The sequence below is a fragment of the Ochotona princeps genome, chromosome 8 (assembly GCF_030435755.1).
Source record: "Ochotona princeps isolate mOchPri1 chromosome 8, mOchPri1.hap1, whole genome shotgun sequence".
Lineage (NCBI taxonomy): Eukaryota > Metazoa > Chordata > Mammalia > Lagomorpha > Ochotonidae > Ochotona > Ochotona princeps.
The window spans coordinates 4,328,698-4,400,786 of NC_080839.1; the positions used below are offsets into that span (position 1 = coordinate 4,328,698).

General features: G+C 44.5%; 1 protein-coding gene across 1 annotated transcript; it reads right to left on the minus strand.

The window, feature by feature from the left end:
- Window positions 1-262: 262 nt before the first annotated feature.
- On the minus strand, window positions 263-13,447 carry ECRG4 (ECRG4 augurin precursor). The gene is made up of 4 exons (XM_004594201.3): window positions 13,355-13,447; window positions 6,366-6,413; window positions 4,321-4,478; window positions 263-421 (listed from the first exon to the last, which is right to left on the minus strand). The coding sequence occupies exons 1-4, from the start codon at window positions 13,431-13,433 to the stop codon at window positions 263-265; spliced, it is 444 nt and encodes a 147-aa protein (XP_004594258.2). The 5' UTR covers window positions 13,434-13,447.
- Window positions 13,448-72,089: the final 58,642 nt, after the last annotated feature.

The following is a 72,089-nucleotide window of genomic DNA, read 5'->3' on the forward strand; positions in this document are numbered from 1 at the left end:
AAATGAATTCTGAGATTTTTTTTCTTTTTGGAAATGCTTTTATTTCTGTTTTTTTTTTTTTTTCAACGAGGTGCATTGTGTTAGGGACATATATGAACGATCAAAAGGCACTTAGATTCTTTGATTTGACTCTTTTGTTATGGTCAAAGTAGGTGGAAAAGATCTGTTGAGATCAAGCCCAACAGGAGTCCAATGGGACAAGGCATAGGGAGAGCTGTGAAGACAAGAACTGTTGCTTCTAGGCCACTGGTCGTGAAGGAGGCTAGTAGTCATCGTAGTTGACGCTGGCACCGTGCCTGAAGCTGTGGGGGCTCCTGGGGCCGATGGCCGAGTCTTCATCATAGTGCCCTTGGTAGTAATCGTAGTAGTCGTGTCCGTTCCGATCACGGTTTAGCCAGTAGGTGATGTCATCTTCAAATTTCTGAAGAAGGGAATGGCGCAAAACACATTGAACAACGCACCCTGCCCCCAAGCACACCTTACCTGTGGCTTTTAAGGAGCTCCTCATTCGGTGCCTAACAGCTCTTGCTAGGAATGACTCAGAAGTCGACACAGTCACTCAGCCAGCGAACACTGATCACAACTCTTGCCCTCCAAGGGAGTTCAAGGCCATGCCTTAGGCCACTTCTGCCACACTGATTCCAAGTATGTCCAGACTAAGCACTCTTCTCTCTTTTGCTAAATAGAGCGGGCATCTGCAGGTACAGGTTGGCTAGATCCTCAGGGACAGCTCTCCTCTTGGCAGACACTGGCTCCGCTTCCCATCCTGCTGCTGGGCTTAACCCATTGTGTTTACAGCAGATTTAAATCAAATGCAGCCCTGGTGTCACATGGCTCTGGGAGAGGGCATTGTAGATGTGTCTGATGGCAACTCTCATGCCCAGGTTGTTGGTAGTGTGCATCGCACTGACACTCTGAAAGGGGCTCTGAGTGTCAGAACTTGTACTAAGCCCTGGTGGGCTACTCAGAATGAATCAAGGTGCCTGCCTTCAAGAAGCCTGTGATGTATGTGGGAGGCAGATACAGAAAGGGCAGCTGCCACCCCTAATGTTCAAAGAAATGGGGAAAGACAGAAAATGAATCAGAGGGGGCAAAACGATGCTCAGGTTCTTGGTGGGGGCAAATGGCCTGTGCCAGTAATCTGTTCTTTAAAGGGGAGACTAACCATTCTGGGGTGGTGAAAGTACAAGATGAACTCAGCTTGGCACTCACACATGTCCATGCTTGGGGACCAGTGAGAGTCTAAGTGAGAAAGAGCCAACCAGGACTAAGACGTTGGAGTAGGCCAAGGAGTTTGGGCTAGAGCGTCAGTTTGTCTCAACATGTATCTAAATCGCTGTGACTGGGGAGAAATGCAGAATCCCAGGCACCATTCCAGGCCTCCTGCACGTACTCACCTAGGGTCTGGGGCTTTAGGAACCTAAGCTTATTTTAAAGGTTGTCACTGAATATGCATGAATGCAGTCCTTGGCTTTCAGTGCTTCAGCATTGTGGTGCCCCCACATTTTCAGCAACAAGGGTACTTGGCATGTTCAGAGTGGGTCTTGCCTAGGCTAGTGCTGTGTGGTCCAGTCATCTGTGGTGTGCTCACCTGGCGGTGGCTGGGCAGCAGTAGTCAGAGCTTTGGGTCAACCCCATGGGGTGAAGGAAACCACCCACACTCCCCAGTATGCTATGCAGCTCAGCCACTAACTGTGTTTTCTACTGATGAGATCTCCAACTTCAAATGAGTTTACAGAGCTATAGCTCCATGATAAGTCCAGGAACATCTGAGCTGAGAATTCCAGGGCAGGACACCCCAGCTTGCCCATTATCAATGTCATTGTGGCCGACAGTCACCCCTTTCTGGGTGAGCAGAGGGCTCATACCGTGAGGAGAGAGCGATTCGTGCTTCTCACATTCGCTTACCATTTTGCTTCGTGTATTTTTCATTTCCTGAGATGCAGCTTGCTTGAGATTTTGGCTTAAAACATGTATTTTCAATAAACTCATTTCTGTGTAGATACAGAAATGATACAGACTTACATGTTTTAAAGTCTGTGTATGAAAGCAGGTCAAAGAAAAAGAGGATCGCATGATTCCTTTTGTCCAACACCACACGTAGTCACATTGGGGTCTGTTTCTTTCTTTGTGTTCATACTTAATCTTATATGAGGCTTTATCATGGATATTATTTCAGCCATTTCCCCACATTAAACTCTTAATTACCTATTTTGCTGATGGTCACCAAAGAGATGCAAATTACTAAAAGATGATGTAGCATACTTGTCTGGTGTATAACTAAACAAGTGAGGGTACTTCTGAAAACTCCTAGAAGAGCGGCCGTTCAGCCTGATGGTGAAGTGTCTGCCTCCCGTGTCAGGGCATCTGCATGCAACATTGGCTCTCGCTCCTGGTTCTAGCTTCACATAGCACAAACTCTGAGTGGCGGCAAAGATGGCTCAAGTATTTGCATTCTTGCCACAGGTGGGAGGCCTGAATCTCATTCCTGGCTCCTACCTTCAGTCCCTGTTGATGTGTGGTTGGACATTTGGGAAACAAACCAGTAGATGGGATTCCCCCTGCCTCCCTTTCTATGTTTGTTTGTTTCTCAACTTTAAACATCAAACAAATACACTCATGGAAAACTTGCATGCTTTTTAATTCTGTTTTCCATGAACTTTTGGAGATTCTTCTCCCACAGATTTTTATTCTTAATTCACAACACCAGATGCTGCCGAAAATTCTTGAAACTTGGTGCTGTTGCATGAGATTCCTTGAGGACCATGCACTTACAGTCCTTAAGGACTCTCAGGCGTGATTGTGTCTTTACCACAGAAATCCCACTGGGCCACTATAGACTTAAGTGAGAAACAAGCCAAGGAATGAGACGCAAAGCCTGCCGTTTGTTTTGTTACTGATGGCAAGTAAGTTCATTCACAGAAGTACTTATACTCATGCCTGACCCAGACTTTGGTCACAACTGTTTAGCTATTTGCACAGCAGATAATCATAACGGACCAGAAAAACTTCATGGAAAACTTGATCAAAAATTAAACTTTGTTTTGATGATTTCATTTTATGCAGCCAATAAAAATGTGTTGAAAGAGTTTCACTGTTTTTTGTTTTTGTTTTTGTTTTTTACTCATCACAGTGCTTTATATATACCTTCTATGTGAATCATGTGTCTGGCTGGAAAAATGCTTCCAGGTGCCCACTGGGAGATACTGTGCATGAAAGCCCACCTGCTGCCTGCTGCCTACCTGGGGTGAGCTGACCAAGTATTCTTCCCCTCGCTCTCCCGTATCGACTGTGCACTTCAGGGTTGCTACTGTCTCGCTGCACCTGTATCCCAGTTGGGAACTTATGAGTATAAAACAGGCTCATCAGATATGCCTTTCCCTTAATTTGCTTCCTTTGTCTATTATTGTTGCCTAGGGAATGAACCGTAAGCCAGTTTTCCCCATATATGCACTGACAAACTTCCTAAAACGCGTGCAAAGTGGGCCAGCACTGTGGTGTATCAGGTTAGCCACTGCCTGCAATGCCAGTATTCCATGTGGACACTGGTTTGAGTCCTGGCCACTCCTCTTCAGTTCCCTTCTCATACACCTGGGGAAGAAGAAGCAGAGGATGACCCAACCGTGTGAGTCCCTGGAAGAAGCTCCCGGCTCCCAGCTTCGGCCTGCCCAGGCCGTTGTGGGCAATTGAGGAGTAATCAGCACACACCTCCCAACAATCTTCACTCTGCTTTTCAAATACATTTTTTGAAACATGCGCAATGACCAGTTTTCTTGAGAAAACACTTTGCATCTCTTTCCAGTCCCTTCAAAGATCGTTGTAGCAGGCTTATTGCTTCTGACATTTGAGTTATATTAAGAATGCCTAGAAAAGTTATAAAGATTCCTAGGGGCCAGCTTTGGGGTGTACAGTGAGTTAATCCAACCCTGTCATGCAGGCATCCCATATGAGTGCTGGTTCAAGACCCGACTGTTCCATTTCTAACCCAGCTCCCTGCTGATGCACCTGCTGATGAAACAGTGTAAGATGGCCAAGTGCTCAAGCCGCTGCTGCCCATGCGAGCATCTGGGATGGAGTTCTGGGTTCCTGTATTCTTACAGGCCCCAGATGCAGCCAATGAGGCTGTTTGAGAAGCGATCCAATGGTTGGAAGATTCCTTCTCTCTCCCTAATTCTGCCTTATAACTGGTCATGGAATCCAGCTCTGGGGAGCACTGGCATGTAGTAAGTGAACTGCAAAGCCCCGCTTCCTGGTCCTTACACGCCCAAGCCAGGCATCTGTGCCTACCAGCCTGCGGGGTGGGCAGCCAAGCATACGCACCGCTTCATCGTAGCCCATGTAGAGGAACTGCTGGTACCACTGCTGCACGTCCGGCCGGGTCCGGTCCCAGAGCTGCCGCTTCTGGCGCTTTAGGTTGCTGAGAAATTCGTTGGCCTTGTTCTCATCAACAGCCACTTCAGTCTTTGCTGGAGCAAGTGCTGAAATGTACAAAGCATGATTTCCAGGCAGGTTAAAGGGGGTCACTATTAGACTCCTGTACCACACCCTTGCCTGCCACACGCACGTTGCTTCCAGCTCTCTACGTGGCCTATGACAAGCTTGTGATCAACACAACTGCAGGTCATTTTCAGGCCTCCTCCTTAGCTGCAGGCATATAGAGGGACACAGGCTAGGTTCAAGTTCAATGTCTAGTTTCCTCAGGGTAGAGAGGAGATACAGATCATCCGCTGTGATGCACTCACCAAAAGCTGGTGGCCTACCCCCAGGCTCTGCAGTCAGGACCAGAACCGAGTGCCTAGTGTCACACACAGAAGTCTGTCGCACCCAGTGAGGGTCATGCTTGCTTAGGAAGGTGTGTGAGAGTGAAGAACTGGGCACCAACGTAGCCTGGTTCTCACACCAGGCTGGGGGGACACTCAGCACGCCTCTGGACTGTGTCTCCATCACTGACTGCTGGATTGAGTCTTGAATCAGGGACATTGACCCTTGTGGTAACCCTGTTGCTCTAACCCCTTCTCCACCACAGCCCGATTGTTGAGACCAAGTGCTTCAGAGAGGCAGCCATGCCCTTGGACTTTGCCCAGCTGCAGTTTTGAACCTCTGTCACTTCATCTACTAAACCAGACCAACAGTCCCTACTTTAGTGTTGTTGCAAGGAATGCAAGGGCTGCAGGAGGCGAAGTGCCCAATGCATTCCTGCTTGTACAGGTAAACAGCAGCATGGCTGTTGGCAGTGTTATTTTCAACAAACCCTTGGGGGATCTGTGGCATTGTATTTTTGCAGTAGGTATTCAATGTATGTTTCTTGAATTAAACTGAGTTAAAGGCAATGGCATGCATGCCTAACCATAATAGTTTGCTCACCCAAGACAAGATGGCCCTGTGGGAGTTACTCAACCCTAGGCTTCCATAAGGTGATGTTTCATAGCCACCTGTCACATAGAGGGGAACACTCAGAGCAACCACCGAGGTGGAGGAGGATCCAGGGCCCCAGGGAAGTGCTGGAAAGGATGCTTGGTGTCCCCTAGGGGGCTCCCAGAACTTAAAAAGGACTGCCCTTGCTTGGGCATTCCTGAAGGGCATAAATATGGGAACAAGCACTCAGGTGCCCCACTTCAGAGTGCAAAGGTTAAATCTCCCATAAACTAAGAGAGGGGGAAAGTAAATGATTAAATGGCCACATCGGAAACACAGCCACACTTCACTTTCTAAGGAATGTCACGGGTGAAGATGCGTGTTGGGCAGGAGAGACCACATTCACCAGCCCACACCATGGGACTAACCGATCTAACCAGTGACCCCAAATTCGGAGACTTCCAGACTCTTCTACATGAATGATACCTCACTGTTGCCTACCACAATTATCATAGGAGCATTTTCCACAACAGAGGGATTCCCTGCATAAACACCCTTCTCCCCAACAGCTGACGGGGTCATATAGCACTACCCACAGCCAGACCAGGTTCATGCCCTTCTGTTGGGGTCTGTTGTGCACAGGAAGATATGCCCTAAATGTATGGCCGATCTCTTAAATGCTTCATGGTTCTAAAATAAACAGTGTTCAATTAAAATTAACAGTGTTCATCATTGTGCTGTTTCATTTTTAAGTCTGCCTCGACAGTTTTCAGAGAAACCCTTTCAAGTGGTTGCCGCCCTAATATTTGTCTAATAAAATTCCACATCACAATCCCACAGAACAGGCCCTTCAGATCTGCTAACCTGGGAGAGTGAACATGGTTGGTGTTTTCAAATCTAAGGTACTGCCCTCCCTTATCCACCCAGGTAAGGATGCATCCCTTATCCATTTGGGGTGAGTTCTCCCAGGTAAGAATGCATCCTTTATGTGTTTGGGGTGAGGAGTTTACCTTCTCGTTTTTGAAGCATCAACTTGAGCTTATTTCCTCTTATGCCACCTAAAGGAATGAAAATAGAAATCAGGTTCAAATTTGCATGCTATTCTTCAATTTATTAGATGCCAAAATTAGAGTTAGAAAAAAAAAAAAAAGAACTGTTTGCCCCTACTTTTCTTTGGTATGGTTACCTGCCGGAGTCCAGCTCCAGCCGAGAGTTCGGAGCTCGGGAAGGGTGTGTGGAGTCGGCGATAAAGAAAGACACAGACACTGACACTTGGTACATTCTTGCATGTTCTCACCTGGTCTTACCCGTTCTCACACGTTCTTACATGGTCTCACCCGTTCTTACATGATCTTACACGATCCTGCGCGATCCTGCACACAGCCCAAGAAAAGGCTGTCCTTTTTATTTACTCAGACACCTCACAAGCCTCTGCACAAGTAACTAATTATTTTGTTTTTTCTTCATGACTCAGGGGGCATGTACAGTCATTTGGTCACTCCGTCTGCACTTCAAGGCTAAGCAGGCGTCTCAAAAGATAATTCTGAGTAAGCCATTATTCACTCTTTAACAGTAGTTATGGAGCAACAGCCAGGACTCCAAGGTCAAGGCACATGCGATCATCTGCCAACTAGTAGCACATTCTCATCACATTTTTCACTTATACAAACCACCCATCATCTAACAGGAAAACAGGCCACGGGGGAAAAATCCTCCAAAACAGAAATCCCAAATACAGAATCCCCCCACAACTACAGACTCCACAATTCCATAAACAATGAGACAACAATCGAAAGCATCCTTCTCTAATGAAAGCATTCCCAATTCCTTCAGTCAAAAATCACAGAAGCAGCTAAAACAGTTATACTCTCCATGCTCCAAAAAATTGCAAAGACAGGCTAGCCTTAGAGATGATAACAGCCACATTCATTGCCATGGCAGCCTCAGCTCTCACTCCCATCACTTCCATTCCTGTAGGTCCACTGGGTGCTACCTGACTGGCCAGGCCCTGGAAAGGAGGCAGATCTGCCTCACCTGTGACCTCCTGTCTTCCTCTTGCCTCCTGACCTTGAGCCAGCCACCGTCTTAGGGCAGGGCATTCGTGCAGTGCTCCCAACAGTTACCATATGTAATGTTGATTGCATTCGTCAGCCTACAGGAAAGACATTTCAGGTTGCCACTTATTGACAATGGCGTGGCGGACCAAGGGGACATTGTTCCTTCAGCCCTTGAATCTCACCATGAGGGTTAACCGTCTGCTAAGTGTGCCCCCTTAAGATTCTCACTTCCTAGGTGCCATTGGTTGAATGTCCCTTAAATCCTCATCTACCCAGAACCTCCAAATGTGAGTTTTATTTGCAGTCTTTGAGGATAAACTCTGTTAAGGTTCTGAGGATGATAACATGCTGGGTTGGGCGTGGGCCCCACATGCAGTGGCTAATGTTCTTATAAGAAGAAAACATAACTCAGACAGAGCATCCCTGTGAAGCAGAGGCAGGCAGAAATGAGTCAAGGAAACACCACTCTTAAAAACATAACCAAGTTTTACAGTTACCCTCATCCTACAAACTAAGTGTTATTCACATCCTTTGCTGTTCTTTTTAGTCAGTTTTCAAATTTTATTGTTATCATTTTCCATGATAGTGCTTTGTAGGTATAGGGGTTCCCCCTCTCATTCCTTTACCTCTCCCCCACCCCTCCCAGCCAATCATCTTCACAGAAAGGACATATCTGGTATGGAAGAACACCACCCCACATCATGGGTAAGCTGATTTGAGGAATTATTGAGGACTCTGATCCTTAATAATCGCACGCAGAAATGAGGCTGTCTCAGGACAGGTGAGCCCAAAGCTCCTGGGAAAACACTGTTGGCATTCCCAGCCAAGAGCACCTGCGGGAGTAAGGAACTCAGAAGCACTAAGATGGCGGTGTTCTCCTTCTTGCCGGAGATGTCAGCCTCTTGGCCCATAGCTGGGCTGCAGTGAGGGTGGGAAGGTAATGAACGCTGCATTTGTATCTACAATGGTGCAATATCCTGGGTATAAAATCAGAGCTTTTGCCATGCTCTTGAAAGTGTTCTGACCCAGGAAAGATGAGAGTTGACAACCTTGGAAATTTCCTCCACCCCTCCCCAAATCAACCCCTACTGAAAGAGCTGACAATGTAGCTGGGTAAGTGGGTATGGTTGGATGCTGAGTCACAAACTGGCTGCCCATAGCCGCACTACACCTGCAGGTGAGCTTTGCTGTGCTTACACAACCTGAGTTTGAATGTCTCTGAGCCCAAGTCACCCACTCAGGCCCTGGTCATCTACTTACTGCCTGCCAGGCACATGATTGCCAGTTCTGCCCAAGCACCGTTAGAGGGACTGTGCCATCCAAAGAGCTTGCTCATTCTAGCACCAGGCTGTAATATAAAGCCTTCTAGAACCCACCATGCCCATTTTCCACTCAGAGGCCTGCCTCATGATTCATGGGGACTGTAGCCACCCTTCTGGCTCCCCAAGGATTGCCCTATATTATACCCATACTGCTTATCCTTCAAGGATAATGCCTCATTTTTCTCTCAGAAGCGTTCTAACTTGCAAGATAAATTACGTGGTCACCCTACTTTTAAAAGTTTAATGGCATGGAAATGACTTGGGCAGACTCTCTAGGGACCACGCTGAGGGTCAGGCGCAGAGGTAGTTGTTCACTTTTTGGCCTCTGCTGGATGGCAGGCAGAGATATTACGGCAGTGTGCAGCAGCCTGTGGCAGAGATGTAGTGGCTTTCATTATCTGTGCTCAGATCGGTCCACCGTGACGTGGCTGTTCAAAAAGCACCTGCGGTCTCTGGCTGCATGATTCACTGCCTGCCTCCTTCATGTACCATGCAGTTAGGGCTACCATGACTGCACCTGCATTGAACAAGCACAGAATTCCTTAGTTCACACAGTTGTAACCATGATTTCACATTTACATTGTATAAGGAGTTATAAGTAATCTAAAGCTTATTTGATGCATGGATAGTATTAGGATTGCATAGATAGAAGCAAATGCTACCACATTTTGTGGAAGGGACTTGAGCACTTGCAGACCCCATGGGGTTCCTGGCACCAAAACCCTATGGGTACCAAGGAAAGACTAACTGACAAGTCAGCTCCATTGCTGCTCTGATCAGACCACCACACCACTGTTTGGTTCAGTTTCATCCAACTTGAAGGTGATACAAGCAAAAACAAAAACAAATAAATGGAAGAGAGTAGTGCTCAGAAGAGTGTGTCCAGGGCACTGGTATTAGTATTCATCATTATGGTAACATTCGTTACTTTCCAATAACTCACAGGGAGACATATACAGAATGAAGTATTGCCTCCCCATCTATTTGCCTTCTGTAAAAGTGCTTGACTATTTTTTTTGCTAGGTCACATGGTGAATTTATTTTTATTCTTAAAGAAATTGGCAAGCTATTTTCCAAAGTTCTACATTTCAAAACTTCCTAGAGTTCAGTTTTACACTTTTATGACCAATAAATAAGGGCTTCCATGTTTGCAGTGTCCTTGGCAACACTCACTATTCTCTGTAATTCTTACAGTTTAATAAGTGTGCATACTCTGGGACCACTGTGTGACATTTCTGTATATATATGCAATACATACAACAGCATTTGCCCTTGTTTAACAGTACCTTATGATTGGAGGCTTTCTTCTGTTTGTTTGTATGATACACATGAGGATATTGGAGCTCTAGAGCTCTACCATATTATATAACTCCCTCTTTGCTCCCTGCCCAACACACATGTCTATGCCTGTAAGAATCACCATTCTGTGTTCAGATTGATCATTTTCTTTAGCTTTCACTTATGAAGAACATGTAGAAGTTGTCTTTCTCTGTCTGGCTTTTTTCACTAAGTGTGATATCCTCCAGTTCTGTCCATTTTGTTGCAAACGATAGAACTTCATTCTTTTTAATGCTGAATAATATAGTCCTGTATGTACAACATACTTTATTTGTTGTTCACCTGATGCTGGTGTACATACTTTGGTTGATTCCATAGTTTGGCCATTGAGAGCAGTGCTACAGGAAGTTTGGTGAATCAGATATATTTTTGATCAATTTTCATGTCTTTGAGATGTATATATACACACACAGTAATGGGATTGCTGAATCACATGCAAATTCTTTTTTGCAAAAAGTGCTTGACTATTAACAAAGGAGGCAATCTGATGTGGAAATAGACATGGGATTTAGGCATTTACAAAGAAGCCCCAAATATTCTAGAGATGAGAGGCCCACCAATTCTTAGCTCTGGAACCAGAGAGTATAGATAAGCCTCAAGTCGTGAATTATGAATGCTGTTACTGCTAGACCATGATAATAAGCACTCCTGAATTGACCCCATCCTTTTGCTTGGCAAGTTCAAAATTGAAAGAGGCCCTCTTTGAAAGAAGCTAAATATGGATAAACGAATCAAGTCAGGATAATCATCTTCTCCCTATTTCTGGGTGTCCAGATGGAGTTGCTGGTTCCCAGTTTCAACCTGGCCCAGATCTAGCTGTTGTGGCTACTTAGGAAGTGAAACAATGGATGGAAGATCTCTCTTTCTCTCTCCCTCTCTCTCTCTCTTTGTGTAACTATCTCTCTCAAATGAATAAATATTTTTTAAAATGTTTCTGATATCACAAAGAAGCACACTTGGGATTCTACAGTCACATCAGTGATGATAACATTTTAATTGGCTCTTGTTATAAACTAAATTAAAGAATGTGCCTTGGAAGTGCTCACTCAACTCACTCGGTGTGCTGCTTGGAGCAGAAGGATCAGGAGCAGGTTTTTAGAGCAGCACTTAATGACACTGCTAGGGATCCCACATTGCATATCCAGGTTTGAGTCCAGCTGAGCTCTGGAGTCAAGCTTCCTGCTCATGCATGCTCTGCAAGTCAACAGTGCTGGCTGGGGTGGGTGGGCCCCTTCTGCCAACACGGAGTTCCAGGCTCCTGGCTTCTGCCTGGTCCATTCCTAAATGTTAGAAGCATGTGAGGGGAATGAACTGGAAGACAGGAGGTCTCTCTTTACCAATCACTCTGTCTGCCTTTCAAATAAATATTTTTAAGAAGGATCAAAAGTGGGTGGGTAGATAGGTAATGGATACCATGTAAATTACTGAGTTGCTTCACTGTGGTTGATCTTAAACAGAAACCCTCCTCCCCTGAACAATCCCCCTGGGCTCCCGCTACATGCTCTCCCCCACTCAACCTACAGTTTGGTTTCCATACTTGTTTTGAATAAGCAAAGTGCAGAAGCCAGGTCACCATACATGTCTTCTACTTCTGTTTAAGTGCCCATCTCTGGGAATATGAGATGGGACTGGGGATAGAACCAACCTTGCAACTGCAAGACAACTGTATGAGTGTAGGCTGAAGCAGGTGACTGCCTAAGCCAGACCACACAATGGCTGGCACACACCTGAATCAGAACTGGGGTCACCTCTGATGAGGTTTCTTTGCCCCACCTCCCACCAACTGGACTGCTGGTCTCAAAACTCCAACCACAGGGAAAATCATAGGATCTGTGGTCTGACAATGAAGTGCATGTATCAGAACTGGGCCTGAAGTATAGAACTGAAGTACAGTGGACGGCCTGCCCAGATACACATGGGGACATGACAAGTCATTAGGGCCTATAGAAAACATCTAGTACCATGGGTGGTGGAACAAATTGGACAGCCAAGCTTTGGCAGCCAGTGTCTGGGCAAGTGGAAATTCTAAGGTGGACTATGTCAGTCAATGGACTTTGGGAGGATTTCTTCATCCTTGGAACAATGAAATTAACAATACTTCAGAACTGTGGAAGCTACTTGGGCACTGCCTCAGGCAATGTAGCCTCAGCCATGTTACAGTGGGGACCCTAGAATGACACTGAGTGGCTGTCCCCATCCCCCAGTGCTGATGTGGTGGTTGGGCTGCTGGGAGCAGCCCTCTCCCCTTCTCTCCCTCCTTCCTCTAGATACAGGAAGAGAAAAAAAAAATTGGAAACAGTTGTCTCATCCACTTGCCATTCCTGGACCCTTCCCACCCTAATCAGTGGTCCACATGGGTGTCCCTCCTCAACTATGTAAACATCATAAAACATAAACCCTGAAAATAAAAGTGCCCAGCTATATGGCATGGCACAAACATCACTCCAGGATCTTGGGCCAAGCACTGCCAACCTTCCAACTCCAGTTTCCTTGGCAGTTAATGTGGGAGGATGGGGGAGGCTCACAGTCCCTGCCTTCGGAAGTATGCCTACATCCCCCTCTTGGACCAGGAACAACTCTCGGCCTGGTATTGCCCCACACAAGTCCAAGGTGGCACCAGAACAAAACATAAGTTTTCAAACTGTGTTTTTGAGGTAAGGTCTGTGGACCCCGGGTTCTGCTGTCTGCACACTCACCCACTTTCTTCATTGCAGGCATGCCTCTGGGTGTACTTCTCGGAGAGAATAGCGAATGTCTGCACGTCCAGCCAACTTCACTGAGCGCTCCAGGAAGGAGCATTGCTCCTTTAAAAGCCACCCCCAGGATCGTGCCCAGGTTTGCAGACCGGAGCCGGATCTGGCAGAGAAGTTGGCAAAAAGGGAAACCCCAACTCCGTCGCTTGTGGGGGCTATTTGCCTCCCTGGGTCTGGAGGGCGCCTCCTGCCTAAATAGCTGGCAGTCCCTTTGCCTTGAATTAACCCCAGAAACATTCGGCTCGCACCCTTCAGACCTTCCCCGCCCCCAAGGGTTAACTTGCAGATCCGAGAACCTGGTGCTCTCTCAGCCCATCCTAGGGCACCATTTTAACACCCCTCAAATGCAAACCCCTGAATCTGGTGTTCCAGCATCCCACTGACCCTGTCAAGGATAAGGGTGGGTCCCCTAAACCTCCATCCCCATCACCCATCTCCCTCCCTGGACAGGCGGCATCGCCAGCCCAGGCCACCATAACCTCAGGTCAGGCGATGCTCTCCGTTGGGCAAGTCCTCCCCCCTCACTCACCTGGTCCCACGCACAGCAGCAGGATCAGCGCCAGCCCGGTGAGGGCCAAGACGGCAGGCCGGGAAGAGGAGGCTGCCATGGCGGCGACAATGTTAGGGCAAAGGGCTTAGCACCACACGCAGAGCCTCAAAGCGAGCTGGCTGGAAGCTGGGCACAGGAGCTGCTGCGGGCTCTCTCTGCGTTCCTGCAGGGCGGGGCCTCAGGCGGGCGGGAGGGCGTGATGCCAACAGGCCTAGGGCCAAGGGACTGTGCCACATGCCCAGTCAGCGCCCTTGAGGCCGGCTGCTCTTCTGCGCCGCAGCCCTGTGCTCCAAAGCCAAGGATGTTCCCTACAATGAGCTCCAGGAGCTCCTGGGACTTGTAGCTGTGAGCACAGCTGGGGTGCAGGGACCCAGAAAATGCTAAAGGCATCCTGGAAGCAGCAAAGGGCCCAGGCTCCATCCCTGGTCCCCATGTTTCCCTGCCCGCCCCAGCGCGCTGACTGCTCTGCCGGTCTTCCTGGCACCAACACAAGACCTTCCCCATCTTGCTCCCTCCTGGCCAGCCTTGGCTCATAAAGCAGTCTTTGGAATTTCCTTGATTCCTGAGCTGCTCTTGAAGATGCCTTTGGCAGAACAGCGTTGTGTGAGCCTTTGGAAGGCTCCACAGTCTGGGCAAAGAGTCAGGAAAAATAGCTTTTCAGAACCCCCGAAGTGGACTGCCCCACTGCCATCAGCAAAATCGCTGACTCCTGCCGCCCCCTCCGCAGTCCTGGACTCTGAAGGCGGGCACAAGAAACTGCTCTCCCCGTGTCAAGTCTGCTGAACAGCAGACGCAGTGAGCCAAAGCTAGGGCTCCCACCCACTGAGATCTGCACACTGCCTCTTAACTTCATCTTGTGTCTCCCTGTCCGCACCTTCGGATGCTCAGTGCTACCTCCCTACCATGTCAACAGTCTTCAGAAAATACAAGAAAGGCAGTTGGAGAAGCAGACAGAAACAGTGCCTTGTTATTGCAGAACAGCTCTCAACTTCCAAAAATTTGTGTGCTACAAAGAGTACTCCAAATTCGGCTCCCCTTATTAACTCGTGTGCCACATTTGTGAACCATACCCACCCTCCCTTTTGATGTCACTGAATCAGACGTTTGTCACAATGGGTGAGCTACATGCAGCTTCCCCTAATTTTTTGATTCCAAACTTCCCAATTCCTCCCACTCCACCTTCCTTCCAGAGATCAACACTTTGCATTCAGACTGGGACTTTTTAAAGCTCCCACTCATGAGGAACAACATATGGAATTAAGTTTCCTGTATCTGATTTGCTTCATCCAAGATGATGTCGTACGGTTCCATGCATTTCATAGCACATGGCAGGATTCTGTCCCTTTTTATGGCTGCAGAGTATTCCAATGTGTGTATATGCCACATTTGCTTTTTCATTCACCTAATGATGGACACAGTGGTGTATTCCTTATCCTGGCTGTTACGAACAGCAGAAAAGCAAGCACAGTGGTATCTCTTTGACACCATGATTTTGTGTCTTTTGGGTAAACACCATATAATGGAGTTACTGGATTAAATGACAGGTTTTTTAAAGATTTATTTTATTTTTATTGGAAAATCACATATATATACAGAGAGAGGAGACACAGAGAGGAAGATCTTCTGTCCACTGATTCACTCCCCAAGTGACTGCAACAGCCAGAGCTGTGCCGATCCAAAGCCAGAAGCCTCCCTGGCTGGGCCTCCTTCGCGGGTGCAGGGTCCCTAGGCATTGGGCCGTCCTCGACTGCTTTCCCAGGTCACAAGCAGGGAGCTGGTTGGAAGTGGAGCTGCCAGGATTAGAACCGGCGCCCATATGGGATCCCAGTGTATGCAAGGCAAGGACTTTGGCCACTATGTGGCCAAAAGTGGCCATAGTGGCTGCACTGACTCACATTTCCACCAAAAGTGTGTAAGAGCCCCCCCTTTGGAAGAAGGCATAGCACATTGTCCTGTAAACAGGTGATGGCAACTAAAGAAAACATGTTTAAGTGAGCCTGAGTGTTGAATAACAACCTCTTGGGCTGCCCAGGGTGCAATCAAAGAGATCAAAGTGTGTGTGCATTAGCTTACAGTAGGAAATCGCACAGGAGCTCCTGAGGAGCCGGAGGAGAGGGGTGGAGGCAGGTGACATTAAAGGTGTGTATTGCCTTTTGCCCAAGGACAACACATGTGTGAGGGAGAAACCCAAAGCAAACGAAGCCAACCTCCTATTTAGACTGGCATAGCACGTGGCTTAAGCATACTAACTTTGCTCTCCTGCTTGTGGGGATCCTCCTGCTCACCCCAACCTCTGCTAGTATTCACTTCTGAGGAAATGCTTACTTGTCCCCCTCTCAACCCAGGCTCTGATCACAGCTGAGTTCCCCGGCAAGCCAGAAAAGGAGCTACCCGCAGTTCTGTCTTTTGGCAGCCCGTTCACATTTTACACCCTTTCACAGCGTTATTCTCATTTACAGCTGAAAATGCAAGCTGGAGATTTTATTTTTACTGATTCAGAGATTTTGCAAGGAGGAAAGCCTTCCAAATATCAAATTATGGTTTTTCTTTCTGGGCCTTTATTGAAAAAATAACATGGTGATTATTTCACGTATCGTATTGATAGGACAAATCAAGGCTCTTACAGAAGTTGATTTTTAAACTGATGATCAGCCAAGCAATGAGAAGAACATTTCCTGAGAATAAGGACCCGTTTCTCTCCCTGAGGAGGGGACAGAAGCTCATTTACCTGTCGCCATTCCTGCCTACTCAAGCCCGTGTCGCGGGTGGCGGTGGAGGAAATGATGCGAAGACATTGCCAGAAGATCATTAGGAGCAAGTGTTCTTTCTGAAGCTGTTTACCCTCTCTAATCAAGAAGAGGCGCGTCACTAGCATCTGGTGTCAAGGAGCCACTCAGCAACCATGGGAAACTTGAATGTCTAGTGGTAAAACAAGAATGGTTTCTGGGAGACTTCACAGTTCTTGCATCAGTGGAACATTACATATCCTGGGTAATTCCTGAGATCTCTATTGATGCTAATGATCGCGATACCCTCCGAACACAAAATTTTGATTGGAATATAATACAGAAAAACAAAGAAATCAAACAACCGAAAAACAACAGCATCAGCCCTGAGAGTCCCTGGCTTTTGATGCAGTGTCATAGTTTAGTGTGAGGCCTTCCACTTTTCCAAATATCCTCTGGGTAATTCATTTTATTTTCCTTCAGTAGAAGTGTTCAAAGGACAAGATCTAGGCCTGGGTGAGTGTCGTCCAGTCTGATCCGATTCACTTTGGAGTCGGTGTCCGGATGGTCAGGTGTCTCCGGATGTTCTCTGGACTTCCTTGCCTGGGCAGCACTCTAAAATATCATAAACTGGGCACCTTGCAAACTCTGGGAAATCCATTCCCACAGTTCCGGAGGCTGGGAAGTCCAAGACAAAGGCACCAACAGGTTTGGTATCTTGCGAGAGACCACTTCCTGATTCTTAGATGGTGCACACCTTCCATATCCTCTCGGAGTGTAAGTGTTCTCCTCTGCGATCCATTTTACAAATGCAATAATCCCATTAGTGCTCCACGCTTATTACATCATCATCTGCAAAGACTTCACCTCCTAACACCATCACTATCAAGATTTAATATGAATCTGGAAGTCACAAGCATTGAGCCTATAGCACTTACACAATGTTAACTACACATGAAGATGGCGTAAAGTCTGTCTCTTCACAGTCCCTTAAATTTATCTCTCTCTTTCTCTCCTACAGCTACTTTGACTCTTCATTCCAGCGATTCCCAAACTTAGTCACCAAATTCTAAGGTACAGGCAGGCTTATGGGTATAGCTTCCCAGGTTACAGCCCAACAATTCGGATCTCATTGGTTTTGGGTGTTGCCCAGGAATCTGCATTTCTCAATGGCAGATATTGATAGCTGTTTGGCCAGGAAAGCAGCTATAGTATCCTAGACCCCACATATAATATGTACAGATGCTGTAATTTGAATATTTGCGTCCCCTAAAAATTCCCATGTTGGCATCTACTCACAAAGTGATGATATTGGAGTGAGGGCTCTTGGGATCAGACCTTCATGAATGGGCTTAGTTCCCCTATAAAAGAGACCCTACAATCTCCTCAGCCCCTTTCACCATGTGGGACACAGCCAGAAGAGCAAAGAAGCAGGCTCTGACTAGATTGTGAATCTACTGGTATCTTGAACTTGGACACTGGCTCCAGACTGTGAGAAACCAACTTCTGTTGTTTATAAGGCACCCAATTTATAACACTTGTTATAGCAAAGAGGTCAGGACAACAGGGCATCATTATACCATTCTCTTTGTATGTACTTTACATTCCATAGTAAGTTAAAATATACGCTCTTTAGTGTCACTCCATTAACCCTGGGATATGTAACATTCACATGAACTTCTGACTGTCTGTTTGACCTTTAAAATGCACACCAGTAATTTTTCCTTTTATTCCCTATATTTTTCCCAATTTACCCCAAAACTGAGTATTTGAGAGACTCTTTTTCATGGCTTTGCCAGCAGCAAGCATTTCCACTCTCTCCCAAGCCTTTAAGCCTTTATCCCTGTGAATCAAATCCTACAGCTTCATTTACCTGTCACGGCTCTTACCTGTCACCTAGACTCCATGGTATAATAAAACCACCACTATTGTATCATGGCTCACAATTCCATGGATCAGAATTCTAGGGCCTGGCGGCATGGCCTAGCAGCTAAAGTCCTCGCCTTGAACGCGCCCCGGAATCCCATATGGTCGCCGGTTCTAATCCCGGCAGCTCCACTTCCCATCTAGCTCCCTGCTTGTGGCCTGGGAAAGCAGTCAAGGACGGCCCAAAGCTTTGGGACCCTGCACCCACGTGGGAGACCTGGATCGGAGCTCACTGGCCCGTTGCAGCTCACTTGGGGAGTGAAACATCGGATGGAAGATCTTCCTCTCTGTCTCTCCTTCTCTCTGTATATCCAGCTTTCCAATAATAATAAGTCTTTTTTTTTTTTTTAAGAAAAAAAAAAAGGAATTCTGAGCAGGGTTCAGCTGGGCTGCTCTCTGGTTTCCTATGATGTTGATGTGCTCAGCTGGCAAATGGGTTGGGCAGGAATCCCAGACAGCTCAGCTCATCTGCTTGCCTTGTTGCTCTTAGGTTGAAAGTGTCAACCAAAGGGCCTCTCCAGCACCGTAGCTCAAGCACCCAGGGAGTGGGCTCCAAGATCAGGGATTCTGAAAGCAAGCAAAAGATCTGCCAACATAGTAAAGTCTTGGTCTAGAAACTGACATGAATCAATCCTTTTTGTTTCATTGAACAAAGCACTCACAAAACCTACAGGCATGGAGAATGGAGATGAACCCTTCTTCTCAACAGAGGATGTCAAACAATCTGAGATCTTCTTTTAAAAATATATATATTTATTTTTATTGGAAAGGCAAATTTTTACAAAGAGGATAGAGAGTTCTTCCATCTGCTGGTTCGTTCCCCCAGTAGTCGCAATGGCTGAAGCTGAGTCAATCTGAAGCTGGGATCCAGCAACCTCTTCTGGGTTTGCCATGGGGGTGCAGAATCTGAAGCTCCTGGACCATCCTCCACTGCTTTCCCAGGCCACAAACAGGGGGTCGGATGGGAAATGGAGCAGCCAGGACAGGAATCAGTGCTCATGTAGGATGCTGGCACTTGCAAGGAGGCGATTAGCCAATTAGCCATCATGCTGGGCCTCTCTGTGAGCTTCTTTTCCTGCCACACACATACTCCAGGCTGTGACCGGCCTGCTCCTCTTTCTCTCTTTGGGCCAGGAACGTATTTCATTTGGAACTCCTGCACTGCTTCGGATCCCCCTGATTGTTTCCCCGTCTGTCTTATTTTATTTATATGCCTTGATTCGCAATCCTCTCTTTTCATTTAGGACATTGAAATGTTTGATTCATTCTCTCTTTCTATTACCTGATATAATCAATATGGAGAGGCCATAGGTATGAATGAATAACTATTACCATATTAAAGGAAATATGTGATTGCACAAAATAATATCATTTTGAATGACCCGATATTTTTAAATTTGATGTTAAATCATTAGAAAAATATGTGGTGAAGGTAACAACGGCTCATGACAGTGGTCAAGAACAGCAGCCAGGAAAAACCTTTGCAGAGAGAGGCCTGCAGGCCAACCTCAGAAGCAGCCTCAAGAAACGAACCAGCCAGCACAGAGTTAATTTTCGTGCTCAGTGGTGGGTTCTCAAAACTCCTTTCCTGTTTATCAAGCCAGTTTCCATATTGGAATTTTAATAACTTTTGCCATTTCAAATAACCAACTGGAGCCAAAGGCAGAGGGGAAAAGTTTCCTTTCAGCCTGTAAAACTTGGAGAAGCACAGAGTCTTTATTGTGCATGGCTCTGGCTTACAGAACGGATCTGTGAGAAAGGCGCTAAAAGTGCTCAGGACACCAAGGGAAGGTGTGGCCCTTGGTGTGTGTGAGCAGGTCCCACAGACAGGGCCCCCTAGTGAATGAAACCAGCACCTTGTAGGCACATGTGGCCCCCTGGTGACTGTCCAGCACCCCAAGAGTTGTGCCTAGGGCCCCTTGGTTAGACATGGCCTCTCGTGACTACACCAGAACCCCAAAGGCGATATGGCCATTGGTTCTGGGCCCAAGATCCCATGGCCAAATGCAACCTCTACTATCTGTCCAAGACCCCACAGGTAGATGCGGCTTCTTGGGGTCTGTGCTCAGGATCCTGTGGATGGGAGTATAAATCCCCAGCCACAGGGGCAGCCACAGATACTGCAAGGAGAAAGGACCTCCTTATCCTTCAGGGACCTCTGGGGGTGTGAGGGAGCTACCAACAAACACATTGAATGAGGCTGCTTTCAAGTCTCTTCCAAGCCTTCCTTCTCAGGATTTTAGCCAAAAAGCTGGGAAGGCTGTGAAAATGCAAGCCAAGCTACCCCCACTGGAGAGTAATTGACCCAGCTGCCCAGACCGGAAAGCAGCCTGTGCACACACCTCAGAATTCCTTTGCCTTATGAGTAAAGACCTAGAGTCGACTCTTTCTGTGTGTGGTGGTGGGGGGGGGGAGGCGTCCCTCTGTGTGTAGGGGGTATCTATGCGTGTTTCATATTTATTTACTTGATTTGAAAGTCAGAATCACAGAGAGAGAGAGAGAGAGAGAGAGAGAGAGAGGCAGAAAGACACACAGAGAAATATTTTTTGTTTCCTAGTTCACTCCCCAAATAGCCAAAGTGACCAGGGCTTCCCAAGCTGAAACCGGATGCCATGAACTTCATCTGGGTCTCCCATAAGTGGCAGCAGTCCATCCATTTGGACTGTTCTCTGCCACTTTTCCTCAAGTGTGCTAGCAGGGAGCTGGATCAGAAGCCGAGCAGCCCAACATGAACCAGCACCCACATGGGATGCCAGTGTCTCAGGCAGTTGGCTTTATTCACTAATCCACCATGCCACCAATATGCTTCTTAAGATTTGCTCATTGATTTATTTGAAAGGAAGCGTTAAAGAGAGACAGAGGAGAAAGAAAGAGAGAGAGAGTCCTTGCATGTCTTGGTTTATTCCCAAGTACCTGCGACTATCAGACTGGAACCAAGAGCCTGGAATGCCATCTTGATCCCCCGCGTGGGTAACAGGAGCCCATGCCCCTGGAGCATCTTCCTCTACCTTCCTAAGTAATTGGAAGATAGCTGGATCAGAAGTGGAGCAGAAGGGACTCAAATTAGTGCTCTAATATTACATGTTGGCATTGTAAACAGCAGTTTAGCTCTCTGTACCACAAGGACCACCTCAAAGCATACTTCTTAGTATAAAATCCGAAACAATGGCTCAACCAGCTGCATGCTAATTAAAGGTTTGCAACACCAGCTTATGTATCCATGGGTGATGGATTCCAGCCTCAGGTGGCCCAGAACGAAGCCAGCAGTCTGGCTTAGAACTGGGCCTGCCACATACTGAAGTGCACTCTGTTTAGCTAGGGATCTGGGTAGGCTAACGGCAGTGGCCCACAGACAGGGTAGAGAACAAAAGATCTTGCAGATTTCACAGCTCCTATGCAATGTCCTGCCTTAGGAATGATCCAAGAGTCCCTCCCAGTTTTGACTAACATCATGAACCCAGATTGGTGGGAAAGTTGTCGCAGGGACTCCATTCTCACCAGTCCTGGGGCATCATCGTTAATTGAGCCATCACACTCAGGGCCAAGCTGTCAGAGCCAGGTCTGCAGCTAAGTGCTAAAAGCTCCACAGTGTACCCCAGAAACTGTTTGGTTTTCAGTATTTTAATTGCGCATTGTTGGTGATTCTTTCAGTTGTTGAACACAAGGAGACTTCATAACATTCATGGAAGAAACAAACCAAAAATGTAAATTTACCTTTAAAATTTTAAAAATATTTGTTTATTTGAAAGGCAGGGTTACCAAGAAAGAAGGAGAGACAGAGGGATTGTCCATCTACTGGTTCACTCTCCAGATGGCCACAGCAGCTGATTCTGTGCCATGCCAAAACCAGGAGTCGGGAGCCTCATCCAGATCTCCCATATGGGTACAGGGAACTGAGTACCAGAACCATGTTCTGCTGCTGTCCCAGGTGCATCCGGAAGAAAGCTGGATCAGAAGTGATGCAGCCAGGGCACAAACCAGCACCCGTACAAGATGCCAGTATCTCAGGTAGTAGCTTAATGGACAAGGCCACAGTGCCAACCCCCGGGGAGAGAACGATCTTCCGTTTACTGGCTCACTCTTTGTTTCTAACAGTTGGGGCTGGACCAGGCTGATGTCACAAGTCTGGAACATTCTGAATCTCCCACATGAGGCCCAAGTACTTGAGCTATGATTTATATCTCTCAGAGTATGTGTTAACATGGAGCTGGCCGGAAAACAGAGGCAGAAGTTGAACCCAGACATTCCAATGTCAGAAAGTGGAGATTTCACACAAGGTCTTAACTGCTATACCAAATACCTACTACAGTTTATTCTCGTGCATAAAAAATGAAATTCTTGCAGTTATTTCATAATATGGCAATTTATATGTACTTTTTGAATACCAGATATATAGATAGATACACATATAGGTGCAGGTTTGAGTCCTGGCTGCTCCACTTCTGATCCAGTTCCCTGGTTATGGCTTGGAAAAGCGATCGAACGGGCCCAAGTGTTTGGGCCCCAGCACACACATGACAAACCTGGAAGAAGTTTCTAGCTCCTGGCTTCAGGTCAGCTCAGTTCCAGCCGTTGCAGCCATCTGGGAAGTGAACCAGTGGATGGAAGATATTCTCTCTCTCTTTTCTCTGTAAATCTGCCTTTCAAATAAAAATAAAATAAATCTTTAAAAAATAATCTTTTAATTCCATTTTGTACAGACTTCATGAATTACCTTCATATTTATGTAGTTTATCATACACAAATTTTTCAGGTTGCCATGGAACTGCAGGCTTAACATGCTTAAAGTGAAATTTTAACTCCCAGTGAGCTCCTTCCAAGCCCCCTCTCAACATCAGAGATCATTCATTCCTTCTGTGAAGGCACTGTATGTTCTAGGTGCTTTGTTGAAATGCAAGTTACAAGGTAGTGACAATAAAATTGTCACCATTTTCAGTGGTGAAAAAGTGATAATGGTGACATTACCACGCTGAGTGTTTTTGAGATCCATTGTCCAGACACCTGTGAGGTATAGCTACCATCCCCAGTAATTTGCAGCCTGCAGTTTAAGCATTGCTTTATGATTCACAACTTGACTTTCGGTGAGTCCTGTAGAGTGGCCAGGACTTCATTTCATGGAGGAAAATGAAGGCCAGAGGCTGTGAATGCCAACCAACCATTCCCACCAGGGCCTGAATTTTCTAGCTTTCCATCTTTGCTCCTACCCTCCACTTGAGCTGTCCTCTCTGTACCAGACCCAGTGCTGGAGCCTGTGCCAGGTATGCCAGGATGTGTGGCCCCTCCTGCCCTCAGCGGGCTGTCTATCTAGCTGGGAGGCAACAGACTACAATTAGATTTTGCAAGTTGCCTTAAAACTAACATTTTTAAGGACTGAAAATATGCAACCCTAGCATTATTTGAAACAATGATAAATGTTTGCAAATAGGAGAGGGAATTTGTAAATTACTCTGTATAGAATCTAAAACTTGAAACTAGTGGTTCCAGGGGGAGATCGGAACATGTCTGCCATCTTCAGATTCTGCTCAAAAATCTTGCCTCTTTGGGAATATTTGTGTAAGAATCTCTTTGCGCTTCTTGATACTTTTTTAGTCCTGGTTCTGTGTCTTCCCCCGTGTATGTGTTACAAGGAGATCTTTCAAGTCATTTTTCATACTTGTTTTCTGGAGTCTCTAGTCTGTGGACATGAACTTTTGAGTCATTGTTTGCTACCTAACTGGTGCTCCTTGTCCTTGGAGTGTTGTCTGGTGGTGCAGGAAAGGGTGGAGTAGCTTGGTAGCTGAACAGAGTGTGGGTCCAGGATTTGACCAATATGTCACAAAATTGACTCTCAAAGGTCCTTTATGTTAGCTTGACCTCTGCTTTGTCCAAGGAACAACAAGAAGAAACCAGGGGAGATCTTCTACTCCAAGCGAGAACTCGAGGTGCCACAGGACATAACCTGTGAGGGGAGCACTGTATTCTCCCTTCCTGCTTTGGGCCAGTTCTGTGCAACAGCCACTGAAACCAATCTTGGCAACACGAGCCGTGGAAAGAGAGGTTATTAGAGCCTTACTCCCATCATGCAACCTGCTGAGCTACTTACACATAACCTTCTCCAACTTTCCCCAACTGTTCCAAGATGGAAAAGCCAAGTCTCTTCATATTATTTTCTAATAGCCTTATGGAGGTATAATTGAAATACAATCAACTCCACATTCTTAATTTGTGTCAGTCATTCAGTGTTTAATAAATGTCGGTAGGCATAACTACCTGCATAGCCATGGCACAAAGCATTTCCATTAACCTTCACAAATTCCATTTGCCCTTCACAAGTTTTTCCCACTCCCTACCATCTGGCCTCTGGCATTGCCGATCTGATTCGTACAACTACTCTTTTGATTTTTATGCAATTTCTGTACGTGTGTGTGTGTATAATCAATATTATGGACTTTTCTGAGCCTGGCTTCATTTATTTAGCTTCCTCCTCATTGACTGTAGACATTATCAGTGTTTCCATTTTAGTGATTGTTTTAGTAGCGAGTCCACTGCATGGCTATACTGCACTGTTCAGTCATTCATTCACCCTTGACATGCATTTGTGTTGTTGCCATTTTTCCCAACTATTACAACTGAATCTATTATGAATATTTGCATCCACATCTTCATGTGGATATGTTTTGTGTCTCTTTAATAAATCTCTGGGGGGATGGTTACTAAGTCAAATGGTAGCATGCATTCATCCATGTTTTTTTTTAACATTCATAATCATTATGATGATGTGTGAAGCTATTTGTTCATTTACCAAATCTCCACTCCCCAAGTACCATGCAGAATATACAAAGTTAGTAATTCCCTGCCTGCCTTCTAAAAGCTAATTTTTTAAAAAAGCTCACACGGTGGCTCAGTTAGCTAATCCTCTCCCTGCAAGCACCGGCATCCTATATGGTTGCCGGTTTGTGTCTCGGCTGCTCCACTTCCCATCCAGCTCCCTGGTTATGGCTTAGGAAAGCAACATAGCATGACCCAGATCCTTGGGACCCTGCATCCATGTAGGAAACCCTGAAGAACTCCTGGCTTCTGGCTTTAGATCTAGTGAGTTCTGGTTGTTGTGAGCATTGGACAGAAGATCTTTCTCTCTGTCTTTCCTTCTCTCTGCAAATATACCTTTCTGATAAGAATAAATGAATCTTTTTTATATAAAAGAACAAATTCAGTGAGACCATGGCACAGAAGAGATCCCACTCCTGCAACATAGCAGGAACTCAATGAGCTTGTGAAATGAATGACTTTAAAACTGCTCCTAACAGGAACCCATTCGTACCACCACAGATAAGCTCCTGATAGCAGGACCTCTCCACTCCTTGGAGGAACCATTCCCATTTTAGTCATTCTGATAGTAAGAAAGTTCTTTCCCAGAGCAGACTGATGCCTCTTCTTCCTGGACTAGTAGTGTTTTCCAGAGCAAGCCTGACCACCTAATCCTAACCCACCCATAAACATCTTCTTAGTTCTAATACCTGCAGAATCCAGAATCTTCCTCTGTTTTGCTCTAGTTATGTTAGAAACAGTGAGACCTGATTTATGTTATCACTCTGAGATGAATCCTTTCGCCCTCATTCTCTGTCATATTCTCATCCACTTCCTGCTGTTTTCCTCTGAGAGTTAGTGGACGTGTCTTCCAGTACGGTGCTAATATGTACTCCAGGAGTGTTGTCAGACTGACTCCAAATACAGGTTCACAGAGTCCCCATCCCCTGCTCATAAGCACCTGCTACTCACGGCATGGTCATCGCCAATCGCCAGTCCTCATCCTTGAGTTGTTGACTGAAGTATGTAAAATCAAGCCTTGAGGCGCACACTGCAGTGTTTTATGTAAAGTCACCACCTGTAAGTCTGACTTCCAATGTGGGTGCTGATTCAGGAACCAGGGGCTCCACCTCTATTCCAGCTCCCTGCTTATGTGCCTGAGAAAGCAATGGAAGGTGGTCCAAGTACTTGAGACCCTGATAACCATATGGTGGACCCAGATTAAACTCCCACCTCCTGATTCCAGCCTGGCCCAGCACTGGCTGTTGTGGACATTTTGGGAACAATCTCTCTCATAGACGCAATCTCTCTCTCTCTCTCTCTCTCTCTCTCTCTCTCTTTGTCAAAAATAGATAAACCTGTGGGATGAAATCCTTCCACATACCTAACATCTTGTTTCTTCATTCTGTCTACTTAACTACTCATCTGGGGCAGAAAGAAAGACATTATCCACTCCGTGTTTCAGGAACCTGTGACATCCCATGACTTTCCCTAAATCTTGGCAACCCCCTGCCAGCTCCTGCCTCATTGATTACAGCAGTGTTGCTTCTCTGTTTCCTTTCCTTCATCTTCTCCTGTGATATGAGTCCTAATACTGTTACTAACACTGATGCACATTCATTAACGGAATAGATAAGAAGAAACACCTTTTCCAGTCTGCCTGAGTTTTACTGCTTTAAGGAACGCTCACCCCAGCACCACATTGTGGACAAGCTCAGGTTGCAGTGCAGGAGAGTTCAGAGTGCGATAAACTGAGGAAGACGACAGACCTGACTCGCTGACTGATGATGCCCCTGCCCATGGCAGCTTGGTGCCTTTTCCTTTATCCTGAATAGAGCCTAAGCTTCGAGGATGCCAGGAAGCTGGTCCTTCCTGCTACCTTCAACCCTCCTTCTCAGCCCTAGTCCTGTAAGCACAGCGAGCTCATCAGTGTTACCTACTGTATCCGCTAGACTCTCTGCCCCTCACCAACAGGCCTGTGATCCCTGCGCCTGGTACTGTGCCTTCCGCACTCCGTTAGGCCCATCCCATGATCCTTCCTCCATTCATGCATGTGCCATTACTCCACTCAAGTCTTCTGGAACTATTTTGACCAATATCAAGGTCACTAAACTATGGCTTACAGTTAAATTTAGCCAACTGATTGCTTCTATAAATACAGTCTTGTTGGAACATAGCCAGCTTCCTGCATTTACGTATTGTCATGGATAGCTGCATTTGCATCACAACAAAAGGAGTTTAGTAATTGTGACAGGCACCGTATGGATCTCAAAGCCGAAATATTTACTAGCTGGCCAACCACAGAAAATGTTTACCAGCCCAGCCAATGAGGTGACATTCGGGGACCTCCCAGAGCAGGTCTTCATGGAACCAGCAGACCCCAAGTTGTCTGTCTATAGAGAAATGGATCTCACTGGGTTTTTCTGCTCCAACCAAGCTTCCAGCAATAGAATTATCCAGGATGCTGCCAAACTCATGGAAATTTTGAAAACCAATAAGTTGTCATTGTTTACCAGATTGAGTGATTTGTCATGCAGCATCCTCAGGTAGCCCAGGAGCACATTTTTCCAATCTGAGCACCACCCAGGGCTCGGCAGAGTCCTGGGCTCAGGATCCTGTGAGTCAAGAGTCATGAGTCACAGGAACACAGAGGGGAACAGGTGGAAGTGGCAGGGACAGGAAGGACTGCAAAGACTCTTGGAGAGAAAAACAGGCTGCCAATCCCACAAGAGGAAAACAACAGGCAGGAGAGGGGCTGGTGGACTGAATAAAGGTTCTGACACTGGATTCTGGGGAAGGAAACCAGCCAAGAGTGGAAGTAAACACATCAGCAAAAGGCCTCATTGTAACCAGGAGCCAAGTGCAGAAGTCCACACGCAGGTACTGAAGGAGGCACGTCCTTCAGTGTACAACACAGCACAACTCACATGGAGTGTTCTTTGACTCAGAATTTGATAAATTTTGACATACAGATAGCGTCTTACTTTTGTTGTAATCTGGTGTGTTTTAAATCTTTTAAATTTTTGTTATTTGAAAGGCAGGATTATAGAGAAAAGCTGCGACAGGATCCTCCATCTACTAGTTCATTCCCCAATTGGCAACAACAGCCAGAGCCTGAGCTGATCTGAGACCAGAAGCCACGAACCTCTCCTTGGTCTCCCATGTGGGTGAGGGGGCTAAGGCTTTGGGCTATCCTCCTCTGTTCTCCCAGGTCATCAACAGGGAGCTGTGTCCGAAGCCAAGCAGCTAGGACGAAACTGGAGCCCAACTGGGATGCCAGGAGAATTAGCCAGGTGAGCCACCATGCTGGCTTGTAAAAACTATTTCTTGTGATGATGCCTAGTTTAATGTAATGCCATGAAAACTTGAAACCAAAGGAACAAACTGACATTTTAAGTCTCACTTAATAAGTCAAACCCTAAACAACATTTTGGCCTGCCAGACGCCTAATCTACAGGCTTGTCCAAAAATCTTACTGGGATTAGCTCCCAAAGAGCCACTCTCAGGCTCCCACCTCTCTGAGACACTCTGGGCCCTAAACATGGTAAGCTCTACACCATCATTTTACTGTAGCACTTGGTGAAGTCCTTGCTGCTTGCTCCAATACCCTGCTTTCAAAAAGAGAGCAGAAATTTAAAGAGGTAAGCATCTATAGAGCACCTGAATGTACAAGACACTGGTAAAGAATCCAAATGAAGAGGAGCTGTTCCCTGCCCTCTGACTTGCTACATCTCTGCCTTGGCGGATGGTGGAAAACCACACAGCTAAGACTGCAAAATTCTGTTTCCCAAAAAAGTGTAGGTGGATTAGAACATGGCTTGCTGCTTTCTAGATTTAAGACACTACACGGTTTGCATCTCAGAATTACCTTGGATAAAAGACCAAGGCAGGGCAGGCATTTGCCCTAGCATTTAAGACTGGTTAAAACGTCTCTGTCCCGTGTTAGAGTTCCCGAGTTTGATATGCGGATCCAGCTTCTGATTCCAGCTTCCTGCGAATGTGTTTTTTGAAGATTTACTTATTTATTTGAAAGACAGTTACACAGGGAGAAAAAAAAAACAGAGGGCAGGCTCTGCCATCTTCTAGCTTAGTTCCCACTTGGCCATCATGGCCGGGGCTGCTCCAGGCTGACACTTGGGTCCCGGAGTTTTGTCGAGGTCTCCCCACAGGTGCAGGCGCCAGATCATGTGGGCCACCTTTTCTGTTAAGATTTATTTTTGATGATGTTTACATAGTCGAGAAGGATGCATGCTCCTGTGGACCACTGATTAGAGATGAGAATTAGGAGGAAATGGATGAGATCACTGTTTCCAATCTTCATTTTCTTCCTTTACCCGGGGGAAGGGGAAGGGTAGGGGAAAAGCTGCACCTAGCCTCCCAACTGTTTCATTGCCAGGGTATGGGGAACTCTGGAATAACTCTATTTTATTCCAGGGACCCCGACATAAAGCATGCTCCAAAGGCCCCGCTCAAGTGGTTACAATAGTTCTGAAATACTATTGACCTAGCTGCTCCATGGATGAGGAACTCCCTGCCAGTTCCACTGGATAACACAGTCTGCTTCAGAGTCTCCACTCACCCAGAAACTTGCCGTCAATGCTTGGTTGGAAGAATTGCCCAATTTGTTCTGCCCTCCACCCTCTGCTGTGGTACTAGATGTCCTCTGTAGGCCCAGTGGACTATCATATCCTCCATGTGCATCTGGGTATACCATCTACTACCTTGACTAAGCAACTGAGGAGACCCAGTTTTGACACATGCATTCCACCGTCAGATCGTATATCCTGCAATTCTCCCCATGGTTGGAGTTCTGAGTCCAACGGTCCAGTTGAGGGGGATGCCCGTAGAAACCTCATCTGAAGTGACCTCAGATCCAATCCTTGTGTGTACTAGCTGGTATGGGGTCCAGCCTGACTTGGCCCACCTCCTATCCTGGGAAGAACAATGGCCTTACCAGACTGGCCCACTGCCAAACCCAGCTCTCACTTGGTTCGGTGGATTCTGAGATCTAGTCCAGCCCATCCCACACCCATCCTACCGATCTACCATGAGCACCAGCTGGTGCTGGAGTCTAGCTCAGTCTGGCATATCCTAGACCCAGTTCACACCTGCACACCCATGCCAAAGGATAATGTGGCCATGATGGACTTCTGTTGCTTTCCCTGGTGTGTGGGTAGGGAGTTGGACTGTAAGTGGAGCAGCCAACTCAAACTGGCACACATATGGGATGCTGGCACTGCAGGTAGCAACTTCATCCACTATGGCACAGCACCAGCCTCCAGCACAACTTTTCAAAAGGATTTCCAGGCAAGTCCCTCAGGAAATGTACTCAGTGATTAAAAGGTAACCCAATCAGTCCATAACCAATGGTTTAGGGCTTTAATGCTAAAGCAGCATTTCTTCTTCAACATAAAATGTCTATTCATTACTAAAGGTGGGGTTTTAAAGCCTGATCACCTCTCTTTCACTATTTTTTAAGTACAGTTGGCTCCTCATTTCCACAGTTTCTGACTTGCCTTGGGCACTACTGCGCTGATGGCCCAGTGTGAGTTGTTTTGTCTTCATTGCACTTGCCCTCTGAAATTCCTGGACCACTCTTCAGATCACACAAACACCTTCCTGACTTGGGCAACCTGCTGGCCAAGCCTTAGCTGGCTGACCCACATCCTTACCTTGGGACGTATGGAGCTGTGATAGCAGCAGCACTGCTCAATGTGGCTGAGGATGTACACGGGACTGTTGGTAGCTCCGTCACTGGTGCAGAGAAAGAAGACTTCTGTGATGGGAGTGAGAAAGGTCATGGGGGGAAGAGAAGAGATGAGGAATGGGCTCCAAGAGTCCTGGGTGTACCCTGACACTGCAATGTCAGTGCCTGTTCTGTTCCTGTGGGAGCTACCCACAATTTTTCTAGCGTGTTCATGTCCCTGGCCAAATTAGCTTGGAAAGACTTTGTCACTTAAGACTCTAAGTGGCCTAAGACAACAAATTTCCACAGAAATGGACTACTCATCACTCAACACCTTGGCTGAATCAGAGGAAAAATAATAGAGGCCACTCCACAGAACCTTCCCTGTTGTAGTCCATGTTTTTGTACTTGAGCCTAAACCGCTTTGCGTTTCCTGTCTTACACCCACAGAGACTGGCATGTGGGAGGAATCAGATAGTTTGAATAGCACTGGGACACTAATAAGGCTGGAATTGGATAGGGAAAAATAAAAGAGTTTTTTTTTTCCATTAATAAGAATGCTGGACCTCTGTATAATTTTGATGTGAGTGTATTTGGTTTATAGGAAGGGGATCTCTTCCCAGCATCTGTCCTCACAGATAGGCCAAGAGTAATGAATCAGTGGATAGATCCTTGTCTAGCACACACCGGTATCCTATACAGGGATTGATTCATGTCCCAATTGCTCTACTTTCCATCCAGCTTCCTGCTTGTGGCCTGGGAAAGCAGTGGAGGAAGGCCCAAAGCCCTAGGACCCTGCACCCACGTGGGAGACCCGGAAGAAGCTCCTGGTTCCTGACCTCAGCTAAGCTCAGCTCCAGTCATTGTGACCACTTAGAGAGTGAAGCAGCAGAGAGAGGATCTTTCTCTGTCCTCTCTGTACCTCTTCTTCTGTAAATCTGCGTTTCTATTAAGAATAAATAAATTAGAAAAAAAAAAAAAAAGATTGGTCTGGCGGGGCCTAGGTCTCCTGGCCGGATCCTTGGGCCCACCTATGAGAACCGATCCTTCTCAGTAGCAAAAGCGGAGTAGCGGATAGCAGGCCCAGATGCACATGGAGGATGCGGCAGAACATTGGGGTCTGCAGAGGACATCTGGTATCAGAGCAGAGGAAGGAGAACAGAACAAATTGGACAACTACCCCGGTCAAACGATGACAGCAAATATCTGGGCAGATGGAGACTCTGAGGTGGGCTATGTCAGACAATGGACATTGGAAGGGTTTCCTCAGCCTGGATTAGAGAGATCGACAGCATTTCAAAAATATTGAAACCACCTGAGCAGAACCACAGAACCCTTGGAGCATGCACCACATCAGGAACGTGGGTAGATACCGGGTGGCCATTCCCCACCCTGGGTGCTGGGGTGGTTGGGAGGCTGGGTATAGCTTCTCCCCTTATCTCCTCCTTCCTCCAGAAATGGAAAGAAGAAATAGAAAATTTGGCAACAATGATCACACTTGCTTTTCCCTAGTTCTCAGTCCTCACCCAGATCAACTATGTAAAAATCTTCAAACAATTTTAAAAGAGATTGTAGTGGAATATCGTTTACATACTCATCTCCTTCAAGGCCCCACGTATAAGCAGTTCCTGTTGATTCTGCCAGGCATTTCGGTTCCTTATAGTAGTTTCTTTTTATGTGAAGCAAGTTGTCTTTTACACAGCATGAAAAAACTCCAGAAGGATTCAGTTCTGTATGAGAACAAAAGAAAATTCCAGAATCCAATTGCTCCCTTATAACCCCAAACAGCTCTATTAGTCACCCCTGCCTATAGGATTGAATGAGGCGCAAAGAAATATCTTTGGATCAGTTTCGGAGAAAAATCCAAGCCCAGGATATGCTCTGTTTAAAAGACTCAGCTTCATTTGCATGAAAGTCTAATGTCTAATTCAACTGAAGATTTAGTTGTCTCTAGACTGTCAAATATTCTGAGGAAAAGAATTCTGATTATACCACTGATGATGGGCTTACGTGAAACTAATCATTTATATAAAGCTTTGATGTAAATATTTTTTCTGGGTCAGCATTTGTTTTTTCTTTTTTCATCAAAATTCCTGATGATGGCAGAAATGCTAAGAACCCACAGTAGAAAACTTGAGTCATTCATACCCCGCTGCCGCAAGTCTCATTGTCACTGCCAACAAGACAAAGCGTCTCAGCTTTCCCGAAGACGTTAGACGTTAGCTGGGAATGGTTTTTTTCAACGCCAGTTCTTAAAGTTATCCAGGATATGTTGTACAACTTGTTGCATGGAGCACTGGAAGAATTTAATGTTTGTGATTTGTGTTATCAACTACTCATCAAACAGGAAGAATAAAATTCTTACAATGGTGAAGCTGCTAACAGTATTACTTTGATCTTGCAAATGCCCTGGTAGAGTCATTGATTTTACTCGTAGAGAGAATTTTCTTCTTCTTTTTTTTTTATTACTATTTCATTGATTCATTTATTTTTACTTAGTTTTGATACAGTTCCATAGGTTCTGGGATTTCTCCTACCACCCTTACATAGTTCCCTCCCCCACCCCACCAATTTCTCTTATGTTATTACAAGAGTATAATCTTTCGTAAATAGTCGTAAGTCCACCATTCTGCTATTTAAGTTTATCCTGACATTGTAGGTGTGAACAATGGCAGGATGTCCAGCATTCTATTGTCAACATAGAACAGTTTCATTGGGAGTCCATCTTTGGTCTGGAAGTAGAGATGTATACTGCATTGTATCCTCACATCTGGATATGACAGTCTCTAGTACACAGTTACTATATGTTCCCTTAAATGAAAAGCTATAAAACAAAATTAACAACAGGAAAAAAATACAAAAACTTACACCAATATGAAAGTTAAATTCCATGCTACTGAATGACCGATACTTCACTGAAAAAAATGAAAAAAAAATCAAAAATATTTTTGAAGAAACCCATACTCCTGTATGACCTACGTTGTACGGAAGAAATTAATAAGAAAAAGAAACTTTTTGAAGAAATGAAAATGAAAACAAAAATATCAAAACCCATTAGATATAGCAAAAATAATGTTGAAAGGGTAATTTATAACATCAGGTACTTACAAAAATTAGAAATACATCAAATAATGATCGAATAATGCATCTCAAAGGTGTATTATAAACTAAAAGTGAACAGGAAGCAAGAAGTGATAACAAATCACAGCAAAAATAAATACAACTGAAACTATAAAAACTACAAGCTGCAACAAGAAAGAACCTCCCCTTTTTAAGCTGAGCAAAACAAATTTTAGCCAGACTAGTAAGAAAAAGAGAGAAAAATAAATTAAAATTAGGAATGAAAAAGAAACCACCATAAGAAACAAATACAGTGATCTCTTCTTGCCGAATGTTTCTTTTGATCATTATATGGTGTCCTTCTTCATCACTTTCAATATTGTCACATCAAAGTCTGTATTATCTGACATAAGAATGGCTACACAAGCTCATTTTTCTTTTCCATTAGCTTGGAATGTCTATTTCTCTTCTAGTTTCCACATATCTTTGTCGGTGAGATGTGTCTCCAGCAGGCAACAGAAAGATGGGTTTTGCTATTTGATCCAGTCTGCAAATCTATGATGCTTGATTGATGAGCTTAAGCCATTTATATTCAGGGTTAATATTGATGGGGAGTAATTTGATCCTGTTGCTAAAATGGTTGTGCATTGTTCGATTTCGTCTTCTTTTTTGTCTTTCTGGGGGCATTCTCCATGTTCACCTTTGGTTTTGGTATATGCTATTTGTCTTCTCCATCATTAAAGCCTTTTAAGTACCATTTTTCGGGCAGGTCTGAAAGAGGTGAATTTTTTGAGATTTTCTTTACTGTGGAAGAATTTACTATGGAAGAATTTTATTTCATTTTCAAGGACAAAGGAAAACTTTTCTGGGTAAGTTATTCTGGGTTGACAATTGTTTCCTTTTAGAATCTGGAATATGTTGCTCCATTCTTTTCTGGCTTGTAGAGTTTCCTGTGAGAGGTCAGCAAGAAGTCTGACTGGGGTTGTATGTGTTGATTGATTTTTTTCACTTGGGGAGTGAATCAACGGATGGAATATCTTCCTCTCTGTCTCTCCTCCTCTCTATCTGCCTTCCCAATAAAAATAAATAAATCTTAAAAAAAAAAACACTCTATTTCAGCAGAAATACAGACAAGGGCTATGAGTAACAATCAAATGAAAAGATCTTCATCTTCATTCCTACACGGCAAATTCTAAAATAGTGGCAGATAATTAAAACTATAATAGTATGTAATTGTTAATTTATTTGAAAAAGGTTTAAAACAAAGTTTGCTAAAGCATGTTCGCACCAAAAGTGATACATGCAAGCATTTCTTTTTTTTTAATATTGACTATCAAATATAAGGCAGAAAATGCAATATTTGTCTTTCTGTGTTTCACCTATCTCATTCAATATGTTGTCCTCCAGTTGTACAAAGTTGATGCAAATGAAATAATTTAATTCCTTTCCTATAGATGAATAATATTCCATTGTGTATACCCAATCATTTTCTCTGTGCAATCATGTGATGATGGACATCTTGATTTATTTCATCTCTTGTCTACTGTGAACAATGTACTTGTACTCACCGTGGTGCTGTTCTCTCATTAATTTAACATGTCCAGGTCATTTGGGGGTATTGGGACTGATGGATCATATGACAAGCCTGTTTTTGCTTTAACAGAAATCTCCGTACTTTTCCCACAGTGACTCTATTGATCCAAACCTTCATCGGAGTGTGTTAAGAGTTCCCTTTTCTCCACATCCTTGCTAGCATTTGTTGCTGTGTTCTGGACGAAGGCCATTCTGGTGAGGTTGAGGAACTATCTCACTGTGGTTTTTATTTGCATTTCCATTATGGCTAGTAATGTTGAACATTTTTCCATGTACTTCTTGGCCATTTGCATTTCTTTTTAAAATTTTTAACATTTTTATTGGAAGGAAAGTATTTTACAGAGAGGAGGAGAGACATAAAAGAAGATCTTCCGTCCAATGATTCACTCCCTAAGTAGCCACAATGGCCGGAGCTGAGCCTATCCAAAGCCAGGAACCAGGAGCTTCTTCTAGGTCTCCCACATGGATGCAGGGTCCCAAAGCTTTGGGCCGTCCTCGACTGCTTTCCCAGGCCACAAGCAGGAAGCTGGATGGGAAGTGGAGCTGCTGGAATCAGAAAAGGTACCCAATGGAATCTTGACACCTGCAAGGCGAGGATTTAGCCACTGAGCCATCACAATGAGCCCTGTAGTTCTTATTGTGAGAACTGTCTCTCTCTTGAGATCCTTTGTCCATTTCTTAGCTGAATTGGTTATTTTATTTGCTTTTGAGTTTTTAAAATTCCTGTTAAATTATAAATTGTAATTCTTTGTCAGATAAGCACTTGCAAATATGTTTGCCCCGGGGTCTCTTTACCCTATTGATTGTGTCTTTTGAAGTAATGAAATGTCTGAATTTGGCATAATCCCTTCTGTTTTTGTTGCCTGCGTTTTGGGGCTGTTATCCAAGAATTCAGCACCTGCACCAATGTTTTCAAGTGTTTCTTCTGCATTTTCTTTTAGCAATTTCATGACATCAGGTCCTAAATTTAGATAGTTCATTCATCTTGAGTAGATTTTTTTTAAATGGTCATAGATAATGACTCAATTTTATTTTATTTTATTTTTTTACATATTTACATCCAATTTTGTCAGCACCATTTGTTGTTCAACATGTATGGTCTGAGCACTTTTGTCAAAAATCAGTTGGCTGTATGTACTGGATTGATTTCTAGGCATTCTATTCTGTTCTGTTAATGTCAGTACCGTGCTGATTTAATTACTATGGTGTAGTAGTATGTTTGATTTTTGAAATCAGTTATTGTGAAGTCAGGCTTCCAGGTTGATCTTTTTTTTTAATATTCATTTATGTATGTATTTATTTATTTTACTCAGGATCATTGACTTTTTGTGGTCTTTCATGATTTTCTTTATCTTTCTTTTTTTTTTTTTTTTCCATGAAAGGTTGAAAAGAGACTATACATCTCCTTTCTCCTGGTTCATTCCGCAGATGCCTGCATCAACCATGGCTGGATCAGGTTGAAGCCAGGAAGTCAGAATTGAATGTGAGTCTTCCACATAAGTGACAGTGACCCAAATACTTGAGCCATCACCTGCTACCTCACGGAGTAACATTGACAAGGAACTGGAATAGAGAACAGAGCCAGGACTGTAATACAGATTTCTTGTCCCTCAAGAGTCTTCCTAACTGCTACACTGAATGTCCACTCCAGATGTTGATTTTAAATAAAAGTGCCAAGATATATTCAATGATAGAAAGATATGCTTTTTCAGGAGTTGGTTCTTAAAAGCCATTTGTTTATTCATAGGGAAGAGAATCATCACACAAGCTAACTCAACATAGTCAATAGTCACCAGAAACAGGTTTCAAGTATGTCATAACTGCTTAGCAACCGCCAAGGTAACTGAACACGGCCAGGAGAACACAACACAGCAATGTGAGGTGAGTTAAACCTCTGATGCGTTGTACTGCTACACAGGCATTCGTAATGTTCACTCAGGTGAAGCTGTGTGGAGAAGTCCATCCAGTGAACTAGAGCGCTGCTTTCAACGATAGGGATTGGCACCAATATTTAGCTTATTGAGTTCTGGCAAAAGTCCCAAAAATCAAGGAATATATTTGAAGGTACATCCTAAATTACATAATATAATATAAAAATGTTATTGCCATTATAACACTCTCTGTATAGTACTCATAGCAACTATTTGTTTTGCTAAAGGCCAACTCAGTTTGAAAATATAATTTGCCTTATCACCACTGGGAAAAAAGGATGATGGAGCTATAAAAAGAAGAAAGAGGAGCTGGCACAGTAGCATATCAGGCTAATCCTGTGCCTGGGCACTGGCATCCCATATGGACACTGGTTTATATGACTGCTTAAATGATGATCCAGCTCACTGCTGATGACCTAGGAAAGCAGCAGAGGATGAGCCAGGTCCTTGGAGACCTGAAAAGTAATCCTGACTCCCAGTTTGGAGCCTGCTCAGTTCTGGCTGTGATGGCCATTTGGGGAGTGAATCAGTGGATGAAAGATCTCTGTGTTACCTTCTCTGTCTGTGCATTTTTAGTCTCAATGAAATTATTTTGTGATACAGTTTCATAGGTTCAAAGATTTCTCTGTCCCCTTTCCCAATTTGCTTTCTTCCACTGATTTCCTGCTGTTATTGCAATGGTATAGTCCTTCAAAAATAGCATTAAGTCCATCTTTCTGCTATTTAAATGTATCATTACATTGTAGGTATAGACAATGGTAGAAAGTGCAGCATCCTATTGTCAGGATATATTTAATAGTTTCTTTGGGAGTCTATTTTTGATTCAGGAGTAAAGATTCATGCTGCAATGTATCTTCATTTCTTGACATGATAGTCTCTATTGTACAGTTCCTCTATATGACGGTATATACACGTATTTTACCTCTATTATCTAGTAATCTTTCATTTTGCATGAAGGTTGCCTATGTCAGAGATAATATATCATATCTGTCCTTTGGGTATTGTCTGGTTTCACTGAGCATAATGCTCTCTAGTTGGGAATTTTTGTGGCTAATGATAGGATTTCATTGTTTTTAATGGCTGAGTGGTATTCCATAGAATAGATATACCACAATTTCTTTATCCACTCCTCTTTTGACAGGCAGCTGGGTTGTTTCCATGTCTTTGTTAATGTGGATTGTACTGCTACAAATGTAGCATTAGAGGTCACATTACCATATGTAGATTTTATTTCCTTTGGATATATTCCCATAAGTAGAATGGAAGGGTCATATGATAGATCACATTTCAGTTGTCCTGTCACTTTCCATTTGACTTCCACAGTGGTTGTACCAGCCTACACTCCCAGAAGCAGTGAAGTAAGGTACCTTTCTCCCCACATTCATGCCAGCAGGTGTTATTAGTAGAGTTTTGAATGTAGGTCAATCTCACTGGATCACAAATAGCCAAAGCTATCTTGAAGAATAAAAATCAAGCTAGAGGAATCACAACTACAGACCTCAAGACATACTACAGGGCAGTGGTCATCAACAACAGTCTGGTACCAGTACAGAAATAGAGAAGAAGATCAATGGAACAGAATAGAAACTCCAGAAGAGAGCCCACACATGTACAGCCAATTAATCTTTGACAAAACAAACAAACAAACAAACAAAAAAAAAAAACCTTTGTCTCTTCAACAAATAATGTTGGGACAATTGGATAGCAGCCTGTAAAAGTAAGACTCAAGGGTCCCCCACCTTTCACTTCATTCAGAAATCAGCTCTAAATAAATCAAGGATATTAATCTGCACCAACAAACTATCAAACTACTAGGGAAAAACAAGAAACACTCTGCGAGATACACGAATGGGGAAAGACCTCTAAGAACAGTCACCCAAAACACAGAGTGAAAATAAACAAATGGGATTCCATCAAACTAAGAAGCTCCGGTACAGCAAAGAAAGCGATCAGCAACGTAAGGAAGCAACCAACAGGAAGGGAGAAAATCTTTGCACACTCCACAACAAATAGGAGACTAACATCCAGGATTTACAAAGAGCTTCAGACCCTCAACAACAGCAGAACAAACAACCCTGTGAAGAAGTGGGTGAAGGAAATGAACAGATATTTTTCAAAGGAACAAATTTAGATTACTTAAAGTCATAAGAAAAAAACGTTCAGGCTCCCCGGCTATCAGGGAAATACAAATAAAAACCACATCAGGGTTCCACCTAACTCCAGTGATATTGTCTCTGTAATTCTGCCTTTCAAGTAAAATAAATAAATCTTAAGACAAAGAGCCAACTGAAGGCAGAGAGAAGGCAAGAGAGTATATGAAGAAATGAAGTCTGCTCAGTGTCCATACTTCTAAAGCATTGGAAAGTGTGTTTTCTAACGGACTGTCTGTAGTCATTATGTCAACAGGTGCTGTCACCCCTGGGTGTTCAAGCACCTGCTGCCCAGGACCCCACAGTATGTGGAAACACACACACAAAAAATGGTATCCATTATCCCAGTGCCAAGTCCAAGGTTTTCTACTAGTGAAAAAAAAATGTGTTTTCAGATAGTCAATTTGAACTTTAACATATTTTGAAACTTCTTGGAGCCTAAGAGGAAATTTCCACAGGGAAGGACAGTGTGGATGGAGGGAGAGGAATACATGACCAGACATCCGTTGCCATCCTCAGCATGGCCACTCATGCTGCCATCTCTGTGAGGTCCCAGGAGGCCACCACCATCTCAAAGGTCATACATACCACCACTGCTCACCAGCCCAGTGTGAGGAAAATGTCAGGCTGCTTCTGCCTTGTCATAAATTGCCCTTGCAATCTTCGTAATGAGAACACCCATGCGTGGTAGGGGCCAGTGGGTGCCTCTCCAACAATCACAAAACTGCCTTCAGGAGTTTGTACAGAATCCCAGTGAAAGCTATACAAGAGGACTTCAAATAAGTTTAATAAGGAGTCTAAAAGTATTTGAGAAGTAGACCTGTAGGTGAGACCTCCATCTGTCAGCATCTGTCTCACTGTTCGATAAATCAGTTGGTCAACTGATTTTTAGTAAGGTTACTTTAGCACAAAAGAGTTGAAATCCATGAGTAGTTTATTTTTTCATATGTACATTTTTCATGACTTGTTTGATGGCTCCTTGTCTACATGAATGTCACAATTTCTCACACCAGGAGAAACTTGCATTTTAATCCCACTTTCTGCAAACTTTCGGGAGTACCCTCCAATGTGTTGTTGAAGGTTCCTGTGACAGGAATGTTTACCGAGAGTTTCTGGGAAGTCAGTGAGAAATCAAGACCCAGCACTTATTTTTCAGAAAGCAAATGAATGCCCTGGATTCAGCCCAGAAGATGAGCATGAATGAGAGATTTCACAGTGTACAGTGGGATTGCTCATACCTTCTCTAACATTTATTTCTGCTTATTGCTGCCACAACCATTTCATCACATTTCCACTTCGCTTGATTTCTGTACGATAGACTTTGTCCTGAATGCCCTCTCTTCTCAATTGTGGTTCGCTGCTCGCCACAATCTACCACGTCACAAAAACTAAAAAGAAAAAAGAACGCAGGAGGTTGCCACTGCAGCATGGCCGGGCTGGAAGCTTTTCAGTCCGGTTGCTGCAAGGGTGGAGAGGTGGTGTTGGGTGGTAAGAGACAGGGCTGGATGCCCCACCGCCTAGCAAAAGAGGCAGAGGCCTTGTTCTCCAGGGACAGAGAGAGCCTTGCCCCTGAGCCCCAGCCCTCTCCCATCTTCCTATGCTGTTCTCATGCCCACAGATAAGCTATTGTCTATTTAAGGGGGGCTATCAGTGATCCATGCTGGCGACTGAGAGTGTGTTATAAACTTATTACGATCATCTGAAGTTTGCTAACGTAGAGATTTAGATACAGTTTGATTGTTTCAATGTTGGAATTTCTGGCAACTGAGAAGTTTCCTCTTTCCTTGTGTGGCTACGGGGCTGAATGAAAGAGACTCAAGTCAGACATGCAGGGACCGACTCCCCATCTTCATCACAGTAGACTGGAGAAAAGGGGTTCAATCTTAGCAACCTAGTGGTTGCCATATGAACCCTTCCTCCTTTTTTTTTTTAACCAGCCTAGCTTTTTTAATGTGACGCGCATGGTGTCTTGGTCTCTGTGTGTCTGACTCTAATTCTGTCTCTTTGATTTTGCACTACCTGTCTATTTAAACTTACCACCTATAACAGGTCAGACCTGTCTCATCTGGGCTCTAGTTTGTATCCTGGCTGCTTCACGTCTAATCAAACTCCCTGCTAATAGCTTGGGAAAGCAGCAGGAGATGGTGGAGGTACTTGGGTCCCTGCACCCATGTGGGAGAATAAATGAAGCTTCTGGCTCCTGGCTCAGCCCTGGCTGTTCTGACCACTTGGGGAGTGAATGTGAATCAGCAATGGAAGACTTTCTTCTCAACTTCTCTTTCTTTCTTTCTTTCTCTCTCAACTCTAACTCTGCCTTTCAAATAACCAGATAATTTTTTAGTGTATATAAAATAAAATACAATATTAAAAAGCCTTAACATTGACAACCACACAAAGAGACATGTTATAGCAAAAACAGAATTTAAAGAAAAACCCAGCATGGTGACTTTGAACTAGGTAATAGTGGTGTTGCTAACTTTAGCTGGCATTTACTAAAGGTCTAATACAACAGACATTAAACCATGGTGCCTGGAATGCATTTTCCTCATGAAAAGTAAAAAAAAATCCTAACGTTAGGCTCTTTTATTAACCCCAATTTAGCAAAATCTGTAAGAATATGAGACTTGGAATCAGGCTACTGGCATTGGAGTGGTTGTGTGACTTCTGGGAGGTTCCAGGAGCCAGGCAACTGAGAATGATGTAGTTGTATGCCTTCTGGCAGGTTCTATTAGTGCTCATTGCTTGTTTTTCTACTCTTTCTGTAAGGTAGGTTGGGGTGTGATGGAGTGCGGAGTCTTACTTTGATCCCCTAGCTCTCTTGTAAGATGAGGTGTGAGCAAGGAAGGTTATGCTCACTAGGAAAGTCGGCCATACCAGAGCTCCAATCCAGAGCCTTGGGAATCAAATTCCAGTCCTTGCAGGTCCCAACTCCTTGATTTTCTTAAAAAATCTAAGACTGTATCCTCACTCACAAAGGGTGGCCAATTGGCGGATGGCTGGAGGATTGTGCCAAGTGACAGCTGGGCTTCTATCACACATTGTGTCTGCAGCAGGTGTGGTAGATCCTGTGCTCAGGTGGAGCAAGGCACAGTCATGTCGACCCTGTAGCTGCAGCCTAGGGCAGCATTCTTCTGCAGCTGGAGGAGCCTCCATCATCGCAAGACCTGCACCGAATAGTGTGGACTCTCTAGAGTACCATTCATTGTTGTAGTGAGTTAAGCTACTGCTTGCCATGCCAGCATCTTACATGGGTGCCAGCTGGTGTCCTGTCTGCTCCGTTTGATCCAGATCCCTGCTAACAGCCTGGGAAAGTAGCAGAGGAAGGTCCAAACGCTTGGGCTTCTGCTACCATGTGAGTTACCTGGATGGAGCTGCTAGTTTCAGCTTGGCCCAGCCCTGCTGGTTGGCCATTCAGAGAGTGAATCACAGATAGATGGTCTCTCTCCTTCTTTCTCCGTATGTTTGGCTTGCAAATAAATAATAAATAAATCTTTAAAATATATAAATAAGCAAATGATGGTGCTACACCAGTGCAGACTCTCAATGCAGGAATGCTCCTACTTCCCTTCTGAGAATGCGTAAAGTTCCTCTTCACTGCTCCTCAGAGGGGAGCCAGAGATGTAAAAAACATGAGTCAGCAGCTCTGGAAACAGAACCCAGTGAGTCTAATACCGCTAGATAGCAGTGCCACTCTGTCACGCATGAACCCCAACCACACTCTGGCGTTGTGTAAAGACTTGGAGCAGCTAATGAGTAGCCTTGAATGAACATCAAAAGCTCCTGCAGGGTCTGTTAAGGCACAGCCTCCTGGATCCACTCTCTAGTTACTAATAGAGCAGGTCTGAGGTGAGACCTAGAGATGAACATTTGTAATGAGCTCCCAGGGACTTGCCCAGGGCCCATCCCTGGAGAAACACCTGCACTAATGCGTAATATTAATACCAGCAGTACACCTAAAAGCCAGTAAAATTGAAACCACTGATTCTAGCAGCATTCAATACAAGATTCTCTGACGGTGTAGCTGCAGTCTAAGTGTGCCTCCAAGGGTCCATGTGGGCAGTGGGACCTTGTAGGAGGCAGTTACTGACCCCTCCCTTCACTCTGATTCCCTGTCCCTTTGTGTGATCACTTCCTTCTACGCTTGTTGATGGCTGTGATGCTGCCGGACATGGGTCTTAACCAGAGATGAGCTCCTGCCCTAGAATCTCCCATCAACTAAACATTCCTTGTTATTTCCTGTAAGTACCCGACTGTAACATCTCCTTGCAGTAATGAAACATAGACTAGTAGAGAGCATGTTCTCTATCTTATTATATTTGATTCTTTAATTTATTTTTTATTTTATGATATAAGTCCATAGGCTTTGGGATTTCTCTTTTCCCCTCTGTATATCCCTCCCCGAATTTCCCCTTTATTATTACAATAGTATAGACCTTCATAAGCAGTCATAAGTTCATCATTATGATATACAAGTATATTCTGACATTGCGGTTATGGACAATGGCATACAGTCCAGCATCCTATTGTCAAGATATATTCATGTTTGGGGGCTTTAAAGGACAAATCTTATCAGAACTTAACTATTACAATGTCATGCTCATAACTTAAAGGAAATATTATAGAAATAGACTTTGAGGGGGACTAAAGAGAGGACACTGACAACAGGTGGGATATAGAAGGAACATTCTAAAATAGCACACATCACCTGACCATGATGTGTGTGTGTGTGTGCTGTCTAAAGTAACTCCAAGGGATCTTCTAACGAACCCCACAATGATCATGCTTTGACTATTGGTCAGCATCCAGTCTAAGTCAACAATCAGAGGCAATATCATTTTTGATGACATCTGTGTTCCATTGCCTTCATATCCTCAACTCTGTGCCCAGGATCATGCAGTGGCTTCTTAAAGGCTCCTGGTAATTTCCACAAAGCTTAAATCCTCATATGGCCTTTAAATGGCTTAAAAGCTTTAGGTTTTTTTTTTTTTCTTGCTTCACACAAATATAAAATTCAGTCCCTTTCTACCAGTTTCTATATGAAAGTTTTCCATTAAGAAATCTATTCCCATCATGAGTTTCATAACTGAGGAGACTTTGTTGCCAAGGATCCAGAGGTCATGGGGCCTTCATCCTCAGGTCTCTCTCACAAGCAGAATACTCCTTTTCCAAAGCACATCCTACTCCTGCTGTCATTCCCAGGGATGAGAATTCATATTTGGTAGTTGGGAGTATGCCAGAAGCATTCCACAAAAGGACCATTACACCCCTAGTGCAACTCAAATTTTGGTGAATCAATATTTTCTTGGGGTATTTACAACCCATATCAGAGTGCTGATTCCAGTCCCAGCCTTGCTGCTTCCTGCTAATGTGCCTGGGAAGGCCATGGAGGATGACTCAAGCACTTGTATCCCTGCCGTACTCGTGAGAGAGAGAGACTGGGATGGAGTTTTTGGCTCCTGGCTTCAGCCTGGCCTAGCCCAGCTGTTGCGACTATTTTGAGGATGAACCAACAGATGAATGGGATTTCTGTCTCCCTACCTTTAAAATTAACTAAATGATTTTTCTTCACTTCAATCACATAATCACATAATAAAACTTTAATGAATGGAGTTGCTTCGTCTGAATTAGCCAAGAAAGTAGTCTTGGGATGCAGTTTACTCCTGGTGAAGATGCTGGAAACATTGTTGAGATTCCAGTTTGGGAATACTGATTCTACTCTTGAAAGAAGTTCTGTTGTGGATAAAATGCTATCAGACAGCATTGCATCTTACAGAGCTCTTGCTTGGAAGGAAGGAGCGATCACGTGACGTGGTTCCTGAAGAGGTTGCCAAGGCCTTCCCAAGCTTCAACAGCCATCATGCTCATCAGCCAGCAGCTGTCCACACTGGAGACAAGATACCTCACCAGCAGGAAGATGACAAAGTGCTTAGATGATCACTTATGATTTTTTTAAGCAATAAGGTACTTTTATTTATCTTTCAGACACAATGCTATTTACTCCCTAACAGGTTATGTTTTAAACATAACTTGCATGCACTGGGAATTAAAAAGCAATCGTGTGACTCGCTTTGTTGTGATAAGTGCCTTCTTGCAGGGGTCTGCATCTGAACCCACAGTGACTCTGAGATGTGCCTGCACCATCAGTCCCACTTACCACTGCTGATGTTAACTTGGATTACCTGTTCCACTGCAAGGGTATCTCCCCGGCTCCATCTCGCCTTTCTTCACACTGTGCTCTTTGGAAGGGAGTCACTAAGGCCCGACTACGTGTAAAGGTGGGGAATAGGTCCACTTCCTGGAGAAATGAGCATCTGCATGAGTTATTGGGTGTGCTGAACAGAGAGCTTTTCTATCTACACCCATTGATTGACTTAGCCACTTTGGCTTGTTTTAATACTTTAGGTTCTACACAATATTACAACTTCTGGTTCACATTGGCCTCAGCTTTGACCATTGGAAGCTTATTATGTTGGTCCCTGCATTCTTTTGACATAGCCTCACTCTTTTATTTTCTGAGCTCTTCCTTATTTTCAGGCCATGTAAAGGTGTTCCAAGTTCATGTGTAAGTATATAATTTATCCAACCTCAGATTCAGCCATTTCTCCAGCTAGCCCTCATATCTGAAACCAACATCGGGATGCAAGGTGTGCTTGTTGCTACTGAAATGTCATTGCTTTCAATACACACAGCTGGCAAATTCATGAGCCTATTTTACCTATGCATAGACACGAGTCCATCTATATTTCCCATCTGCATCTACACTAGGGCATACAGCCTTGAGGATGTCTCGTATGACTCTCTGATTGCTAGTTGGTTCATTCTAAGCTTCCCTCTCACCCTTGGGTAATCACCCATACTGTCCTTGAGAAACCAGGCACCCAACAACCAGCAATGCATGCCAATTCTTTCCATTCTTTATAATGCAATTAGATTCTTCGGGCATAGGCTGCAATCCATCCTTGGACTCCATAACCTCCTAGTTTTTATTTGTTTGAGAGACAAACAACTTAGGCCCATAATCCCAGTTCTACACCCTAGCAGCTCTCCATGAGAAATACGTCCTGGGACATTCCAAGGATGCCGGTCACTTTGCAGAGCGCCCATGGTGCAGAAACAGTAGGCCTTCTATGTCTCTGAGCTCCACAACTGTGGATTTCACCAACCCAGATAAAAATGTTTAGTTGAAAGCATTGTTTTTATCCTTAATATGCATGAACCTTTTCTTCTGTAATTATTCCCTGAGTAGAACTGTATGACAGCTATTTGCATAGCATTTATATTGCATAAAGTATTATAGGTAATCCACAAGTGATTTTTTTTTTCAGTTTATGAGAGGCTGTGCAGATTGCATGCAAACACAATGCCATTTACATCCTGAACTTGAGTGCCCACATATTTGAGCATCTCATGGGCTCCTGGAACCAATTCCCCATGGAACAAAGGAACACATACGCTGTACTGTTTCCTGTAATAAAAAATATGAAAAGGTTAATTATAATTTAGGCACAGAAGGAGATAACACTAATAACTTCAGGCCAGTGTGGTGGCTTAGCAAGCCTATCCTCCACCTGTAGTGTCAGCACCCATAGAGGTGTCAGTTCAAGTCTCAGCTGCTCCACTTCTGATCCCTTCCTAGGGTGTTTGAAAGCAGCAGAGGATGGATCAGATCTTTGGGTCCCTGAACCCATGTGGGAGACCCAGAAGAAGCTTCTGGTTCAGATCAACCCAGCTGTGACTGTTTGGTCATTTGGGTAGTGAACCAAAAGGTGGAAGATGTCTCTGTGTGTGTCCTTCTCTCTATATAAATCTACCTTTCAAATAAAAATCAAGAAATAATAAAATAGAGTAATTATAACAATACACAAAAATCATACTCTGGAATCTTCTATTTAGTGTTTTTGGACTGTGGCTCACCATGGGTAACTAAAACCACACAATATGACACCGTAGGTTAGGAGAAGGTATTGTAACTTTACCTTCTCTTTATTCTAATCTTATCACCTCAATGTCTAAATTTCATTAGGTCTCAGATCATCGCAAGTCTTTGTAAGTTGCCTTAAATCTTGCTTTGAAATATAGCAGCTCAAAAGAAAAGAAAGAAAATGTCTTCCCTGCAGCTACGGAGAATAAGTCAAAATTTGTTCCTTCCTGTCAGATATTTGTGCGCAGCTGCCTTTGTCACACGTGCGTTACTTCAGCTCTTTCTGGGTTAGATGGTTTGGCGTAGATGGTAAGTGGGAGACTGACATTCTACCACGCTTCCTAGTTGGCTCATTTGCCCCATTCTGATTCCTGATGGTACTGAGCCCTATTAGCCCACCGCTGCCCCCACGTGAAGGCAGCAGGACAGTAGTGGTGTCTTATGTGTCTGACATGGTGCATCTGATGACAGGCACTACTGCATGGAGGCCTCCCCACTCCTGACCACCGCATAGCAGGTGCCTCGCAGGAATTCCTGTCCACAACCCCTTTTCTGGTTGCACAAGAACATTTCCTTAATTATTTTAGAGCAGTTTCTCAAAACCATAAAACCTATACCCCTCTGTTTACAAGCCTAACAGATTCATCCCTCCCTTCAGTTTTATTTAGGCTCCAAAGGCAGCTCCTATTTTTTTCCAATACAGCATATTGTCTTAAATGCGTGCCTTCTTCCCCAAGATAAAGACCTGCCCCATGGGATGTGGCCTCCTCTGGGATCCAGCAGAGCTGTCTTCACCCACTTGATCAAATGTGTCATCATCAGGCTGATCTGCCTGCAGCACCAGTGCCATGGAGATCCTGTGGTTGATTCCAAAAATAAAATGCATCTTAAGGATAAAGAAGTGCTAACACACAAGCATGAGACAAGGCTCAACTCCAAAAGGAGTTGGCTATAGTAAACACTCACTCAGGAGACTTAGTGTCTCTGAGAGAGAGTATATGTGTGTGCGTGTGTGTGTTAAAAAGAAAGAGCAGGAGAGGAGGAGGAAGTAGGGAAGGAAAGAAGGGAGGGAGGGAAGAGAAGGGGATGGGGAAAGGAACGGAGAGGAGGGGGAAAGAGGGGAGAAGGAGGTGGGAGACAGGGAGGGAGGAGAAAGAGAGGAAGGAAGGGACGGAGGAAGGAAGGAAGGAAGGAAGGAAGGAAGGAAGGAAGGAAGGAAGGAAGGAAGGAAGGGAGGGAGGGAGGAAGGAAGGGAGGAGCGAGCAAAGGGGGAGGGAAGGAACTCTGCCTACCACATTATCACTTTCCAGTCCCATTGGGGCTGACACAGGAGTTCCGTTCCAGGGCAGAACTCTGCAAGGACAAAAGTAGGACATCTCTGTAAACAGGAAAATGTGTGAAACATAACGTTGAGCATTTTCAAGTCCTAACATTCAAACCAGTGAAGGATGGCTTATCACAAAAGTTCTAGGAAAGATTTAAAATGGTTCACATCTAGTTTGTAGCTGAAGGTGATCCAGAAAGAAAGAAAGAGAGCTGAGACAGAAAGGTCAGGAGAAAGAGGAGAGACAGAGACATAGGGCAAAGAAGACAAGAAACAGAGAGGAGGAGCGTAAGAAGACAGAGAGGAAGAGAGGCAGAGCAACAGAGCCAGAGACTCAGAGGACAACAGAGAGAGAAGCAAAACTGGATGAGAGAGACCATGCCTCACAGTATCCCACCCCATACCACATTCCCAAAACTGGGAGACAAAAAGGAAGGGAAGGGAAGGGGAGGTAGAGGGAGTGTGGCTTCAGGTAAGCAGAGAATGTTGAAATACTACAGTGAACTCTGTTTAGTCTCCATGGGCCAACCTTCTCGGTGGGGTTCCTCTCAACCCCTCATCTTCACTAAGGCTTGGTGCTCTGAATGTGCCTAGCTTAACAAGCTCCCCAGGGTGCTGCATCATGATGAGGGTCTAGCCTGTACCTGCCAGGGTGAGGAACAAGACAAACACCATGAGGGAAACCTCCATAGGATGCTACAGTCCAACACAAGGCAGAAGGGAGGATAGATCTCTTGACCTTCTTAAAAATTGGCTTTTTGTTCTGCAGAAGAATGTAGAAAGTCTTGTTCTTCCAGCCAAGTGTGCAGCCAGGTTCTAGATTCCGAGAAGAGTTCCTTCATGTTTACTGGAGATTCTGAGTTGCTGCTCTCGCTCTCCAACTCTCCCAACTTTGGGTTTATTTCAGCTTGGTTTTGTGGGGACAGTCCCAAGGTCGCCATCACAGTTCTACATTGTGAGTGATCTGAGTTTCCAGACAAGGAAATGTGACACCCTCCCACTACACACACCCCACCCCTCCCCTGGGTTGCTGTCCATCTTCCCAGGGAGCCTGTGAACGGATGTTTGCTGGTGCTGCAGGACTGGTTCCGCACAGTCTTGGAGGCCCAAGGATGGTACCATTTTCCTTCCAAGATCAGTTTCTAAGTGTGTAAGACCTTCGGTCTCATCAGGAACACTGGCTGCAAAAAGCCTTTCTGACACCAGTTCCCAGGTGTGGGACAATACCCAGACCTCATCAAGGAAAGTTTCCTGGATCACCTCAAATGACTGCAACACATTAGTAAAGCAAGAGTAGGTAGCCAGATCAAAAAGTGAGACACCACAGTGGACAGGATGGCTCCCAAGAGTGTATCATATTCCCAGCCTTCATGACTGTGTTTGGTTTCATGTCAAATGGAGTGTTGCAGCTGAAGGTGGAAGTGGGGCAGCTAGCCAGTTGACATTGCATGAGGGAGATTATTCGGGATATGTAGAGAACCAAAGGAAAGAATCACAAGGGTTTTTATGAGTGGGAAAGGGAGGGAAACTAGGCAAAAAAAAAAAATGTGTGAGAGCCATTCTTTTTTTTTTTTTTTTGAGAGCCATTCTTGAAGAAAAAATTTGATCCATAGATAAACACATTTTTAGACAAAGGGTGAATTCTTTGACAACCATATGATAACTTTGACTGCTTAGAAAAAAACAGCAAAAGCAATACCAAAGAATGAATGGAGCAAAAATACTTGCAATGTTCGTCACATATACAGAGCTAATCTCCATAACTAATAAAGTGTCCTTAAAGCAGTAAAAAAAATGAATCCAGTACAAATCTTAGCAAAATATATGGGCAACTTATTGAACAAAACATTAATGTTCTTTAAATATGTGAAAGATTATCAACTCCACTAAATATATCACATAGGCAAATTAGCACTCTCTAAGTCGGGATTTTTCCTGAACTGAAGCCTAGGATGCTGTTGGAGAGGCAGTGGGGACACAGTTCCAGGAGACAAATGGTCTGCTCACCATGGGAGACTTCAGTAATATTTTACCCAAGTAAATACGCAGTCACCACCCAGCAATGCTGTGCAAGTAAGTACATGACTACTGACAAGTCAGCACATACATAAGATTATTCATTGCACAGTTGTGTATAAGAGCAAGATATTAATAATGACCTCAAAATGTCCTTCTTTACAGGAGTGACCGAATAGACTCACATGAAGCAATGGTATTTTAGTAGGAAGAAATGCATGCTGAAGAAATACTAAAATGACTTGACTTGTTTTCTGAAAGATTTATTTATTTATACTTGAAAGGCAGATTTACAAAAAGAGAGACAGGAAGACAGAAAAAAAAAAAAAACAAAAAGCTCTTCCATCTGCTGCTTCACTCCCCAAATGGCCATAATGGTTATGACTGAGTCGATCTGAAGCCAAGAACTAGGAACTTCTTCCGAGTCTCGCCTGTGGATGCAAGGGCTTCTGTTTATAGGCGAAGCATAAATATCTGTTCACATTTTCTATCTTGACTTTTTCACTTAGTCTATTTTAAAAGTCAAGTATGGGTCCAATGTGGTAGTAGAGTACACTGATCTTCCATTTGCAGAGTTGGCATCTCATATGGGCACCAAGTTCATGTCTAGGCTGCTCCACTTTCCAACCAGCTCCCAGTTTTATGGCCTGGGAAAGCAACAGAGGACAGCCCAAAGACTTGGAACTCTGGACCTGCATGGAAGACCCAGAAGAGACTCTGGGTTCCTGGCTTTGGATAGGCTCAGCTCTGGCTGTTGCAGCCACTTGGGGAGTGAATCATTGGATGGAAGATCTTCCTCTCTGTCTCTCCTTCTATTTGTATATCTGACTTTCCAATAAAAACTAAAATAAATACTTTTTAAAATTACAAAAAGATTAAATAAAAAACTTATGCAAAAGAGCTTGATAGGACCAGGCTATCTGGGATAAAAGATGAGAATGACTTTTTGCAGTTTTGACATTATGCAACTATCTTCTATATTCAGACACAAAATCAGATCAAAACTTCTTACACCCTGTAAAATTCATAAACAAAACTTTTTAAAAAAAAGAAGTGAAGAGGGGTGACCGTTGTAGCACAGTGAGTTAAGCCGTCACTTGGGATGGCTGCATCCCCTATTGGAGTGCCTGAGAAGGAATCCCAGCATCCCAGCTGCTGACTGAGCCCTGATGTTACACCTGGGAAGTAACAGATGATGACGCAATGGCTTGGGCTCCTACCACAGACATGGAAGACCCAAATGGAGCTCCTGTCTCCTGTCTTCAGCCAGTCTGGCCTGTTAATGGCCATTTGGACAGTGAAGCAGCAGATGAAACAGATCTCTTTCTTTGCCATCCCTATCTCTCTCTGTCATTTCGTCTTTCAAATAAGGAAATGAATGAAATTTTTAAAAAGGACTCTAAACTTGGATAACCATAGGAGAGGCATTTGCCACAACAATTAAGGAGCCACTTGGAATTGTCACATTGCTTTTTCAGAGTGCCTGGGTCCTATGTCCCAGCTTTATCCTTGATTCCAGCTTCCTGCTGGTATGTACTCTGGCAGGCAACAGGTGAGGACTAAAGGTGCTGGAACTTCGCCCCCCACACACACACTTGGGAAAGCTGGATTGAGTTCCCAGCTCTGGCTGTAGCCCGGCCTGCTCCTGGCTTAGTTGTTATCAGTATTTGGGAGGTAAACCAGCAAATATGAGATATCTTTTTCTCTCTCCCTCTGAAATAAATAAATGAGTAATTAGTACACCACATGGAAAATACCTATTCTCTTTTAACTTTTTTTATGAAGCTTTTAAAATATTCTCATAGTGAACTTCTGAAAATTAAAAAAAAAAAATTATTATTGACTGTCTAGCAAAACTTTGGGAACCATAAAGTGCGTGACAACGTCCATGACATCCCTAAAACAGATGGTGGGAGCTCTTTCATTCACACCAAATACACCTGATGCAGAAGCTTGGGCCTCCTGCCTTTTCCTTCCTTCCACAGCAGGCTTCCCTGTCTGTAAAACAAACAGTTGTCAGGGGGCCAATTCCCGGAGCCGGCTACTAGGCAGTGCATCCAAATGTGTTATCCCCACACCATTAATTTCCACACACATCTGCTCAATGACTGCTCCCTGCCTCTGTGACGCATTCATCTCCACCTAATTCACATTTTATTGCCCTTGTCTTCATGTTGGCAAGTGCTACCCAGCACGGCAAGCATCCGGGAGCTGTGCGAGGTGGCCAGTGGGCCTTGGGCCACTGTGGTTTGAGGCTGGGTTTACAGCTTTGATTTCCAGTAACTGGAATCTGGGACCACCAATGGCCAGACTGAAAGGGACCTTCATTTACCAAGCAAAATGTAAACAACTATGGCTTGCTGGAAATTGAAGGCAGGAAGTCTCTGACTCTGTCTCCGCTGGTTTGGGGCTCACAGATCACTGAACAACCAAATCGGCACTGGGACATGCTGGTTCCATTTGCCAAAAGGCAGTGCCGGGCACCCAAAAGGCAATTCCCAATACCCAAAAGGTATTCTGCAGAAATGCTGAGATATTTCTCCAAATTCTGCAGCTAGTGCTGTTCAGAAGTGAGCAAGGCACAAACTGTTTGAAAGAGGAAATGTGGTACCCAAAGGGGAATAGCACTGCATAGAAAATGAACTTGCTGCATGCCTAGGACCTGACCGCAAAAATCATCTAAAAGTGCCTCCAATCCTGACATACTTTGGAATGAATCTAAACCCTGACTGTGGAGTAGCTCTCCCAGATATTATAGAGGAGGTAAGTCTGCTCAGAGGTGCAGGTATCTGAATCTCCCAGCCATATGGCTATAGTTGGGAGAATCCATGCGAGGCCAGGCTTCCTGCTGGAAATCCTAGCTTCCCGTCCACTGCTGCCAAGCGGTGGGCCAATCCTGGGGTTGTGTAAGCCTGAGGTCTAAGAATTTTCTCCATCCACATCAATCATTCTGAAGGTAGATCTTGGGGATGGCTCTGGGCATGCTCAGGATCATGGCTCTGCCCACTGCCACCATGTTGGTAGGCAGAGTCCAGGGTAAGTCTGCTCAGAGCTTTGGGGTCTTGGGGACCTATAATTACTGCCCACGGACATCCATGGATAAGGCCACGGTACGTGTAGGTGAGGAATGAATCCTAAGGGACACTTAATGACGGGGCTACTGTACTTGCAGATAAGCGAGGGACTGAGACTTGGTGGTTTGAAGTAGAGAGGCTGAACATCTGTATGGGTCAGACTCATGCACCAAAAATCCACAGTTGGGCTTGTTAGCATTGAACATTGCTGAGTACCACACACCAGTCCAGAAAACAACTAGGGCTGGGGCCCTGTCCATCAGGACTATCTCAGCACCTGATTGAAAGTCGGAACAGGGGATGGGTCACCCTAGGCAGGGCCATAACACAAACCAACACATAAGAGAACCAGGTCCAGAGTTGAGGGGGGTGGTAAGATTCTGTGGAGGAAATGTAGGCCAAACCCTGTGGAAAGGCAAGTCCTGCTGGTTAGCCCAAGGGTTGTGGTGGGGTTGGGCTGAGCTAGGTGTCACCATGGAACCTGCCAACAATCATCAGTACAGGGACCGAGACTAGTATGTGCATCCTAAAACAGGGTATGGAGCGGGCCAGATTGCAACATTCACCAGATCATACTAGGTCAAGATGGAGACACCTAGCAGCTACTGGTACGTGTGAGATCTAGGTCTGGGAGTGAGCCTAGTGGCACCTGCTGTGTGGGCTGGATAGTAGAACTGGCTGGGTTGAACTAGGCTTCAATGCCTATTGACAGGTATGAGAGCTGAATGGGATGTGGGATAGACTGGACCAGTCTGCTGTACATACTGGCAAGCATGGGAACCAGGGCAGGGGACAGGCCTGGTCGGGGTCATTGTGGGCTCATTCAACTAGGTTGCAGTTTCCACTGGTTTGTGGGAGGGCCAAGTGTGTGGTGAGCAAGATTAGGTTGGGCTGCAACAGCCATTGATTTGTGTGGAAGACAGGACTGGATGTAGAATGGACTCAACAATTGCAACCACCAGTGTGCGCATAAGCTGATTAGGGTGACATACTGTGCTGGACCCCATATTGGAAGCACACACAGAATCAAATCTGGGATCACCTCAGATGAAGTTTCTGTGGGCATTCCCCCCAAATGATTTGTCGGACTCAGAACATCAACCGTGGAGGGAATTGCAGATTCCATGGTCTGATCGTGAAGTTCATGTGTCACATCTGGGTCTCCTCAGTGGCTTGGATGGGGCAGTGGACAGTATATCCAAGTGCACATGGAGGATATAGCAGTACAACTGGAGTCTGCAGAGGACACCCGGTACCACAACAGAGGATGGAGGACAGAACAAATCAATCAACTACCCCAACCAACTGTTAGAAGTGAAAATCTGGGCAGAGACTCTAAGGCGGGCTATGTCAACCAGTGGCTTCTGCAGAGATTTCATTGTGCTTGGAGTGGTGAGATTGGCAGTAATTCAGGACTGTTAAACTATTGAAACCTCTTGAGCAGGACCCTCAGAGCATGCCCGACATCGGTGATGTCGGATGGCTGTCCTCCATCCCGGGGTGCAGAGGCATTTGGGAGGCTGGGTGTAGCTTCTCTCCCTGTCTTCCCCTTCCCTCAGAGGCAGGGATCTTTCTCACCTTCCTATAGCCCTTGACCCTAATCACCCTACTCAACAATGTACAAATCATCAAAAATAAAAATAACTGGGCCCAGTGCTGTGGCCTAGTGGCTAAAGTCCTCACCTTACACACGCTGGGACCCCAGATGGTGCCAGTTCTAATCCTGGCAGCCTTGCTTCCCATCCAGCTCCCTGCTTGTGGCCTGGGAAAGCAGTTGAGGACGGCCCAAAGCCTTGGGACCCTGTACCCACATGAGAGACTTGGAAGAAGCTACTGGCTCCCGGCTTCAGACTGGCGTGGTTTTGGCCATTGCGACCGCTTGGAGAGTGATTTATTGGACAGATCTTCTTCTCTGTCTCTCCTCCTCTCTGTATATCTGCCTTTCAAATAAAAATAAATAAATCATTTTTTAAAAATAAAAATAATTAATAATTTAAAAATGACATCATAGAGGTTTCACACTCACACCTTCTCCTTGTACAACACAGCACCTAACTCCTCTCTATTCTAACAATCTGACACAAGATCTGGGGCCATCTGTCCTTTGGTGCTCTGAGCCTGGCGAGAGTCCTCTGGGTTTTCCAGGAGAGATGAGACAAGGCCCAAGCTCAGCCATGGACACAGGAGGAATACATCTGAAGCTGGACTGCATGCAGTCCTTTGAGCAGGTCCGGGAAAGTTCTCCATTAGCAATATCACACTGTTGAACCTCGTGGAAGCTGGTAGATGGCCCAGAACCTGGGATTTGTGGCTCGTCACCGATCGTTTTCCACCATGCAGAGAAACTTCTAAAATAAAGGCAGCATTGTTAGACAGTTCCCGGATGTCTCTGTAATGAGTTTCTGGGTATCCATGAAAGTCAGCCTTTAGAAAGAAGCTACAGGAGATCATTTTTTTCTTTGTTTCTGGGGAAAGATGATCAAGCTCTTACTGCTAGATTTTTGTTTGTGTGATTTTTATCAAACCTAATCCAAAGGGGATTAAGACAAGTCCAGCTGCTGTTTCTGTTCTCTCCACCTTTTCCTCTCTCTCTCTCTCTCTCTCTCTCTTTCTCTCTCTCTCTCTCTCTCTCTCCTATTTATGTGAAATGCAAGTGAGAAAGAGAGGACAGGGAAAGACCTTCCACCACTAGTCCACTTCCCAAAGGCCACAGCAGTCAGGCTTGGGCAGAACAAAGCCAGAACCTGGAATGTCTTTTGGGTCTCCCATGTCACTAGTGGGGACCCAGGCACTGGAGCAGTCACCCACTGCTTCCAGACACAGGGAGCTGGACTAAAAGCAGAACATCTGGGACTCAAACTGTCCCTCAGATATGGGATTCCACCATCACATATGGTGACCACAGCATAGGCCCCTTTCCACACACATGCTACAGTTAAGTGATTTTACCCATTATATTGAATATTCCATCTTCTCAAAATGTGTGTCTGCAGCCTCCTTTTCATAGATAAATAGCAGTGTTATGAGCACTTTTCTCTCCTGTTCCTTTTCGCTAATGATGTGCCCTGGAAATCCCAGCATAGCCAGAGTTCTGGTGAAGGCTGCAGCCCCTGCCATCCCCTCCTGAGGGGACTGTGCCATCACTAACAGGGGTATGTAGTGATTGCCCCTTTGCATGCGCCCCTGAGGATCTCCTTTGTCCCGCTGTGTCCTTGGAATGGCTTCCTAGGGGCAGTGCTGCCTCTTCACACACCATTTTGATTGCTTTTTGCCCAGAGTGTCTGTTCTTTCACACCCAACCTGCAGATACTCCTTGCAGATGGTGGAGCGACAGCCCAACCAAACCACCACACATCAAGAAAACAGTGAGTCAACTCCATTGACTGCATCTGCCCTACAATACATTGTGGCCGAGCAGCACCTACACTGTGTGGGCTCTTCCCCTGGAGACCAGAGGGCTGACCAGGGGCTGTGGCTGTCACTGCCCAGCGGTCAGAGAAGATGAGTTAGAACAGCGCTAGCCAGGGGAGGACCCACATTCACCATGACAAGAATGGTGTCTACTGAATGCACATTGCTTTACATGACAGTAAAACCAAAAACTGTAGGTAAACTGATTAATTCAGGGTGGATTACGGGGAGGGGATTGGTTCATCTGCACGTGGGATGGCATAGCCCTACAGAGTTATTTGCATTTGTCTTCTCTGGCCCACCTTCCTTTAGGATGGTTGCTCTCTTCTCTATTTTTCTCTGGTAGAAAAATGAGGCCTTTTACTGAAGTACAATGTTTGATTTTTATCACTTGCTGACCATTTGTCTTTGTTCCTTCTCTGGGTTGCTTCTTAAAATGAAGAACTTTCCCGTTGTAAACTGGCATGATCAAATGTTTTCCCTTACTGCTATTGGATTTTGAGTCATCAATAGGAATCATAACCTCTCCCAGGTTAAGGAAGATACACTTAAAAGGAGAAACATAGTGAAAGTTCCAGGGCCAGACAGTGGGAGGGAAGCAAACGCTGAGCACCAAGAACACTGTGGTTGGAATCCAAGGACGTCCAGCCTGGAGTGAACCGAAGTGCCTGCACAGTGAGCCAAGTGTTTCCAGTGTCCGAGTGGACGCTGGGGTGACCCTGACGCGATGCTGATGGCTGTCTCCAGGGAAAGAGCCCAGTCATTTGGGACAGAGGCAGTACAAATCGGACCAGAGCAACCACCAGCCTCCACCCTCTACTCCCCAGACCAGGAAGTAAAACACAAAAGCCCATCTTCCTGCCTGCTCTTTGTCCTGGAGACACAGGCCCAGCTGGTGGCAGGTGCAGAGAGCTTCCACACAGATATGGGACTAAGGTGTTAGCTTGAATTGATCTAAATTCTTATTCCTGGAAGTGTTGCCCAAATTGAGGAATCTAAGATGTTTTGAATGAAGACATGATCCAGAAGAGGAGGAGACTCAATAGCCCTTGATTTGGGGGTGGTAACTGGACCAAAGCCATTTGAAGACATTTTACATTTAAGTTCTGGTTGCACAGACTTTAAACTGTCCACATGTCACAAGGAAAGAAACTGAGGCTCGGAGAGGCCGATTGCCCTGAGTCCCTCTCCTCGTGCTACAGGCAGGTCAGTAGTGTTAGAGGAAGGAGCTGAGGCCTGACTGTTTCCGCTAACAACCTCTGCACAGTGCAGGCTACTGTCTGACAGTCCCAGCTGAACGGTGACTTGACACTGCTGGCCCACAGCTCTGGCCGTAACACCTGCCATGGTTCATCTCAGCTTGGCTCGCCTAACAATCCCCTTTCTATGCACCGTTCAAACCCTCTTCTGTTTGTGTACACCGCTCCAGCATCTACACCACCTTCCACGGGCCATTGAACACTCCCCCTTCTCTGTGTAGTAGAAACTGTAAGTTCCAGAATGTTGCAAATGTAGAGCAAAAGCTATTTGAAAATACCCAGTATGGCTCAGGATGTGTCCCTGAGGTGACTTGAGGTCGTTGTAATATAATCCCTCTCTCTCTCTCCCTATTACACCTTTCAAGTATAAGAAAATAAGCACTTTTAGAAGATAAAACAGTAAAAAATGTAATATTACAATCCAAATATGGTCACAAGAAATGGCCAGAGTTTGAAAGAGCAGTTCACAAAAGAGCGTGCACTTTGTGGTTTGATTCTTCTAAAAATAAAGTGAATGCACCCACAGACACCCACAGACACACACACACACACACACACACACACACACACACACACTGAAAAGGAAAATAGACGAACCAAGATATTGTAGTTTTCTCTGGGCGATAGGATTAATAGGATTATAGGTGTTTTATTGCCATCTTTTTATTTCCATAATCCTCTAATTTCTGTGCAATGAAGTGTTTTCTCTTTTCTACTAACAAATGGCACAACCCTGCGACATAATTTTAATTGGATCAACATTTGGGAGTTAACCTGCCATGCTTGGCAGGGGAGAGCTGAGGTTGGGAAGGTCCCTCCAGAATGTTAAGCAAGGATTTGGGGAATCAGTATCAATAGCTGGCTGAGGGCCCAGACTGAGTACTACCACCAATGCCTTGCGGGTTCCTTTCCAAGACTTCGAGTGATTTCTCATGTGAAATCTTTTCAAGGAAAAATGACATTAAGATCCTCCTAAAGATTTTAAGGGATCATCCGTGTGGGCTGTTTATTTTCTCACCTGAAGTGATAATTGCCTCTGTGTGGCATCATAATTGCCTGCTGGAGAACTGATTATCTTGTCACACACAGAAGATTAAGCCTTCAGGTAAGGGGCGAGCAGCTGGAGCAGATGAGCCCCTAGGAAGCCCAGATTCAATTTTCATGCAAATGTCAAAGTTAATAAAGGAAGGGAAGGGTGACAATGTGACTTTCACGGGGCATCCATTACCCTCACCCAATGGGCTCACAGTATTTTCTGTGAGCTGAAAGTTGGCCTTTAATTTCTCCCTTCTAAAGCCAAAGTGCTCTCTGCATATTAATTCAGTGATGAACCATGTCAGTGGTATGTTTCTTTTTGATGGGGTGGAGGGAGCTAGGCAAAAGAGAGGCTGAATAGACAGTAAGAGGAAAAACTTAAAAAGCCATCACCTTTTCAGACTAATATTCACTGTTTAAACGGAAATACAACCAGCTAGCTTTCCTTTAGGCAGCATTTTTCCTAGATACAAGGACAGCTTCAAGTATTTCCCTGCCAAAAGCATTTTTACTGGCTTTATGGATTCTTTGTCTATGAACACGTGCAACAACTGTCTTCATCTGCCTCAGTGTTTATGTGCTGTCTCCATCATGGCACACAAAGCAAAACCTCAAGTAATGAGAAGGTTCAGGGGTTAAACTGCAGATTATAATTAACAAGTTATGCTGGTTAACTGAAGATTAAAATAGAAAGACTCTTGTTTTCATCCTGATGCTGCAGCTACAGCAGTGCAGGTTCTGGAGAGATGGGATGTTTCCTTCCATCTGTCCTTCTGATTAAATCTAAGACATTGTATTCCACTTAAGGGTCAGACCTTAACAATTTCAGGAAGGGCATGTGGAATGTGAATGTTACCTCACCAGGGAAGGAGCTGGATCAGATGACACTGGAATTTGCCAGTCCTTCATTGTTGAGATTGTAGGTTTCCTGCTAATTACATTTGCTTTCCTGAATACATGGAGCTGCTTCAGAAGGTCATTTCACTGTTGCCCACTCAATAACCCCTAAATCAGAAGAGACTACATTCATGACGTGGTAAACAACTCCAAAACTCAATGGTTTAGCCCTTAAAAATTTGTGTCTTTGAAGAAAAAAAAAAAAGATGGTCTTTTCAACAAATGCTGTTGGGATAACTGGATAGCAGCCTGCTGAAGCAAGAAGCAAGACCTTGACCTTTCACACGACACAGAGATCAAATCTTAATGCATAAAGAATCTAAACCTACACCCAAAACCCAAGCTATTGCATGAAAACGTAGGAAATACTCTACAAGATAGAAGCGTAGGCAAAGACTTTCTAGAAAAACCATCGAAAGCACAGGCATTTAAGACTGAAACAAATGGGACTACATCAAACTAAGAAGCTTCTGCATAGCAAAGGAAACAATCAACCAAGTCAAAAAGTAACCAGAAGAGTGGGAGAAAATCTTTTCATACTACACAACAGATTAGGGGATTAATTTCTAGAATATGCAAGAAACTCCAGGATATCCATAACAAAACAAACAAACCAGTGAAGAAATGAATGAAGGAAATGAGCAGACACTTTCCAAAGGAATAAATCCAAATGGCTAACAGGCATATGAAAAAATGCTTAAGCTCCCTAGCAATAAGGGAAATTCAAATAAACACCACGGTGAGGTTCCACTCAACTCCAGTGAGAGTGGTCTACACAAAGAAAACTACCAACAATATCTGCTGGCAAGGATGTGGGGTAAAAGATTACCCTACTCCACTGCTGCAGGCACTGGAGACTAATGCAGCCACTGTGGAAGTCAGTATGGAGAATACTCAGGCAACTAAAACTTCACCTACCATATGACCCAGCAACCCCACTTCTGGGAATACATCCAAAAGAACTGATACATACATAAGAGAAAGCGACCCCTGGATTTACTGCAGCACAACCAACAACCACAAAAACATGAAAACAATCTAGATGCCCATTGAAGGAAGACTGGGTAAAGAAACTGTGGTATATCTACTCTGTGGAATACTACTCAGCTATTAAAAAAGGAATAAAGGAATGAAATTTTACTTTTTGCAACCAAATGGGCCCAACTGGAGACCATTATGCTAAGTGAAATGAGCCAAACCCAAAAGGATGAATATCATATGTTTGCTCTAATATAAGACAACCTCCATCGAAAACACAAAACACACACACAAAAAAAAGAAAACACAAAACAACAACAACAACAAAAAGGTAGATAAACATACATGTGTAACCTCACAAACGCAGGATATAATTGAAGACCAGAGTACCAGGAAGCAAAAAAAAATTGACAGAATGCATGCCCACTACGGAATAAAAGCAGACTTCTAATGAACCTTCTAAATATACCTAGACAATAAAATATTAGATTTTCTATCATTGCCACTGCCTGCTGCCTGGTGGGTATGGCTTACACCTTATCTGCTTATGACAGCTTCCAGCCCTGCGTGTGAAATGTGACCCCTGACCTGACAGCAGGAACAAGGGGAATAGACGTGTCCTCTAGACAATTACAGTGTCTTTGGTGGGTGGGGGGACTGTCAGAAGATGCCCTCCTGCCATTCCCTTCCTTACCTTTAAAACCCTAGAATCTGTGCTAAATAAATGGACATTCCTCACCAGTTTGTCTCCTGTGGTTCTGTGGCTTAAGAACGCCATTGCCTTGGCGGCCTCAGGACCTGCTGGCAGGTAACCCTGAGAGTCAGGATGCACTTAAATGGCGGAATGATCGACTTAAGAGAGTGTTCATGAAGGACCATGCATTGAAATAATAGAGGGAGAGTCGGTGGGGGAGGGGATCCGGTGGGGAGGGGATATCCCAGCGCCTATGGAACTGTATCACCACATTTAAATTTAAATTTTAAAAGTTTATGTGTTTCTCCTTCTCTTTCTACACCCTTTGTCCTCTGTTGTCTCTTAAGACATAAGGATCCATATTTGGTCAAACTGTTAGTGTCACTATCTCCAAGTGAGGCCACTACACTTGCCACCAGTGGGCGTCAAGAGATTGAAGAATGCCAGTGTGCTCTTCCCTGCCACGGTGCCAGGTAATCCATCCATGCCTTCTGCACATGTGTTGGTCAGTTCTAGCCACTCTGCCTTCAGATAAGGGGAGAGCAGTGCCTACTGCCCGACACTGGCTAATGTGTTTGACAGGTTCCTATCAAGGAAGAAAGCTAAACAGATTTGGAAAACATGTGACATTACCTTGTCCATAGCACTCTTTTCAGTTATTAATTTAATTTTTATTATTGACTGACACATCATAATTGTACTTATATATAGGATATCGTATTACAAACATGTTGAAATACAGAAATCACACATTAAATTTAATAAAAATAGATGTACTCTGCAGACAAAGGTCAAGTTTGATCTTCAGATGACAGCCTACAATGTGTCAGATCAGGAAAACTGCCATGTCATTCATGCCAAATTCACCATTTCTTTGTGCGAGAATTTTCGAAAGCCTCTCTCGACTACATATTTCTAAACATATGATCAATTGTGATCAACCACATGTGTCCTGTTGTGCAATATAAAGTTATGGTTTCTTCTTTCCATCCCCTATGCCTATTTGCCATCCTTGCTCTTCCCTCCTAACCCTTACTCTTCCAAGGCTCCACATATTCTACTTTCTACTTAGATCAGATCAGCTAGTCAGCTTTCACCTACATGATAATGTACCATATTTGTCATGCTATGCCTGACTTACTTCACATGAAGTAATGTCCCTTGGTTCTCTCCACATCACAGCAAATGGCAGAATTTCATTCTTCTGTAGATAAATAGTATTCCATTGTGTGTATCTACCACATTTCCTTTATTCATTCATCTTTCAGTTGCCACCAAGATTGAGTCCATACCTTGGCTGTTGTGAAGAACCAAGTGTTGCAATAGAAATGCCACTGCTGATGTCTCTTTGACTTGACAGATTTCAGTTCCTCTGAGTATCTGCCCCCAAGTAGGACTGCCTTTCGCAAGAGGTCTGGGAGCCTAAGAACTGGTACCTTCAATAGAAACAAGACCAACGTTTGGTTTTCAGATTACCTTAAAAGTCATATTCTTACAACCCAGGCTTACTCAATAGACTCTTGGGGTGGGCGGGGGAAGGGAGGAGGGAAACAGGTATGGAATCTGAATTTATCCCCTGCCAGATGAGTTTTCTGCACATGAAACTTTGACAAATTCTATGTTGAATGATTTTGGGGAACAAAAGAGGGACTTCCACAGTCAAAGAGGTTCAAAAACACTGATTTCGATCTTGTCTACGTGGGGATTATCAGAGCACAGAAAAGCCAGCACCCTTTGGAGGGACTTCCAGTTGTGGCTGCAGAAAGACACCAGTCCTTCCTGTCTGGACAATCACACGTAGCACTAGACAGAACTGTTTGAAACACTAACTTCAGGGGTACTAAAAATCAAAGGCGAATCGCCAAGTGAGAAGAATTGTTGAGACAATGCTAGAGTTTTGAGCAAGAGCCTGTGGACTTGTCACCTGGGGTTGCTGTGCTTATCTCTCCAGCACTCAACTAGGCAGAAAGGCAGGGGCAAGAGCCTAGCGACGGCTGCAAACAGCAGTGGTTTGGTTGCCAAAGTGTGGGATTATAAAGAGTGGGCTGGGGATATAAACCCTGAAGATGTTATGGGCAAAAAGCAGACTCCGTTGAGCCTTAAGGTGATGAAGATTTCCCTTGGCCAAGCTTGATCTAGCCTCATCCAACCACGTTTCTACATACCTGAGCCTACACAACTCAGTTCTATCTAGCCTTCTTGTCTCCCCTTTAGTAGCTTTCTGTCAACATCCCCCAGACTAGTCCTTAGGTAAAATTCACATTTATCCTCGCTGTTTTTTGAACAGAGTCTAGTTACTCTCTGAGGTCCCTTATTAGGATCATTCATGAATAAAATCTGTTTTAATGCTTCGACTCATGCCCAGCTCAGGTTTCTTTCATAAAAGACGTCCACAGCAGTACTAGCCTGAAACTGGGGACCCAATTAGGGTAAGCAATGGGCTAACCAGAGATTTAAAAGGAAATACTAGAAAGAGGGGAAACATAGGACTAAGATAAACCCTCTGTGTATCCCTAGGTGACTGGAAAAATACTCAGCACAGGGAGATTCAAGAAGAGAAAGCCCACAAGACAGAGACATGATTGCAAAATACAGCGCATTCTCCAACCTACACAGAGATCTGGCTAGACAATTTACAGACACAAGAGAATGACTTAAAACCTGGCTTACCAAAGATCTACACAGGCATAGATGCAGCCTTATTAAAGAAAAACTAATATACAGAGACTAAAAGTTTAGGGGTTGAGTATGTGTCACAGTGCTTAAGATGCTACTGGGGTTGCCTATCTTTCTATGCCTATATCTATGTCTATATCTAATCTTATCTGTATATGTCTACCACTCCCAGCTTTGCTTCTGACTCCAGCTCCCTGTTAGGTACACTCTGGAGGAAGAGGGTGATGGCCTCTGTCACTCATGTGGGAGATGGACTGAGCTGTTGTCTACCAGCTTTGGCCTGGCCCATCCCTGGCTGTTGCAAGCATTTAGGAAATGAATCACCAGATGGAAATTTCCTTTCCATCTCTATCTCTCATTTACCTTTCCACCTTTCACATCTTTCAAATCAATTTTTAAAAAGCTCAAAGTATACACTATATGCTTCTTCTCCTTATATTCATAAAAAGAATTATCTAATAAGTGCTCCCTCAAGTAACTACACTGTAAAGAAAACAAGTTAGCATGTAAGGAACGAAGTCTGAATATAGTGACTCTGAGTGAACCCCGATTTGGAAATATATTTCAAAAACACCTATGATAATACAAAGAAAGAATGATAGGGAAAACGAAACAGACTATCAATGATATCTTTGTCAAATTATTATTATTTATAACTTTGAAAAATTAATTCTAGCTTTGACAATTGTCACCAAGTGGGGAAAAAATATCATTAGATGAGCTCCACAGCAGTCTGACTGCAAAGGGTAGAAAAACAAATCAATGAATGCAAGGATTGCTCAATAGATATTAAACAGTCTTAAATTACAGAAGAAAATGTTGAAGAAAAATAAACAGAGCTGCAGAGATCTGCAGGCAGCCTTAGCATATTGGGAAGAAATGGGAGAAATAGGCAGGGGAGATATCTGAAAAGGATATTTGCTGGAAAGTTCATAAATTAGATGAAAACCAGAACTCTAGCAGAGAAAGTGTTACATGACCTCCACGTCCACACACTGTGAGACAGTTGAAGGCAATGAGAATGGAGTAAAAATCAAACACAGGGACGGAAGGCAAGTCTGCACATCCACTCAACCACTGATCAAATTAACATGGGACTTAAGTGGGAGGCCAGGGTCACCAACCTGCAGATGCAATGTGCTGTTAGCCAGAGGGAGAGTCTTCAGAATTGAAGGTGAAGCCAACACATCCCAGACAAATAACAAGGCAGATAACTCACTGCCAGTGTATCTCATCTACATGAAATACAAGTACCAACGGTTTCCAGCAGGAAAGATGTAGAGGGAACACAAGAGATGGTAAACATTGGGACCTGTGTTGTGCAACAGTGGGTTCAAGTAATGGCTACAACTGCAGCATCCCATATGGGTGCCAGTTCATGTCCCAGATATTGCACTTCCAATCCTGGTCCCTGCTGGTGTGCCTGGAAAATAGCAGAAGGTGACCTTTGCTCACAAGAAGCTACTCAGTGTAAGACCTCTCTCTGTGTCTCTCTCTCTCTCCCTTCCTCCCTCCCTCTCTGTCTCCATCCCCCACCCAGCCAATAATTTTGTCTTTCAAGTCAATAATCTTTTAAAGAAACAGGATAAATTTGAAGAACAGAGGGCAACATGTGTACACTGGAAACTCTAAAACATTGTTGAAAAACATTAAGAGATGTAAAAAAAAAACGGAAATAGCATTGTAGATTCACAGACTGCAAGATTTAGTATTATAAACGTGCCAATACTCTCCAAAGTAATCTACAAATTAAATATAATTCCATCCAAATCTGAAATGTTTCATTTGCAAAAATTGACAGGTTGATCTTAAAATCCATATGAACATTCCAGGGATTCTACTTAACCAAAATAATCTAAAAGAAGAAAAAGTTTGAAAACTCATGAAAGTTTTTTAAATTCACTGTAAACTATTGTCATCAGTATCTTATGGTGCTGGCACACACTTAGAAAAACAGAACAGAATTGGAAGTCTGAAAATAAATCAGAGCATTTATGATATATTTTCAAGAAGGGTGGAATGTAATTAAGTAGAAAAGGCATTGTGATTCCAACAGAAGGCACAAGAATAGCTGGGTTTCAATGTAGAAATAAAATCAGATTCCTTCACTTCACATATAAAAACTGACTCAAGATGGATCATTAAGCTCATTCTAAAAGCTAAAACTATAAAACTATTAGAAGAAACATAGCAACAAATGTTCATGACCTCGTGTTAGGCAGAACAGTCTTAGATACGATACCAAAACCCTGCGCCTAGTCCTGGAGTCTGGGTTCCATGTTCTCTTGAAGAGAATACCTTAGGAGGGGTGGATGCCAGCACCGAGAACCCATTCACTCCCAAGGACAGAGGAAAAAAATAAATAAGTTGGATGTTCCCGAAATTGAAAGTTTTTTGTGCTTCAATTATTTCCATCAAGAAAGTAAAAACAGGGATGAAAAAGCCGCTTGGGACACTGGCACACCATATTGGAATGCTGGGCTTTGAGTCTAGGCTTCCTCTCTTAAAGAAAACAATCGCTTTATGTTTATTTAGAAAGACCAGTTTACACAGAGAGAAGGAGAGGTGGAGACAAAGATCTGGTTCACTCCTCAAGTGGCCACGTTGGCTGGAGCTGAACTGATCTGGAGCCAAGAGCCAGGAGCTTGCAATGCAAGCGCAGGGTTCCAAGGCTTTGGGTCACCCAATAGTGATTTTCCAAGCCTTAAGCAGGGAGTTGGAGGGCAAGCAGAGCAGTCAGGGCGGGAGCTGGTGGTCATATGGAATGTAAGCACTTGAACGGGGAGGCTAAGTCTATTTAGCCACAGCACTGAATCCTGGCTTCACTTTCAATTCCAGCTTTCTCATTGTTGCAAATGACTGCTCAACTACTTGCATCTCTACTCAAAAGCATCTACTCAAAGGGCAGACGGAAATATGCCATAATTGCAAGATAGGAGGGTAAGCATCGAGGGATATTGGGGAACAGCAAATCAAATCATGTCTAAATACTACCTCATGCCTGCTAATAAGTATTGGGAAGGATATTTGGGAAATAGAATCTCACCATGTTCCTGATAAGAATACAAAAGAACTGGAAAACCTCTGATGGTTAAACATGGAGTCACATGACCTAATGTTTCCATTTGTTTCCACTCCCCAATACAACCCCCCAAATGAAAACTTGTTTCTACAGAAATTTGTATGTGAATATTTCCAGAAGTATTAACATCAACAAACAGTGAAAAAAATCAAAATGTTCATCAACTGATAAATGGTAAAATAAAATGAAGTACATCCAACAATGGAACATTATTCAGCAATTAAAAGCAGTGAATTCCGGTCCAGGCTGCAACAGGGGGACACGGAAAAACACCGTGCAAAGAGAAAGAAAGCTGACCGCAAGACTTCATACGGCATGATTTCATTTACATCAAATTCCACAAGGCAAATCCATGAAGTCAAGCAGAAATTCGTGGTTGCCTGGGATTGGGGTCAGGGAGTGAGAAGAGCGAGGCAGACAACAAAGGTAAAGAGACGATGACTACTAATGGGTGTCCAGTTCTATGGGAAGGTGATGAAACTCGAGTAAAATTGATGATTGCACAACTGAACAGTTTGACAAAGAAAAACCATAGTGAATATCTAATGTCTTCCGTATTTGGACTCTAATGGGTGTTGTAGTGTCTGAGTATTCAGACTCCAGTGCCAACAGTTGCACGAGGTTGCGGAGATTTTACACACCCATGCACACATACACTCCAAGTATTCCTTGCAGAGGTAGGACAATGCTTAGCACATATTACACACTCAATTTTTAGTTCAACAGTAGCAAGCCTAAAAATAGAGAATGTTGAAAATAACACAGAACAAATGTCGTGTGTTTTCCTCCCCGTCTGCTAATCTGGAAGCTGCTTCAAAAACCTCAGTTCTCCAAAGTTATCTGTGTGCTGGTTATTCAAGGATGACTAGTGCTAGAATGCCACTCCCAGAAGTAACCTGCATTAAAGGGAGGCTTCTGTGCCTGGATGCTGAAAGTCAACTTCAAGCCCTCAGGCTTCCCAATGCATTGTGTATTTCCCAGCTTGTACCAACCATAAATTTCCATCAGCGTGTGGCAGGCTAATACACTCTCAGCAAGCTGCAGACAGATTACTGCAGCCAATGTCATCCTTTATAGGCCTCATGAATACGCCAGCCTGCTCCCAAACTCACCAGGCCACACTGGAGGCACAGCTGCTCATGGACACAGTGCAGCGCCTGCTGCCCCAATAGGCTAGTGGCCCATCTGGCCTCAGCCATCAGTGATGCTTAATAACTAAAAGGCCATTCTCTTTGCTGCTGCTTCCCTTCACCTCTCCAGGAGTCTGGGCTAAGTCCTTTACAAAAACTCTTCTACAAGTACAGGTACACATGAATCAAAAAATTTTTGCACCAAAGCAAAATGTTCTCTTAATTCATTTTCTACAAACTTTCTGAAGTACTGCTGCAAGCCTCTCTCTCTCTCTCTTTCTCTCTCTCTTTCTCTCTCTCTCTCTCTCTCTCTCTCTCTCTCTATCTCTGACAGTCAGATAAACAGAGAGCTCTCATCCACTGGTTCACTTCTCAAATGCCTGTGAGAGCAAGCCAGGAGTTGAGAACTCAATCCAACTCTCCCAGCTGGAGATCAGGAATCCAACCACTGGAGCCTTCCCTCACTGCCTGTCAGGGTCTGCGCTACCAGGAAGCTGCAATCAGGAGCTAGAGTTGGGGACTAAATGCCTGCCCCTTTTGTAAGCTGCTTAGGAAAGTGTGTCTGCTTTAGCTTTCTGTTCACTGTGGCGCGTGAAACTCACTGTGTGATGTCTACCAATTGGATGAGGACAGTGTCATTTTGATGCAGGCAAATCTATTGAGACTCACTGAGACCGAAGTCTCCTGCAGATTGTACTTGGAATTAAAACAATAATAATAATTTATTAAACAATTAGGGATATTCCAGAACAGTCTCATGGACAGTATCATGACCTTCACAGCCAGCTTGGAAAAACTTCAGGTCTAGAAAAACTTTCTTATTTTTTTAATTTTTTGTTTGTATTTAGCTTCTACTACTGTGCAAGTGCGAATTCCCATCAGATGTGCTACACATTAAGTCAGAGGGTTTCTAACATTGTCCTCTGAATAAATTAATTGCTTATGTGACAACTCAGGAGTCACAAGAACTTGTTCTGCAAGCCAGACACCCTGAAGTGTGTGGCCATGAGGCTGGTGGGTGGGACAGGCAGTACAGCGATTGTGTGGAGGTGAGGTATGTGGGGTGGGGCATGTCAACCTTTTGGGATAGAGCGTCCAAGTGAGATTCAAAAGGCAGCCTGCTGGAAGGGGCAAGAGGAAGCTCTCACATCCCCAACACACTTGGACACAGCAAAGCAGCTGGAGCACAGGTCCTCCACCACAAGAGCCCATTTCTTTTTTTTTTTTTCCTTTTTTTTTTCTATTTTATTGTATTGTTGACAATCTTTACATAGTTAATTACAGTTAAAGGAAAAAGAAAAAGAAAAAAAAAAGGTTCAGGGGGATAGGGAAGTGGGTAATGCTATTATGTCAATATTGTTTCCATCATGTATCTGAGGTAAAGGGGGATATTGAGGGAGAAGCCCTACTCGGTTTCCCGCCCACCCCAAGTCCCGGATGTGGGGCATGCTCCGAGATATGTGCTCAATAGTTCTCCAGTTATGAATCGCTGCCAGTTTCTCTCGATGAGGTCGTCCACTGATTGATATGGTCCATCATAAAGTCTCCGTTTGCCCCACATTTCACTGCCAACATATAGCTGAGATGAATGATTGTCCTGTTCTGTCTTCTGTCTTTTCTTTGGTAGAGTTCTGAGTCCAGCAGATCGATTGGGGAGATCTCCAAAGATACTTTGAGGTATTCCCAGATTAGTTTCTTGTATGTTCTAGCAAGCACAGGGCCCGGCACAGTCCATCACCCCGATTAGCTGGTGGTTGCTATTGCTGTGTTGGTTCTGTTTTCAGTCCCGAGTTGCACTGGAACCAATGGGTGTTGCAGTCTAGCCTGGTTCGGCCCTTACATCAACCAGTGGGAGCTGCAGCCTAGTCGGGGCGACCCACAATAACCCCCACCAGGCCCGCCCCCTACCCTGGTTTGCCAGCATGTGTAGCAGACTGGTCCAGTCTGTCCCCCATCCCATTTGGCTCTTGTACTTGTCAATGGGTATTAAAGCTTGGTTCTATCTAACCAACTCAACCATCCAGCCCTCACAGATGTTGTTGAGTGCCTCTCTATCTAGCCATCCCAGCCCCGTCCTAGTTTTCATGCCTTCCCATGGGAATAGTGACCCAAGAAGGGGGAACCCACTTTCTCCCTCCCAGGTCTCTCTATCCCGGTTTATGCACTCTTTAGGTGGTCCTGTGATTTGACTCAACAGAATTAGTCCCCAGTGCCAGCTTCTGCCAGCTGATGCTGCGGCCCACATGCAGCGCACAGGTGTTATAGCCTTGCTTAGTCGGTCTGTCTCTATCCCAGCCAACGCTCTCCAGTGGGAATAGCTGACCGGCGAGGGGACCAGCCCCTTAATCCCCCCACCAGCTCTGCCCCTTCCTTCCTGGATCTCAAGTGTGCTGGATGGGTGCTGCATTCAGATCCAGTACAGGCAACCACGCCCTGGCATTCCATAATGTGTACTGGTTTTGTCGCAACCAAACCCGGCCCATCCCACACTCTGTTCTGGTGATCGGATTTGCCAGTGGATGACATGAACTGATTCAGCCTGGTCTGCTCCTGACCCATGCCGAATGTATGCCATTGGGAAACTTTCCATAGCCTATTCTGGGCTGTTTCCTATCATGCTTCTTGCGCTTACCTGCAGGGACTGTGTTCTGCCAGAGGAGTTGCCCAGGCTCCTCCATCAGAACCCCTCCCAATGGAAGAGCCCTTTTCTAATTGTCTAGAGTGACAGCCTGGCTACAGATGTGGCATCTCAACCCTTCATCCCAGCTGCCTCTCTGAACCACTCAAGGTCGCTTGAGCTCTGCGTCCCCCATGTCCACAATCTTACCTTTAGCCAGCACTGCCACAGTCCCCACAACAGCTCTGCTCCTGGCTGCCTCATCCTTGGTCACCTGGCAGCTTTGTATCTCCCAATATGTTATCGTCTTGTATCAGGCTTCAGGATACATATGTGTGTGTGTGTGTGTGTGTGTGTGTGTGTGTGCATAAAACATTTGAGAGCAAATGAGTTAAGTATCTTATTGTATCATATTTCCAAAAGTTGGTAGTGCATCAGTCCTCACCTCTCTGAGTAACTGAATCATTGAATTTGGGAACACGAGTATGGTTGGCTTTTCATATATAATGGAGTTTTGCATCTGTGCATTCAATGGATCACAGATTGAAGAGGAAAATAGCACAACGAAGGAGGAAAACAACATCTGGGACAGGAGTGTGAGGGCTTCCTCGGTGTCTGAGAAGCTCACATTCTCCCAGGTGACCATCACCTTTGAGATGGGGAGATGGCAGGACAGGTGTAGAGCGGCAGGTCAAAGGTCTGGAGGGCTGAGCAAGGGCAACAGGAAGCCAGAATGGGGTTG

What these genes read in the sequence shown, in the direction of transcription:
- ECRG4 (XM_004594201.3), bottom strand. Translation starts at nt 13,433, where the DNA reads ATGGCAGCCTCCTCTTCCCGGCCTGCCGTCTTGGCCCTCACCGGGCTG. An exon ending in GATGCTTCAAAAACGAGAAG is followed by an intron (nt 4,479 to 6,365) that starts GTAAACTCCTCA and finishes TGTACATTTCAG; the next exon opens with CACTTGCTCCAGCAAAGACT. An exon ending in ACATGGGCTACGATGAAGCG is followed by an intron (nt 422 to 4,320) that starts GTGCGTATGCTT and finishes TCCCTTCTTCAG; the next exon opens with AAATTTGAAGATGACATCAC.